The 72,089-nt window shown below is 38.3% G+C and overlaps 2 protein-coding genes and 1 non-coding gene across 4 annotated transcripts; 1 reads left to right on the top strand and 2 right to left on the bottom strand.

Annotated features, from left to right (window-relative positions):
* Positions 1–16,079: 16,079 nt before the first annotated feature.
* LOC145052388 (putative methyltransferase PMT2) lies at positions 16,080–19,190 on the bottom strand. 2 transcript variants are annotated; one of them, XM_079000211.1, is made up of 8 exons: positions 19,022–19,190; positions 18,782–18,845; positions 17,897–18,524; positions 17,622–17,832; positions 17,305–17,542; positions 16,843–17,217; positions 16,664–16,741; positions 16,080–16,539 (listed from the first exon to the last, which is right to left on the bottom strand). In XM_079000211.1, the coding sequence occupies exons 3-8, from the start codon at positions 18,515–18,517 to the stop codon at positions 16,305–16,307; spliced, it is 1,758 nt and encodes a 585-aa protein (XP_078856337.1). In that variant the 5' UTR covers positions 18,518–18,524; positions 18,782–18,845; positions 19,022–19,190; the 3' UTR covers positions 16,080–16,304. The 2 variants fall into 2 exon arrangements, with proteins under 2 accessions (XP_078856337.1, XP_078856336.1); XM_079000210.1 differs by lacking the exon at positions 18,782–18,845.
* A 114-nt stretch (positions 19,191–19,304) lies between these two features.
* Positions 19,305–19,385, top strand: TRNAL-CAG (transfer RNA leucine (anticodon CAG)). Its single transcript has one exon. It is a non-coding gene; the product is annotated as a tRNA-Leu (tRNA).
* Positions 19,386–21,489: 2,104 nt separating this feature from the next.
* On the bottom strand, positions 21,490–22,597 carry LOC145052389 (large ribosomal subunit protein eL34). The gene is made up of 4 exons (XM_079000212.1): positions 22,446–22,597; positions 22,283–22,362; positions 21,791–21,900; positions 21,490–21,714 (listed from the first exon to the last, which is right to left on the bottom strand). The coding sequence occupies exons 1-4, from the start codon at positions 22,522–22,524 to the stop codon at positions 21,621–21,623; spliced, it is 363 nt and encodes a 120-aa protein (XP_078856338.1). The 5' UTR covers positions 22,525–22,597; the 3' UTR covers positions 21,490–21,620.
* Between the last annotated feature and the right edge of the window lie 49,492 nt (positions 22,598–72,089).

The following is a 72,089-nucleotide window of genomic DNA, read 5'->3' on the forward strand; positions in this document are numbered from 1 at the left end:
TATTTAAATGGAAATCCCGTAAATCTTATGTTTTGCTAATACCCCATGTGAGTTATTATAACCATACTATGACTTACTCGGCCTTGTATACGACGTTCTTCAGGCATCCGAATGTTAATGACATTTGTCACTCCAGACCTGCGGTCTAGCTGTTGCATGCAACTAAGGTGTGGGTTTGTCAGATCCAATATAGATCTATACACAACTATCACACTCTCCCTACAAGAGATTCTGGTTATAATCACAAGACTTTTGTTGCGCTATTTTGGAAGTAACGTGAAACGAATGTCTCACAAATTTATTTATTAACAGATTTACGTAGTGTGAAACTGAAAACTCTTTTTTGTAGAAATGTACTCTTTCATAATGTATATGAAACATAAACTATACCTATTATAGTTTATCAAAATGTTTGTTATGTATTGTAACCTCTTCTGTGTAAGTAGAATATGTAGCAAAACATAACTATGTTTACTATGACTCATCATGCATTAATTGTAATAATAAAGAGCTCTTACAATTTATTGAACATTTTTCTGTTATATATTTATATTCCAACAAAAAGCACATGCAAAAAATATGAAGTCATCAAGGATTAACACTTTGCTCAACATGTTACAAAGTGTTATGGAAGTTGAATCTGTAAATTCATTTTTACCATTTTTGCACTGATTTAGAAAAAATCACAGAAAAATCATACGGAATCAAAAACTAAATCTGTAAACTCTGAGAGTTTAGAAAATTTGTCTAGTTTGTTCATAAATTTTATTATGATTTTTAGAAGCCTCTAACTAGTGTGAAAACGCTCATATTCACAGACTGGGCCAAATTCGTAGCTACAGTGATAGACAGTTTTGTAAAAATCACCATAAATTGTAGAAAAATTGTATGGACATGTGCAAGTAGTAATTTTAAAGGTATAAACCTGAACTATTTTCATCTAATACATTTTTGAAAACTAAAAAGTTTAAGATGTTCAAAACAACTCGTGAATGAACATTAACTTTTCTATTGAAAGCTGAGGTTTGAGTTTAGTCATGTTGTTGGTGTTTAAACATGTATTCTCCCCCTAAAACTTGAAGAAAACATGAAAATGTGGGGGTATGAACTCGCCTTGAGTGCTTTCAGTAGATGGATGATGAAGAAAAGAACTTTCCAAGTCAAGAACACTTGGTAGGTGCTTGAATATTTGAAGGTTCTATGAACAAATATGATGATATTTGTGTAAGGTATCCATGTTTTGAGTGAAAGGATGTAAGATAATCAAGTGTAGGATGGAAATACTTACGAAAAGTGAGTAAGAAGCTCAATCATAGCCTTGGAGTCTCGAGTTTGAGAGAGAGAGAGAGAGAGAGAGAGAGAGAGAGAAAGTGAGAGAGGTGTGTTTGTTCTTCTTTGAGAAAGAGTGAATAAGGTGGGAGGAGAGATAAGAACTTCCAGACTTTGATCAAGATTATGAGCTGGAGAAAAAGGGTGAAAGGACAAATAGTTGACTAAGTATGGATGAATAGTGACTGAGTATGGCCCTGGAGTGGGTGTGGAGGATTGCTTGTGTCATAACTTAAGGGTAAAGTCAACACTCCACCTCAATATCTTACCCACTAGATTTTATTATTAAACAAATATTTCCCTTAAAATGGGTTTAAATTATGAATATAGGGTCTTATATGTCAAAATATGAGTTTGGGTGAAAATCTCACGTCAAAATCATGAAAAACGGGCTTAAAACGCGAAAATGGTCGAAAACCGGGAATTGGTGCGAATTCAGCGAAAATTTGGATTCAGGGCTGAGGGTTCGGTCCTTGATGTTGAGGACCGAAAGTGGGTTTCAGTTGTAATGAGAACCGAAAGGTGGTTCGGCCGAGGAATCTCGCAGGCAAAGTGTTAGAGGGAACCGAAAGCGAAGTAGCGAGGCGAAGGCGAAGGTCAGGTTCGGTCCTCCAAGGTTCGGGTTCGGTCCTACGATTTTGGTCTATGTGAGGTTCGGTTCTTTAGGTTTTGGTTTTGGTAGTTTTGGCTTCGGCTCTTCGGTATTTCGGTTCTTCTGGGTTTTGGTCCTGTTGTTTCGGTTCTTCAGGTTTCGGCTCCCTGGTCTTCGGCTTTGGTCCTTTGGTTTCGCTTCTTAGGGTTTCGGCCCTATAAGGCTGTTTTTCAAGTAAACTTCCTGTTTTGTGCAGTTTTTGGCTAAGTTAAGGGTCGGGATGCCCCCAAATAATTAAAGAAAGCTGAGGGAGGTTATGAGAGAGATTTGGGAGAGAGAGAGATTGATAAAGAGAGATTGAGAGAGACTTCGTTCGTGACCTTTTTGGATGTTTAGCTTCGCAAGGTTTGTAAACCCCGTTAAGCCTCTTTATGAGTGTTATATGTCCCCGAAGGGCATGTAATAGTGTTTTTATTGAGTAGTTCCATCACTTACCCTGATTAGGGTTTAAAATTTCTGAACACATGAAACTTTCAAGTGATTACTTTGTATTGACATGGCGAGTTGTACAACTTTAAACATAAGGAAAACCCTAATATACTAAGGTTAACTAAGTTGACCGGTTTGAATTGTTGACTTTATTTGACTTTGGATAAACCAAATTTGGCGGCTGTCACACAATCGTTGAATGTCACCTGGCAAGATGGGGCTTCGGTCTCGGCATATTATACGTAGCTCAAGAAAATTTGGGACGAGATCAATGTTGTCTTGCCGACACCACGATGTTCATGCAATGGCAATAAGTGTGAAGTGGGAAAAAGGTTGGTTAAGTTAAAGGAGAAAGAACGCTTGTATGAGTTTTTGTTGGGACTAGATAATTGTTGGATTAGTGTCTAAGTCCATAACTATTTTGGTATGTACTTGACCCGATGGTGCATGGTCCTATTGGGTTGCCTTCACCAAAGCAACTTGATAGGATGAATTATGGAGAGAAAGGATTAAATATGATTTATTAATATATTATGAGAATAATATATTAAAGGAGAAATCATATTGTTTAATTAATATTAGTCAATAATTAATTGGTAATTAGTTTTGTGACTAAAAGAGATTAATTAAACTTAAGGGACTGGAATTGTAATTATAAGATAATTGCAATTTGGGCCATGGATTGCCTTACATTAAGGAGTGGACGAATTCCATGGGGAAACCCATGAGGAAATCGTCCAACGCCTTAAGGAAAGGAATCTATGGGTTGCTTAGGGCTTAAGCATCCAAATTAGGGTTTCCTTGTTAGATAACCCTAATAGCCTAACTATATATACATCCCTTATGAACCAAAAACGTGGCTAAGCATCCTTCTAGGGTTTCACACATTTTAGGGCAGCCTCCATCCTCTCTCCTCCTCATCCTCTTGCTCTTGGTGTTTGTGAACCATTAGAGGAGTGACATTTGTGACTCTAAGCTTTCTAAAGTCAATACAAGGAGGATTTGAGATTGTTATTGCTACATAACATTCAAGGTATGATCTAAACCCATTCTTATGTTAATATGATTACTTGTATGCTAGAATTAGGGTTTATAGTCTTGGATAACTTGCATATACAATAGAGAAACCTAGATCCAAGCATTAGGGTTTGTATGAGCACATAGGATGTTCTTATGACCAAAACCCATCAGTGGTATCAAAGCCTAGATTGGTTTCTATTGTATTGATGCCTTGTATGTTGAAAAAATTCGTTTTTTGTGGTTCTGCTTGCTGAACTCGCCGAGTCCATAGATGAACTCGCCGAGTCCATAGATGAACTCGCCGAGTTCATGTTGACTCGACGAGTCCATGCCTGACTCGACGAGTCGGCTGGTCAGAATGAGGGAAAACCGGGATTTCTTGCTGTTTTTGCTTGAGGATACTTGCCTTATCATATTAGATCAATATAAATCCGATTTTTTATATATATGACTATATTCTTGATCTAATTGAAGATATTTATCAATTAATAAAATATTTGTTTCCTTATGTGATAATTGATTAATTATTTTGATTAAATTGGTAAACTGTTTTGCAAGAAATCATTAAATAAATCAAATATGGATAATTATGTGATTAAGATTATTTGTTATTTGATCCTTGTGTTATGAAAAGTTTCATATTTTCCCTTTAGGTTTTATAGTTTAAATTTGAACTCAAAAGTTTAGTTTTTGAAATTTAAATAGTTAAACCCCTGATGTTTTGAAATGTTTCAAAACTTGCCCTCAAGTTTTGGAATTTAAATTTTGATTAATAGTTTAATTTTGATGTATATTTAAATTCTAAACCCTAATGTTTGAAATGTTTCAAAACTTGCCCTCAAGTTATGGAATTTAAAAGTTGATTAAAAGGTTTAATTAGGAATGTTAAATTCTAAAACCCTAGTAATGTTTTGAGAAGTTCAAATCACATCCTTTTGGTTTTATTAATTAATTAAGGTGTATAATTAAAAAAGGTTTAATAAATCCATAAAAGTTTAGGTTTACAATTTAATTGAATTAAGAGTATAATTGTTAAATTAGACCACCTAGTATTTTAAAAGTGTAAAATACACCCTATACTATATATAACATTAAAAGTCTAACATTATATATATATATATATATATATATATATATATATATATATATATATATATATATATAAGTAAAAGTCAGTCTTACCGTTAGTAGGCCTCATTCACGAAGCTGATCTATAAGGGGTGTTTAAGGAAATTGCCTATAAAATGGCGATTGATTGGGTATCCACTCTTACCTACCGCACTCTTGACTAGTGGAGGGTCGTTAGCCGAACGGGTAGGATATGACGAACCCTTCCAATATAAGTATAATGAATTACAAAAGTAACTAAATGTTTTACAAATTCCCAATCTTAGTTACTTAGGCAAAAGTGAATTGATGCAATTCCATGAAATTACACTTTGTGCCCTTGCGAAGACGTTAGTGGAGCGTGTGTGGTTTACCGGCACACTAAATGGTTCTAAGAAAAGGTAGCAAAGGGTGACTCAATGTTTGTCATAGTTCGGTGGAGCGTGTGTGGTTTACCGGCACATCGAATAGGTGACTGTAACATGTGGGGGCACCATGTAGTGTGCATGGTTATTCACACCCGCTTTGTGATCCTCGGCATCCCAGTTACAAACAAGAGCGGCATATCGAGATTCAAACATGCCATTGAAATGTTCAATGAATCTCATAGGATCTAGGAGTTTTCATAGATTTAAAACTTAAATTTCCTTTTTCGTTTTTCATGGTGGAAATTAGTGAATCGTCATTCACTTACCTTCAAATGTTCTGCAATTTGGGTTACGGCATCCCTCTCCCAAGTTGTAGAATATTGTGTTGGGTCCTAGCCTTAGTATCTCATTTGGGTGATTTACTAAGGACTCAATCAATCAACTAACTTGAATTTGTTTCTCCCGTTTTGTAGATGTCTAAGTTCGACAACTATGGTCTTTCCAAATCCCGTGGAACAAGCATTCCACATGAAGATGGTATTCCACGATTCGATCAAGGAACAAGAAATCATGCTTCACTTCCTCCACCTCCTCCAATTGTTCTCCCTAACCCACAAGATCAAAGAATTGAAAGGTTCAATATCACTAAAGCCCTATTGGAAATGAAACATGAAGATGGTAAGCCCGTGTGTGCCCACGTTCTAGGAATGAAATCACACATTGATAGGTTGATAATGTTGGGTGTGTCATTCCCGGATAAGTTGGCTGTGAATTGGGTTTTGCAGTCACTTCCTGAATCATATAATGAGTTCAAAAGAAAGTGTTATATGATGGATCATGACGACAACCTCATTGACCTAACTTACATGCTCATTGCTGCTGAATCAAAAATGATTTGGCGAAGCAATGGAGCGTATTTGTTGGGAAAGTCAACCGACCATGCTTCCGAGGACGTTCTAGGAGAACCGACCTGCGTTTGCTGCCAAAAGAAAGGGCGTTGGATACAAGTCCGCCCAAAGAGCCTGAAGAGTCCAGAAGATGGGAGAGTCAAAGAGTATGGCTACACTTCAGGTAAAATCCACTATCTAACTCCGTTAAGTTCCTATTCATTGATTCTTAATACATGATGTGATAAGATTGCATTTGAATGTTTTGCAGGATCGGTGAAAAGAAAGGAAGCTTGGTGAAAGAGCAAGATGAATCTAATCACAAGGAATGGATCTTGATCGCATGGACTTGAAGATTAGATTTTGAGCTTAGATAGTTATGATAGAGTTGTTAGAAATTTTCCTTTTGAAATACATAGTTTTCAATGGATTTTGCATTGTAAGGACAAATGTTTTCCGCTGCTTTTATAAATAAAATAAATTTTGGTTTGACTTATTTATTTATTTGTTTATTTCCTTGCAATGAAATCGTTATGAAAATTGGTGTTTGCATATTTCTACAACAAATGGATATGATTCTTATTTATGGTGTTTATGGAAAAGTCGAGAATTTACCAAATAAGGAGAGTTTCTCATCGCCTAAGTTTCAATTGGATAGAAATTTGGAATCATGCAACTTGGTTGCACGAAGAATGAGAAATTTCATTTTTGGAAATTAGACTAATTCATTGACAAAGTGTCAAGTGAAGGACTAGGAGATCGAGTACACAAAGTTGTGTGTTGGTCAAAGTCCACCATAAGAGTAACAAGATATTCGTCATGGTTTACTAAAATTTTAGTAAATATGATTATACTTATAAGATTAAGTGTAATTCGGAATTGATTAAAAAGGTTTAAATCAATAGCAAAACGAATAAGAAGAATCATGTAGGCAGAAAGATAAAAGTTTCTCCATTCTAAGAAGAAGGGAGAGTAGCTTTTATGCTTTATGATAGGTCTTAATGATTAAGAACTATATCTCAATTGATCCTCTAAGTGAGTCTTAGTACAATTGTATGTTTAAGAATAGGAATCAAGGATTGAAGAAATGGTTAAATCAAGAAGTCAATCATACTTCGTTCCAATAACAACTCTTAAAGTTAAGATTGTGACAATGAGTGACAAGTATCAAGAAGGTTTATAACATTCATCAAATGTAGAATATGGAAAAAGGTTTTCTTGTTCTCGCACATTTGAAATTGGTAAGCTGTGATGTCTTGGATAAGACAAAGACCAACTAGAACCTATTTATGAAGTGTTTTGATAAAAACTACACTAACTCTTGAATATTTGTTTGTCAAGAAATGTTTATTGACAAGAGAAGCTTATATGTCAAGGAGTCAGTGGGAGTCTTAATGGTCTTGAAAGGTTTCAAGAACAAATCAAATAAACCTTATCGATCATCACTAGCACACGAGTTGAGGTTTACAACCTATCGTGTTGACATTGTTTTGTTTCTGTGCCATTCCAGTTAAGTTAATTATGCATGTGAGTCCTATGAGTTCTCGTTTAAATGCATAAAAGGCAAGGACCTTGATAGGAAAGGGTGAACTACTTAACTACTTGGAAGACATGGTGGGCAGCTGTGCTACCATAAGGCAAGAAATCAATATTAAGAAAGTTCGGTCCATATGAGTTTGAATTTGTCGTAAACTTTGGCTTTGACAAGTTCACATGGATAGGAACATATACACCATTAAAATCTAAGTGTCATAAGATTCCCTCCTTCATGAAAATGACTATGAGGAAATGATTTCACTAATAGAGATTTTAAGAAGATAGTGATAGTAAAATTGCATTCTCAAATTCAATTATGGTTACGGTATCCCTTTTCATGATTTGAATTGTGAGGTCTGGCAATTAGTCTTAATTGTTTAGACACACATATAAACTATCTAAGGCAAAGGTGTATAAGTTCAAGAAGCCTTGATAAAAGATTATCAAAGCATTAGGTATTGGAAACATGAACTTAAGAAATTCAATAAGTCTTGTTTTTCTGAAAGTTAGGCTGTTTCTGAATGCATGTCAAAGCTAGTGGGAGCATAAGTGTTATGTTTATAATAATCATCATGATAGTGGGAGCATAAATGTTATGATTGTATGATTATTAAGGAAAGTATTGCAAGTTGGCAATATTAATTATAGAAAACAAGAGTTATACTTTGCAAAGTCGCAAGAGTTGTAAAGTTGTTTTGCTATAATTAAGGGAGAGAATATTATGCTTCATTTCAAATCTAAAGGCTTAGGTTGAGAAAGTCAAAGGTACATAGTGTGTTCTCAAAATCTCGATTATGATTACGGCATTCCTCTTCACAGTTCGAATTTTGAGAACATAGCAAATAAAATATTATTGCAGAAGATTGATGAAGTATCAAATCTTTATGTAAGACATTATGCATTGTGTCCCATACGCTTCGGGTATAGGATCGATTGCAATTGCTATACTATTTGACTATTCTAAAATTTTCCAAATGACTAGAGCATTTAGAGGGAAAAGGACAAGAATCGGTTTTGACTAAGATGATTAAACAACTATCAAAGGACAATCCAAAGTTCGCCGATGATTGGTCGCTTGTGAGTAGTTGGAAGTATAGTATTGGTAGATATGGAAATGTTTCCATATTGGATGGACCATATTGACATTATTATGAACAGATAAGATTCTATTAAGAATGAGTTGTCATATGGAAAATATGGAAATGTGTCCATATTGGGAATTGAATATTGAAAATCTATGTCTAGATTAGAAACTTTTATGCAAAAGGATGTTCAAAGGAATGTTCTTTGAGTGAGAGACATCATATCTAAGGAATTGTATTGTAACAATCTCCGATAGAGGACTTTGTAATTTCATTGGCAATAGTCTTTGTGACTTTGGTGCAGTGATATTACAAATGGATCGTTGCATAAAATGTTAGAATCTAGCATATTCTATAAGTGGCAAGAATTTGATATTCTTACACTTATGAAAAAGATTAGGAGTTGTGAAATGAGTATGATTGGAAATGTGTTCAATTTGATCTATTTCACAAAGTAAGAACCATAGGTAAACATTGTGTGCATGCTAGGAGCATGGGACAAGTGTAGTAATAATTCGAGTAAGAAGTTGATTACCCGAAACAACAAATAATGAGTAATCGATATGGTGATAAATAAAAGGTGTTTTATTTATGCTCAAAGGTTTGAGGCCATATGGGATTAGTATTATTCTTGTGTTTCACATTGCATGTTTTGACTTCATGGATAATTTAATTGGTTGAGAACAGTCAAATTATTCGAACAGGCCACAGTCGTTCATATGTTGGAAGTATGTATGAATAAAGACTGTCGTGAATTGGTGTGTGGATTGTCTAAAGAGCATTAGACATAAGCAAATGTTTGTTGCAACGATTATGAGTGCTTATGAATATGATTTGAGCATTGGATTAAACCCACGCACTAGTAACTTGGTGTTATAAAACATATTGTTGTGTGTGATTCGGTGAGTGAGTGCAAGCAAGCATTGAATCAAATTTTATCTGTTCCTTTTATCCAAAGAAGGATAAAAGCGATATCTTTGGGCCCCTTAATGATTTAGTAATGACAAACGTAAATGCTCGGCCGGGCTAGGGCTAATTTGATTTGTTCAATTAGTCAGTCGTCATGAATCGGAAATCGAGAAATAGTACAAAGAGAATGATTAGAAATCATGTCTTATACGATATCTAGAATGGAGGAATATATGATCCCTTATCTAAAGGACACGCGTATCTGATAGGATCAGAGTTGACAGCGGCTTTGGAAAGCTACGATTGCAGATCAGGATCTGAAGTTATACGCATAATAGTTATTAGACTTATCCAAGTGGGAGACTGTTGGATTAGTGTCTAAGTCCATAACTATTTTGGTATGTACTTGACCCAATGGTGCATGGTCCTTTTGGGTTGCCTTCACCAAAGCAACTTGATAGGATGAATTATGGAGAGAAAGGATTAAATATGATTTATTAATATATTATGAGAATAATATATTAAAGGAGAAATCATATTGTTTAATTAATATTAGTCAATAATTAATTGGTAATTAGTTTTGTGACTAAAAGAGATTAATTAAACTTAAGGGACTGGAATTGTAATTATAATATAATTGCAATTTGGGCCATGGATTGCCTTACATTAAGGAGTGGACGAATTCCATGGGGAAACCCATGAGGAAATCGTCCAACGCCTTAAGGAAAGGAATATATGGGTTACTTAGGGCTTAAGCATCCAAATTAGGGTTTCCTTGTTAGATAACCCTAATAGCCTAACTATATATACATCCCTTATGACCCAAAAACGTGGCTAAGCATCCTTCTAGGGTTTCACACGTTTTAGGGCAGCCTCCATCCTCTCTCCTCCTCATCCTCTTGCTCTTGGTGTTTGTGAACCATTAGAGGAGTGACATTTGTGACTCTAAGCTTTCTAAAGTCAATACAAGGAGGATTTGAGATTGTCATTGCTACATAACAATCAAGGTATGATCTAAACCCATTCTTATGTTAATATGATTACTTGTATGCTAGAATTAGGGTTTATAGTCTTGGATAACTTGCATGTACAATAGAGAAACCTAGATCCAAGCATTAGGGTTTGTATGAGCACATAGGATGTTCTTATGACCAAAACCCATCAATAATGAGTTTGCGGTTATACGAACTCAAATCCTTGCAATGAAACCAACACCTACATTGAGCAATGCTTATCACATGGTGGCAGAGGATAAGCAACAAAGAAGCGTGGCTATGGGCAGAAAAATGACAAATGAAGTAGCAGCCTTTCAGGTGAGTCAACCAAACCAAAAAGGTAACTAGTCACAAAAGAAACAGTGATAGAAAAACGACAAGGTAACCCTTGCAACCAAAAATGAGCATTGTACCTTTTGTGGTCGTGACGGTCACAATAACGAAGGTTGTTTTAAGAGGATCGGTTACCCAGAATGGTGGCTGGGAAAGACGAAGAAAGAAGGCAACAAACCAAAAGCAGCCTATGTTGAATCAGTTACGAGTCCTGTGGCGGGTTTGACTAATGAGCAATACAGTATGTTCCTGAAACTCTTTGGTGGCAACAAGGAGCAAGTCCAAGACCAGACACCACAAGCAAACATGGCAGGTACACACGATAACGATCTTGAATGGGGTGTTATGGATTTAGGGGAAACTGAGCACATGATCTCTCAACAAGAGGTGCTCGATAATGTTGTCAATGAATCAAATGAAGGACCTGTTACAGTAGCTAACGGGGAGGACGCACCTGTCAAAGGCAATGGTGATGTCCTCCTCAAGGGAGGAATTAAAATAAAAGGGGCTTTGTTTGTTCCAAATTTTAAATATAATTTGTTATCTGTTCGACGACCAACAAAGGATTTGCATTGTGCAATCACTTTCTTTCCAGATTTCTTTGTGATACAGGACTTGAAAACGAGGAGCTTGATTGGAACGGGTAATTGCATGAAGGGTCGACTTTATCGAATGGGAGTGATGCGAAAGGAAAGAAAAGCATTAGCGGTTACCTCTTGTACGTGGCACAAAATACTTGGCCATACCCCTAATGTTAAGTTGTCCCATATAAGTTTTTTTAAGCATTTTGATTTAGAACACGATGTTTGTGATTCTTGCATTCGAGCTAAATTTACAAAAGTTCCCTTTCCAAATAGTTCCATAAAAACGAATGATTTTTTTGACTTGATTCACTGTGATATTTGGGGAGTTACCGAACCCCATCATTATTACGAGCAAGCTATTTTCTTACCTTAGTAGATGATTATAGCCGATCGGTTTGGGTTTATCTAATAAAACAGAAAAATGAGGCGAGCACATGTTTGATTAACTTTAACAATATGGTAGAAAGACGACATGGAAAGAAAATTAAACGTTTTCATAGCGACAACAGAGGTGAATTCACTTCAAACCAAATGAAGGATTTTTATGCCGAAAAGGGTATAATCCTTGAGACTATGTGTCCACACACCCCACAAAAAAATGGTGTGGCAGAACGAAAGCATAGACACATCCTTGAAATAACTCGTGTCATTCGCTTTGAAGCAAATTTACCTATTAAATTCTGGGGTGAATTCATTTTAACAGCAACGTATGTCATCAACCGGATACCCACCAAGGCGTTAAACAACAAAACGCCTTACGAAGTATTACTCGGGAAAAGTCCTAGATATGATCATATGAGAATTTTTGGATGTTTGAGTTATTACTGGAACTATGATACCAAGGGTGACAAGTTCGAACCACGGGGTAGACGGGGAATTTTTGTTGGTTACCCTTGTGGGACAAAGGGATATAAGATTTATGATTTGGATTTAAAAAGGGTGATCATGTCTAGGCATGTAAAATTCATTGAAACATGCTTCCCTTTTTCCAATAAAGAAGACGATATAAATCTTGTAGCACCCAATTATAAAGAAGGAGAACAAGTGCATGAAAATTGGTGGAAAGAAGGAGCACATGCAGATACAGAAACAAACACGTGCACACATGAAGATGATCCTAATAACTTAGACTCAATGGGCCTACAAAACAATGGGGAAACTAACTGCATGCAAGAAGCAATTTCTCTTTCTAATCAAGTTGATGAGACAACTCAACATCAACCTGTGGTAGAGGGCAACCAATCACCTATTAATCAGCCACCCGAACCCACAACGAACACTCGAAGCACACGGGTTCAAACCCAGCCGCAACGTTTCAAGGACTATTCAGTCGAGCTTCCTCCCTTGGTAAACCATACAGACCCGTCATCTAATCAAGCGACCTCTACGGTACATCCCTTAGCTCACTTTGTTTCATATAAGAATTTTAGCACTAATCACAAAGCTTTCCTTTCGGCTATTGATTCTTATCATGAGCCAAAGAATTTCAAACAAGCTTCACAGAATCCTAAATTGCGTGAGGCTATGAAAAAGGAAATTAAAGCCTTTCAAGAAAATGACACATGGACTCTTGAAAATTTGCCCGCAGGAAAGAAAGCAATCGGTTCGAAATGGGTTTACAAAGTCAAGTTTAAACCAAATGGCGAAATCGAACGATACAAGGTGCGTCTTGTCGCCAAAGGATACACTCAACTAGAAGGTGTGGATTATCATGATACTTTTGCACCGGTTGCCAAATTGGTAACTATGCGCACCCTCCTTACTTTGGCGGTAAAGCAAGACTGGATCATACACCAATTAGACGTTAACAACGCGTTCTTGCATGGAGATCTCGACGAGGAAGTTTATATGAAGATACCGCAAGGATTCACGAAAGAGGATGACAGACGTGTCTATCGTCTTCGCAAATATATGTATGGCCTTAAGCAAGCATCAAGGAATTGGTATCACAAATTTACTCGTTCACTGATTGATATGGGATACAAACAATCGATAGCGGATCCTTCGTTGTTCATTTACAAACACGGTGCAAATCAGGTAGTTGCTCTCATCTATGTCGATGATGTCATAATAGTTGGAAATAATATGACGAAGATCCAAGCCACCAAGTCGGTCCTTCATGAGCAATTCACGATTAAAGATCTTGGTTGTTTAAAATATTTTCTCGGCATTGAAGTCGCCAGGACAAAAGACGGTCTTGTGCTTAGCCAAAGAAAATACACCTTGGATATATTACGTGACATGGGTCTAGAAGGCTGTCAACCCAGTTCCTTGCCTATGGAACAATGCTTAAAACTAGATAAAGGGGACGAAGAACCTCGTGTTGATGCTGGGTAATACAGGAGATTGATAGGTCGTCTCTTATACTTACAAGCTACGAGACCCGATATCGCCTACTCAGTTAACTTACTTAGCCAATTTGTGGCTGATCCAAGACAACCACACCTTGATGCAACCATTCGGGTGGTCCGTTATCTTAAGACCACATTGGGCCAAGGAATTCTTTTGCCTAAATCTAGGGGCATGGGTCTGGTGACTTATTGTGATTCCGACTGGATGGGTTGTCCATTTTCTAGACGTTCTCGTACGGGTTATCTTCTTCTGTTAGGTGGGGCTCCCGTCTCTTGGAAGTCAAAGATACAATCAGTGGTTTCTCGATCCTCCGCCGAGGCTGTATATCGGGCAATGGCCACCACCGTTAGCGAAATCTTGTGGTTTCATTGGTTGCTCACTGAACTTGATGCTGCTCAATCTGGAGCGACTCCACTATTCTGTGACAATGAAGTTGCTCGTCATATTGCTAACAATCCAGTATTTCATGAACGTACAAAACATGTGGAAATGGATTGCCATTTTGTCCGGGAACGTGTTGAATCCAATGAAATAAAACCTGTGCACATTGAATCGAGTAACCAGATCACTGATTTGTTAACAAAACCGTTAGGCGGGTATCAACTGAAGTTCTTACTCGACAAGTTGGGCATTCCAAACCTACATACTCCAACTTGAAGGGGAGTATTGGGATTAGTATTTTATTTTATTTGGTTTCCTATTTTAACCTCTTTATTTTGGTGCACCGATCTGTGCATATTGTTTCCTTATCTTGAGGTGTTCTCTTCTATGTTATCTTGTATCTCGTTTTTAACATTCATTCAGAAATAAAGAATCAATTTTGGATCTTTACTATTTTCTTCACAAGTGTCTTGCTCAATGGTAGTGTCAATTGAGTCTACAACTAGATTTTGGTAAAAACACCATCCTTAGGTAGAAAACTCTACAAAAGTGTCGGTTTATAACTTATATTATTTTTTTGAATTTTGATTGTTTAAAAGTCATAAAACTACAAATGACGTTTTAGGAAAATCATACCCCAGTGCCACAAACACAATGTTAACATCGAAGAAAATTAAGACCAAGAACACGTTATGTTCTCCTAAGGACATTTTTGTGCTAGACTTTCGCGTGGTGTTTAATTTCACATCTGGAAATTGTTATATATCTCCAATCTCTAATCTTTATAAGTGCATGTTAACATGGTATTTAAATTTCTATCAAGTATGCTTAAAAAACTTTAAAATGGCATAACATCACTCTTGGTACCTATAAATGATTTATCGTAAAAAATTTAATAGAGTTATTCATTAAAATGACCATTTATTACAATTTTTTTTTTCATTCCACATAACCATACCTTTTTAAAGACATGACAAAATGATCTTCAACCCTGCGAATTATTGACTACGAATTCACGTTGTAGGTTAGAATTGAGACCGATGTCAACACTCAACAATTATAATTTTGTAATCCATTAAACACATGGAACATGATGGGACACATTAAAAACACCATGACATAATATTCTCCAAGTACTCTAAATGTAAAGATGTAATAGCAGAATATAACTGTATAAAACGTGTTACTTAATGCAGTTCTCTCAAGAAATGAAAAGATTCTCCAAACACGAGTCATAAACATAAGAAAATTAAGCAGAATTAGAATTTGATCCCCTATAAAAGACACTTACTTACATGTGTAACTAATGCTTCGACTTGTTAGTAGTCCTATCTATATACATGACAGATTCTATCTCGAATAAATCTGAGCTACCCTCACTTGTAATATCATCACCTTCACAAACTGCATTATTCACGTCGTCCTTTTCAATAGCATCCAAGGTCAAAATCGTAATTTTCTTGTCCATAATCATGTCTCCCCTGTAATCAAAAACTCTGGGTGGATTTAGAATTGGGAACGCAAAGGGGTCTCTTTCTGTTCCATAATCTTTAACTTTAACAGACACTGCTTTCTTGGTCAAACAAGGAGTCGCACAACAGAAAAACCATTTAATAAAGGCTTTAACTTTACCTCTCTGTTTTGGCTTACTAGAATTTCTCTTCTGCTGAAAATCGTCGCCATTAAGTTTATGTTGATGGGGTTTAAGATAACAAGAAAACGAGGGTACACGGAGATCTGTAGATTTAGAATTGGCTTCAGTCGCCATAAAGAGAAGTACGATTGTTTTGACTTTTTGACTTCTTGAATTCATAGTATATGTATAATTGCGTTGGGTTTTATAATTATTCACCGATTCTATGATTCTGTTGCCTAATATGTAATATGTTATGTGTAGATTTGATTTCCTAACTTTTTTTTTTGTTATCGGTCTATTTTACGAGTGAGATCTTATCTTATCTATGTATAAAAGATGGAATTTAGGGTTTAAATAAAAAAACCGATCCAATCCGGTTGTTATCCAACTGAATATCTAGTTATCATTCAATTGGATATATCCGATTAAATATGTCTAATTATAATCCAATTATCAATAAATATATATATCCGACTATATGTAAAACTACCCATACATAAATAGCATCAAAAATTGTTGTTTACCCTTGTACATTATGTTAGTTTCGAAGCCCAAACTAAGAAAATACTTAAAACCCAATGTGTATAGTATTAAAAAGTCAATCTAAATCCCTACTACATGAAAGTCAACTGATAATAATCATAGTTGACCACCCTCCCTAATATTCATGAATTTCTCAATACCCTCAAAAATAATCATTATTATCATCTAGAAGATGGTGAGTTATTTTCACCCACAACCCAATATTGTTTGACTACAAACAGCATCTTTTCTGAAACAAGTGGGCCATCTTCATGATCCACCATTTTTGTATTCCATCTCATTCCTGAAACAATTTTTTTCACCTTCATCACTTCAATCTCATCATCACGAATTATCACACTTCCTTCAGGTCTTAAAATCCTATCCATTTCTAGAAGAATCTCTTCATAGCTACACCTACAAGAGTATGTCTCACCATTAAAAACTCCAAAAGATTACACCAAAATAACAACCTACTTACATTATATATAAAAAGAAAAGTAAAAAAGAATAAAGTATGTTGCTATTTCCTACAACTTACTTGTCTTTATACAAGCTGAAAAGACCATGAGCATGAATTAGGTCATATGACCTTGGGTATGTGGAGAACGCTTCACGCCTAAAAACAAACAAAAATAGAAAACCAACTTCATTTTTTTTATAGATGCCATGTTAAATTAAATTAAAAATAATAATAATAACAATTTTTATATATATTACCAGTCATGATATATGCCAATCAAACCTCTCTCATAAATGACACCAAGAGTGTCTTTTTTGGATATTGTGGGGACCACATTCATAACCCAAGATTTAGGAGATTCAAGTGCTGCAGCAAAACTTCCAACACCAGCATTCATATCCATAATATTACGATAACGCCCTGAGGCGATTATCTTGTTTACCCTCTTGTAACCATTCAAATGTTTTTGCCATAACTTTGTGTCTTCTTTGAATGACTCGTTAGAGATTCCATGTAAGGAGCCACTTGAAATTCTTGGAGGAACATCATAAAGTCTTTGTGGGAATGGTGTAACTTCATTTGAATTGTTGGTTTTTGGGTAAGGGGTTACACAAGCTTCTATCTTCTTGTACCTACATGTCAGATATGTAAATCAGGTACACAGTGGCCCACTGTCTGATTTGAATATTAGAAGTTGAAAAGTTGTGGAGGTTATATACCAGATATCATTTACACTTGTGGATTCGCACGTTTTAAAACGAGACTCTCTTTCTTGACAATGATCGTTATTGACTCGCTTTCTCCAAATGACCATTTCGCCCTTCTCGTGTTTCTTCTCCCAACAAACAAGTTTAGCTATCTCCTCAATTTTCTTTTGCTCTTCTTCCAAATGGCCCGAAAGCACAAAATAGCCACCAGGTCTCAGAACTCGGTCAATTTCCATCATGTAGCTTCCATCTGTGCTCATATGATGAATTATATTATACAAGATTTTTCAAGAGTATAGTAAATTAAATATTGTTTTTTTGGCATATACCATTTTGGGACCATGGAATCGAGCACCTAGAACAATGAGCCATGTCAAAGGATCTTGAAGGAAATGGAAGCTTTATAGTATCAAGAACACCAATAAAAGCAGGGACACCTCTTTCAAGAGCAAATTGCACTTGTGCTTCATGAGAATCTCTTGGTGAAAACGACATGGTTATAACATTTTTCTTGAACATATACGCACCAAAACTTGCAACCTATGTGAAATCATCAAATGAGAAAATGAATTGGAATATCAACTTAAGGTAATGATATACTCACCCCACATCCAATGTCTAAAGCAGTTCTAATTAGTCCATTCCCTAATGGGATAACAGATGCCATTTGATCAATATATGCATCAACCCCATGAGGAAACTGAGGTCCTCCACCAGGGAACCTAAAAACTTTTCCTTCATGTCGAATCCAACTTTGAGTATCTTTTTCTATTAAGCTCTTATGGGGTGCATTAGCAAATGGGATATAATCACGACTTTTGGGCCATGGAAATGGTGTCGCATACCCTTTTGGAGCTGGAATAAGACAGAGTAGCTTTTCAGCAGTGGGAGGACAATGTCGTTCTTTATAGTTTATAGTTCTCATTGGATCATGACAAGGTGTGTAATCAATGAATCGATCATCACATGGTTTAAAAACTTCGCTTTTTGATCGTAAATCATTAGGGTTTTTTACTCCGACGCCATGGTGAGTCTCGATGTTTAGATTTGAAATGACACTGCAATCGGCTCTTCTTGTTATTTCATGAGCTATGCTGTCTCCTTTTCCGAAACCGCTTCTTTGCCAAGCACCCAAGAGATAGAAGAAGCAACATAAACCAAATAGTACGAAGATAGAAAAAGATCTACGAGTCCTGTTGTCTCCTGTATTCCCTTTGGTTGCCATGATTGATCTGCAAAATTCGTTGACAAAATCAAAATATCGATACACAAAGTTTCTTAAATACTCTCAAGTTAAAACCCTATCCAGTATCCATCACTGAGTAATTTGATCGAACACTTGATAGCTATGAATCATACATGCATTACAGTGCCCTGTTACATCTCTAACAAGCCTTATCCTGTTTATATAAAAAGAAGTTGAAAAAAACAAGGTCTCTTCTAGAAATGTGATGATTTTTTTTTTGTTTTTGAGTGTAACAAAACTTACAGAAAAGCAAGATCGTTGGATTCGTGGTTACCAAGAATTTGAGCTTTCGCGTATCTTAGGTGGACTGGGCATTATAAACACAGTGAACAAAGGGTATATTTCAGAATCAAATAAAGGGAAAATTTTGGATTCATGGAATTATTTTTGGGAACAGTCGTTAAAAGCCAAGTTGAGTTATAATAAAATTCTGCTTCGCCAAAAGAATCATCATAAAAAATACGATAAAGATGAAAATCTTACTGATCTTGAAGAGAAATATATGGAAATCTATGGGGGTTTTCGTTTGATCAAAGCATGATTGGTTGGAGAAATTAGAACATCGACGGAGGAAGGGGAAGTTCCTGCGATTATGGTTATGAGTTATGATATATGATTGTGGGGAATAAAGTAATCAGAAAGGGGAAGAGAATTCAACTAATAAAAAAAAACATAATGAGGAATGCATGGATGCTTTGCTACATTTTTATATAATAAATAAGATATTTATATTTGTATATTATAATAAAGATAGTCGTACAAACATGTCAAGATGGCCGAGTTGGTCTAAGGCGCCAGTTTCAGGTACTGGTCCGAAAGGGCATGGGTTCGAATCCCATTCTTGACATAACATTTTTATTATTATTATTATTTTTTTTATAAAGAGTGAAACTAAAATAAAAACATGTCAAATATGTGTGGTCACCATAAGTTAGGCCTAAGCCATGTGCTACTCAACTTATTAAAAGTTCAACAACAACAACGTTTATTGTTGGGTTCAAAAGGATCAAGGATGACACACATAAATACTTGATGCAACACTCTAATATATCTTCTAAATTTATTTTTATTAGTAGTGTCAGTTATTTCAAACTCATTCTCATTTAACTTGCTAATCATTATTAAATATCCTCTTTAATAAATAAATTTTTTTTTTGCCACATGTTAATCTCTCATGAGTTTTGATACTTTTCATTTTGTGATTTTTTTTTTAAATAAATATTATCTACTTGTTAATTTTTAGTTTGTTTTAATGTTTAAAATTAAATTCATATATTTATATATGTAAAGTATTAAATATCATATATATATATATATATATATATATATATATATATATATATATATATATATATATATATATATATATATATATATATATATAATATTAAATTGTAATAAATATATTTCTTCCTTTCTTATTTTAAAATTATACATTAAAAAAATATTTTATGTTTACATTTTAATATTTAATCTTTTCGTAAATCAATCCATATAATATACGGGTCTCACACATTTAGTGTGTGTAATATCGTTGAGTTAGAAACTCTTTGATAAATGTAGGGAATTACTAAGTAAATTATTGTTATTTTCTTTTAAACTTCTAACATGTCATGAAAGTTTTCTATCATATGATCTGTTTTGGTTCCTAATCAAGCCAAACCTCATGTCCAATACTTCGTCAAATGCTGTGGATATTTTTTTTTTTTTTTTTCTTTTGGTGTATAATGCTTGGCAAATTCATATCAATATTTATATTATTTTATAATAGAGATAAATATGGTTCAAATAAATGACTCATCTTTAATCAAATTAATTTAGTTTTTTTTATTCGTCGACTTTTATAAATAATGTAAATTTCTTTTATTACTTGATAATCTTTTTTAATTATTTTACCAACATACTAATAATATATTTGGATTATATTAAACATCATTACTTGTAAATTAAAATGTTAAAACACCATTATTTGTCATCGTTATGTGTTAATAACAAGTTCAACAACTTTATTTGTTATTGGAGAGGTTTAAAACTATTTTTTAATTGTGAAATTCTCAAACTATTTAAAAATAATAATAATCATTAACACTAATATAGTTAGAAATAAGAATAAATCAAAATCTAATTTTGACCAACAATAGAGGGGTGTTTGAGATTGTTTCTGGAAACAATTTCATTGATTTTTTTGACTTTTTCAAAAACCAATAAATCTAAAAATATGTTTGACAAATTCAAAATGATTTTACAAAACAACTTTTGAATTACCTTCAAAAAAGAGATTTTAAAACTCTTTTTAGCTTTTTATTATTATCACATAGTCATTCATTTAACTAATTAATCTAAAAGATTGTTTGATAGTTGATTGATTAAGTTAGAGGTTTGACCGAATCAAATACTCATGAACGAAACCGTTCTAAACTAAAAACATAATGTTTGATAATTATTACACTTATGTTCTATCTTGTGTTGGATAAATATAGTTATTTAATAAAAATATCTTACTAAAGTAGTTGATTTCAGCATATAAGTTGAAAAAAATTAGATTTTAGCATACAATTCCAAGACTTCAGCATACATAGTTCATAATTCCAGCATCAATATGATTTGCAAACTGATTTCACAATTGGAACTTCGCACTTGAACTTCTACAAACATACAAAGTTCATAATTTCACATTCATTTTAAACATATTTGTAACTGATTTCTTTTGAACATTACAAATTTACAATGCATTTCTAGTTCCAACCACAATGTTTCTCACATTTGCAGGATGGAATATGTTATATTCAGTAAGTTCACTTGTTGATATTTTGGTTAATGATAAGTAAAGGAAGGCTGATGATTGCTAGTTTTGATTTTCTCATCAAAACTACAAAAAACAATGAACACAAGAATCAACAAACAGCAACTTAACAAAACCATGACAATGTAATAACAACAGAACCACCTCATTCAAATTCAAATTCAAATTCATTCAATACCTTCAACAAGAATCTTTGTTCACATCTTATAACCAATGTGTCATATCAAAATTTCTTTAAAGCACACTACTACTCAAAATATCTTTGTTTCCGAACCTGATTCAGCTCTTTCCAGCTTGCTTTTCTTTGGTCTTTTGAATCTTCAAAACCTTCTTCACAATCTTCTGCTCTTCAACTAAGAAAGCTCGAATGATCCTGCAACAAAATTCAACAATTTTGAACAAAAAATCACAAATTTTATATGTTTTTCAAGATATGATTTTGCACAAACCTCTCACGCACTGCACCAGCAGATAGCACACCGCCATAGGCACGGTTTACTGTTCTCCTGTTCCTTGATAGCCTAGACCTTTTGTATTCGGTAGGCCTCAAATGAGGAATCTGTTGAAAGACAATTCAAACACTAAGCTGAACATTCAGTTTGAAGAAGCAAAATTAAGATTTGCAGTCGACCTAATGTATCAGAAAGGTGCAATTTTGGATGCAAATGCCAGATTGAATGGTGTTTGTAAATCATGGACTGAATACTATCAGCCCTGCGATTGGAAATTTCATATACTCTATAAAGTTTCGAATAATTCCACCATTAAACGTTGCCGAAGAAGAAGTTATCAAGTTTACCAGAGATTTAAATCTACTACTAGCATTCGCGTATCGTAAACTACAATTACTGAGTGCGGATTCGAAATGAAACAGGATGAAGAGAGTTGCAGGTGTATGATTCAAACATTTCAAAGAAAGATGTAGATAGAATATGCATTACCCCTTGGATTCTCTTGCCAGTTACAGGGCACTTAGGGCCACTGGCTCTCTTCTTTGTAGTCTGGTAAACCAACTTTCCACCTATTACCATTAACGAAAGAAATCAAAAACTATATACATTTGCGTAAACTATGATCGAGTTGCAAATTGAATGGATGGTGTACCAGGGGTTTTCACGACCCTGTGCTGATTGGATTTGGTAGCATAGCTATGGCGTTTGCGGTAGGTGAGACGTTGCACCATCTTCGACTGCCGAACGAATTCTCTCTGGCGGAACGAAAGGGGTTTTAGGGTTTGCAAGCGGAAGAATTTAAACCTATCATTCACCAGTGACCTAGATCTGACGGCTCTCTATTTTTCTCCTCAACGGCTTGGATTTGTTTAGTTTATTATTAGGGAAAATGAGTTAAGAACTTAAGATCGTTATTAACTTTTTGTTCATAGTCGTTTTTTTTTATACGATTTGATCATTAGATTTACTTAAAATGTTCAATAAATATTATTATGACTGGTAATCAAAAGTTGTTTGGTTTCTAACGTCTTTCTAACGATCGTTAACCTTGAAAGGATAATAAAATTTTAGTGTTTTACAATTGTATATGTTTAGTATTTTTTTTTTTTTTTTTTTTTTTTTTTTTTTTTTTTTTTGCAAGAGTGAGCAAAATCGAACATGGAATTTGATAAAATAGAAACCATAAAAAAAACCCGAAGATTTGGGTTTGAATTTTTCAAAAACCGAAAATTTCAGATTGGATTTGGTTTTCACATATAGTAAAGTTGAAAGAAACCGAACCAAACCAATTTTATAAAATGTTTATTAAAATATATATTTTATGTTTATATTATAAATAAGCTCTACATAATTATAACACATATAGCGTGTTGATCAAGTGGTTAACACCCCTATCTTTGAGATTAAAGTTCGAAACCCACCATCTACATCTACTAGTTTTATTTTTCCAAATAGATAGATTGAATCTATCCCACATAGTCAGAAGCAATGAAACCCTCCTTGTTTTTGGATTTCATTTGTTATATTATAGCCAGAATTGCAAAAATGATCCATGTGGTAATGCATATTTTTTGGGTTTTAGTTCAAACTCTAACTTTTTTTGGTTTCGTAGTTCTTTTGAGCTAGTTTCATTGCGGATTTGATCTCTCGATAAACTAAAAGGACTTTAATACCCTTGGGGTATTTATTTTTCATTTTTCTTTCACATTTCTAAAATTTAATAGTTATTTATTTATTTTAATAATTATTTTAATAGTGAAAAAATGGGTCCACATCTCTCTCTCTCTCTCTCTCTCTCTCTCTCTCTTTGTGTGTGTGTGCAAATACAAACTAAAGAACACATGTTCATATTCATGAACATAGACTCAAGAACACATACACACTTCAACTACTGTACGCCACTACCACCGTGTCCTTCACCTCCTTTTTCTGTAAATTGATTTTTCTGGTAACCTCCATCGTCTCCTTCTTCTCCACACACATAAAATCAAATCTGATGAATGATTTTAAGATGAACACCTTCAAGAAGAAAAAATCAGATCTAGTGCGTGGGTCTCCGATCTCCTCCTCAGATGACGAGCTCCTCCTGTTAAAGCAAGCCCTAACGTCGCCGCCTGGTAGGTCTTCTCTTTTAGCAGAGACGAGCTCAAGGAGATGATGACTTTTAGATCTGAGAACCTCGTTTTCAGATCCGAGTATCTCGTTTGCAGATCTGGTAGCGGTGATGAGCTTAAGGCTTTTTCTTCTCCGGTGGTGGTGGCAACGACGATGATGGAACTGAAGATCTGGTTCGTCTTCTTCGGTATTTTTATGAAGATGGTGGCGATCTGGATGGATATGCTTAAACATCAATCAACCATGGTGGCGATCGGTTCTCAATCAAACTACCATTTCCACTTCTCTCCCAGTTCTATCTATAAGAAAATATAGATAGAATGGTGCTCCGATTCAATTTTCTTAATTTACTATAATTGAGAGAGAAAGGGGGTAGGGGAGACCGAGATCAAGATCAAAGGTTCAGTAAGCTTGATAATCAGAATCTTTGCCTGATTGTCTTCACATCAAACTCACTCACACACACACATACTTAGTCGCAGGTTTTGGGTGTACCCTATAAGTTTGAGATATTTGGTTTTAATTTTTGATGCATAATCGATTTGCCTGGTGGGTTTATCCCGATGACATGATTTTGAAGTGTGAGTTAATCTATGTTGTATGAATCGAGTGTTTGAGAAGTGAGAAATCAAATTTATGATGCTAGGAACGATTATTTTCAAAAATGAAATCAGATGCTTGTTGTTGATGGACATGATTCTAGATACCTTTTTGGTTTTAGTTTGATTCTTTCTTGAAGACCGAAAAGATAAAAAGGGGTGAATGCTTCTTATTTGATTTTTAATTTCTTGTTTTGTGAAAAAGGAGAGAGGGAGAGAGAGGGAGAGAGAGAGAGAGAGAGAGAGATAAATAGAGAGCTCTTTTATTTTTTAATTATTAAAATGAATAAATAATTATTAAAACTTAAAAAAAATGAATTTTGAAATAGAAAATAAATGTCCAAGGGCATTACAGTCATTTCAGTTTACTGATGGACCAAATCCGCAACCAAACTAACTTAAAAGGACCACGAAGCCAAAAAAGTCGGAGTTTAGACTAAAACCCAAAAAAATACATACCACAGGGACCATTTTTGCAATTTTGTCTATATTATATTTCAAACCGATGCTATCAGTTTGGGTTTGGTTTTAAGTCAAAACCCATCTATATACATCTCTATTTTTTTGTGTACATATTTTACCAATTAATTTTACATTAATGTCAAATATTGCCAAAGAATTTCTTTTACAGTTTGTATAATATTTGATATTTATTCACTACATCTTCTTCCATATTTGTTTTTATCAATGTTCCTCTTTGAATTTTTTTCATACCAAAATTAGTATTTTTTTAAAAGAAATTGTTTTTACAAATATATTTTCTAACCTTTTTTATTATTCATTTTAATGAACGTAACGTTGTAAAAACTCATTTTTTTACACATTTGTTTTTATAAAATTATAAAACTAATATATATATATATATATATATATATATATATATATATATATATATATATATATATATTGTTTATATATATTGTTTTGGTCAAAAAATAACAAATTAGTTTTGTAGCCAAATTACTAAATTTCGTGAGATGTTTGAAATAAGGTAAATAAAAGTAAATTGCTTAAGATAAGTTGTTTAAATAAGTAATCCCAAACACCTTAGGAGTATTTGGCACGTAGCGTTTGCGAGCTTCTAGCTTTTAGCTTTTGACAAAACGCTATAGTTTAAAGAAAAAACTTTGTTTGGTAGTACGAGCGTTTAACTTTTAGTTTAAACAAAACACTTCAAATCTAAAAGCTACTTCATGTAGCGTTTAACAAAACGCTACTGAGCTTTTGAAATCAATTTCCATAATTACCCTTAAAAATATATTTATATATTTATTTATTTTTAATCAATTGTCATTTTATGATAATTTTATATATTTCAAAAGTTTTCAGCTACTTTTGTTAAACACTAATATAACAAATAAAAATTACAGCTTTCTGCTACCAGTTTCCCGCTACCAACTACCTGCTACACGCTACCCGCTACCAGCTACCAGTTATCCGCTACCCGCTTCCAGTTAACAGTTACTTTTGTCAAACACGCCCCATAAGTGTTTATAATTTTTACGTAAGACATCATATAATATTTAAAAATGATTCATGAACTAAAATATAACTATGAAATACAAAACCTCACCAATTAATAATATTTAAAAACGATTTATGAACTAAAATAAAACTAATCAATACAAAACATCACCGGTTAATACATGTTATAGTTATTTCTTACAAGTCTTATGCTCGTATCGCTAAAAGCCCTACATCAACATAGAATAATACACCCCAAACACTTTGCTTACAAAAACCACATGAGGTAACCAAAGAATATGCAACCTTCTTGATAAAGTTTTGGTTTTCTTAACGTAAATCGTGTTTCTCTTTGGTCTAATTAGTTCACCAATCATGTTTCCTTGAACACTAACATGCTTTCTCGTCGTGATGATCTTATCCTCAAGCCCACCCACCCGCTTAATCACTTATTCATCAGGTTGTTCTTTGGTAGCAGTGTTGTGGAGCCAATCATGTTGTAAAACACCACATGCACAAAAAATAGGCAGTAGAGGCCATGTCGACAACAACAAGTCGACAATCCAGGAAGAGTCTATTCAATATTATTCAATGTCATTTGTTTTTTTTGGAAGATTTCGAGATAAGTGATGAAGCAAAAGAGATATCGACAATGATAATCCATGAAGATTCCATCATAAAGTCTACTTATCAAAAGCTAGAATCAAATTATATCTTTCTTCATTGTCTCCAACCAAACAAAAAAAAATCAAGAAATATGCATACAAACAAAACACAAACGATGCGGTGGAATGATATTGGCGATACTCTTGTATCATTTTCTTGACAGATATCTCTAAATTTTTTTTATATCATGTGTAACAGTGTAAAGCAAATTTACAAAAGTAGTACACATGTACTAGTAAAATTAGAGAAATGCTTCATTTCTCCAAACATTTTGCAAGAAATAACATTTTGGATTAATTTTTTCAATCGAAACTAACCTTTTAACCTTTGGATTAGTTTGTTTAGTCGAAAATAAAAAATTTCATATATAGAATTAACACTCTTGCCGCAAAGCATAGCTTAAACCTTTATTTTATTATCATTTGTTATGTTAAAACTAAAGGTGTGTTTGGTAGTGCTTTTTTATTTTAAAAGTGTTTTTTTTTTAAAAGTGTTTATTGATTTATATATTTTTAAAAAATAAGTTTTTAAAAGTGTTTTGATTTAGTTTTTATGGTGGGAAAAACTAAAAAATCAATAAATTAGTTTTAAAAAGTGTTTGACTTTGTGTTTTAGAGGTAAAAAGAAGTAGAAAAAGCTAAAAGGCCATAAAAAAAAACTAGGATTTTGTAGCTTTTTGAAACTTTTTTATTTTGTCTATCCAAAAAACTGTTTGAAAAACATTTTTGAACCCAAACATTTTTTTAGTTTATTATCTTTTTGAAAAAACAATAAACTAACAACCTAAATTATGCTTATGTATTAAACCTCTAAATTATGCAGTTTTATCTTAGTAAATATAACATATTCACTTTTCATTTAGTAAATATACAATTCCTCAGTGCGTTTCTTTCCTATATTATCATTTAACCATCCATGTTCTCTTTCCTCCATTATCGTTTATTACTTAACGTCAGTGAACATTACTGTTTTCCACAATCACAAAGGTCAAAGATAATTAATATATTTGCTTCCTTATCAAAATTATTAGTTCAATATTGAATCTGCAACGTCAAAGTGTTATTCATAAATCCTTTAATTGTAATCTTTAGATAATAAAACGACGTAGTTTTATAAGGTTTACTATCTAAATTTAGGTAGGGCTGTAATAAATATTCACTTTTCATATATATATATATATATATATATATATATATATATATATATATATATATATATATATATATATATATATATATATAGTGAGGTTCAATATAGAACCATAAATAACAAGGAATCAATGAACCAATCGAGAGCGTCGGAAATCATAATGATCAATGATCAAGGAAATAGACGTACATTTGTACGTTGGACGCGCACACACCGGATTATACGAAAAAATTCACCTCCTTACCAAAAAACTCACATCTTTTTTCTTTTAAATTTTTTAGGCCACATTTTTTATTGAAACAAACAAACAAAATATACCGTTGTTCACGATTTTTCGTCATCTTTCCATAGAGATTCATGTTGATATATAAAAAACAAACTATTTTTTCGAATAAAACTCACTTCATTTTGTTATTTTTTTCAATATTTAAGTTTATTTTTATCAAATAAAAAACTAATTATACCAAAAAAAATTTAATTTTTTATACTTTATTAATAAACATCAACACCGATTAAATAAAAAAAAAAAAAAAAAAAAAAAAACTCGATCAGTTCAGATTCATATTGTGAATCTAAATTGTAAATATTTAATTTGTAACATTCACAATGTGAATTTGACTTACTATTTCAACTCTTTAATCATTCGCAAATTAACTTAGTGGAATTTACATATGAATCGAAATATTTTCCATGTAGTTTTATAATATTTTAACGTTTTAATTACTCATAAATTAGTTTTGTAAATTCAACAAATGAATTTATCCACATTGTGAATCTGACTTACTATTATTCACACCATGAATCTAAACAGGTCCACAATGTGAATCTGAACAAGTTCACAATGTGAATCTGAACAGGTTCACAATGTGAATTTGATCTGAAATTTCGATTTTTTTAAACATCAATATGAGTCTTTGTTTACATAGTACCAAAAAATATGAATTTTGATATATCTATTAATTTTTTTCTACAAAAAAATAGACCTTAACTTTTCAACAAACAAAGAAAATGAAGTGGGTTTCTTGAAAAAAAAATTCATTTTTTATATATCAATATGGATCTCTATGGAAAGATGATGAAAAATCACGAACAATGGTATATTTGGTTTTTTTTATAAAAGACATGGCTTAACAAAATAAACTAAAAAAAAGGAATTGAGTTTTGTTATAATCCGGTCCATGTGTGTCCATTGTAAAAGTCCACAACCCTTCATCTTGCCGTTGATCGCTTTAAATTTCGATGTTTTCGATTGGTTCTGTGGTTCATTGATTAATAATGGTTCTCCATTGAACTTATATATATATATATATATATGGCTTAAGGAATATGTGGTTGTCATGTACCTAAGCTTATATATAGAACCCTCCAAACAATGTAGTTTTGATCCATTTATATCCAAACTAATCATTATATCTCTTTTACTATTCTTCATTAATCATGTGACTTATTAAATTGATCAAGTTTATGTTCTTTTTCTTCATTCTGTCTAAGAACTTAAAGCATTAAAAGTCGTGACCATTTAATCAACCTTGCTAAATTCTAAATAAAAACTAATAGAATAAAAGATAAAAGAAGGACATGTCATAACTCAATCAAGCTTCTCATAAAATCATTGGATATAGTTTTTCAATTGAAAGACAAAACGCTTGAGTTATATTCGTTAAAAATATTGGTTTTTTATTTTCTTTATAAACTTCCATTCAGTTCGGTTTCGGAAAACTTTCCGTCGGGGCCTAACATCAAAGGCGCAGGTTGATCTCTATGGTTGAGGCTGCAAAAAGGCCCCTACTGAAGATTCAAAGGGCTAGCACTTAACTGAGAAAGGCTTGTAGACTCGTGACGCTGAACGAGACATTCGAAAACTAAAGCGCACACTAGAAAGTGCTTCGAAAGGTGTCAGCAGGTGCGCAGAGCCGGAGCCCGGCATGTTCGCCCGCTGGGCCGAGTGTTCGCCCACTTCAGAGTCTTCGCCTTTAGATAACAAAAAGTGTCCGCCCCTTAGGTCGCCAAACTACGGGCCGGCCGGAATATGTTTGGCTGTTCAATAGCCAATTCCATTTCGGTTCATTTTGGTATGCTGGGAAGATGAAGAGATGAACTTTAGAATTCAGTTACAGAGAAATTCAGCAAGAAGCTTTCGGGTTGGAAAAGTGCCCGCCCTCTTAGGTCAAGCTGGTAAGGCCTTGTTTTTAATGAAATCCACTCTTCAAAGCTTGCCTTTATTCCCTCCTTGTCCAGGTCTTGGCTTCTTCTTCTTTTATGGGAGACAGGGGCAAGGAACCCACTCTTAGAGCAGGAAGCCCGTAACCATATTAGATTCGTAACTCGTTAAGGGAAATTCAATCTGTTCTGTCTATTTGTACGCATTGATTATTTACAATAAGAATATATATAATTGATCTTTTTCATTCCATAATTGAACTTAATTCAATGGTATTTTATTATAACAAAACTAAGAGAAAATGAAATTGGATTTGTTTTGTTTAAAACTACCTCGTTTAAAATGTTTTATACCTAAGCTTCAGTACATAACAACCACATATTCACTTTTCCTATATATATATATATATATATATATATATATATATATATATATATATATATGGTTAGGTCCATATGAGACAATAGTATTTTATGACACAAGGGGACCAAATCTTGACCACTCATCTTGAATAATTTAAGGCTAGAATTAAATCAGATTACACCACAAGGAGGCGGTGACATTTTTGCAATTAAATGGAACTTCAAGATTAGAATAAGGGCGCGGATGGGCAATAAGGATATTTTACTTTCTATTTCATTCAGGTCACAAAAGCACTTTATATCCTCTTCAATCTTCTTCATTATGATCGACAAAACTATGAGAACAAGATCGATGTGTAGGGACAAGGTTTGAAAACTCAAACCTTTAGTGAATGTTTAAGATCAATGTCTGCTTGCTAATAAATGTTCAAGTCAAGCCTAAAAATACCAGTCAAGTCTTAGATAATATATTCAACGAATGATCAAGTCATTAAATGAAGAATAAGAGTAAATGATCAAAGTAAAGTTAATAAATGAAGAACAAGAAGAATCCTTGAAAGAAGTTTCAAAGAGCCAAAAGTTAAGTGAAAAGATCCGTTTTTTGACTTGTATTGAATTCTCCTTTAAATAGGAGTGAGAGTTACAGCGAATTAACTAGAATGTTTACATAGGATCGGACAATAGAAATAATTCTGACATTCTGATTATCCAAATAAAGCAAAGACTAAGTCCTATGAAACGTTACATCAATACAAGGACAATTACAATAAATGCACTAAGACAAAATAAAGTTATTCTGGATCAGCATCCATTCCGGACATGAGAGTCATTTCGGAATGTCTTCAGTCTTCGCTTCGCCTTCTTTCCTGGTCCGGACAGTGTTCCGGATCACTCCCCAGTTAGAACATGCACACTTCGGAATGAGTAGATAGGATTGCTAGAGGTTCACTTTCAGGTTCCAACAATCCCCCCCTAAGTAAACTTAGAAATCCAGCAAGCTTAGTTCATTTCTTCCTTGATGAAGGTGTATGCTCTGAATAACCACTCTCAGACTTCTATGTACCATGCCAACTGACTTACAAACTTTGCCTTGACCTATTCCGGAGCATCAGACTTGGATGCCCGAGATATGAACTTCTTAAGAGCTTTGGTTGGAACTAGATGTTTGTCAAGGAATCGGAAACAGTCCTTCTTGTTTGTTTTCCTTGTGGTGTAGAGAAACCCTAGAACCGGTTCTTTAATGGGACCATCAGCAAGGACTTCAGCTTCCGGAAGAACAAAGTCAATCTTGGCAAAAAATTTAGTAATTTTTGTTTAATAATTACTAAAATCATTATATCAATATCATAAACTAAAAACCCATACGTCAATATCTCAAAACCATAACAAGGTATCATGAGAAAACTATATCAAGACTATATCAAATCATATCTATGAAAAGCTAAATCAACTCCCAGGACAAACTGAAGCTGTGGTGTGTGCGATGCCATCATCCCGAGCTCTTTCCTTTAGTTGCGGAAGTACCTAAAACCAAAACTGAAACTGTAAGCACGAAGCTTAGTGAGCTCCCCCAAACTACCACATACCATACAATAACATATAAAGCGCATATTGGGTCTTGCCCACTACATCGGACCGGACACTGCATCGGACCGAAGTCCGGATACTGCATCGGACCGGAGTCCAGAACTGACCAGGGCCTTGCCCTCTGCATCGGACCGAAGTCCGGAAACTGCATCGGACCGAATTCCGGAACTAACTGCATCGGACCGAAGTCTGGAACTGTCTGGGACCTTGTCCCCTGCATCGGACCGAAGTCCGGAACTGACTGAACATAACATAGCATAAACACATATCAACTAACATAAACACATATACTGCAGAATGCATCGGACCGAAGTCCGGAAAACATAACACATAGACATGCTTGAATCACAAAGACATCAAGCACCCTGAACTACTGCATCAGACCGAAGTCCGGAACTAACTGCTAACTAAACGGGCCGGCATTGTGGTCGTAGACCCATTCTTGCTGGAAGGAAACTCACCTCGTAGTTTGGCTGCTGAATGAACTGCTCTAGAAACTGTCTGCTGCTGCTCCGGTATCTCCCTGGCTACAATTTCCATAAGTACACTCAATCAAATACTGATAACTATACTGAGGGTTAAATGACTATTTCACCCCTGGTCAAAATCAACCTCTTGGTCAAAGTCAACATATAGTTGACCTGAATCGTCGAGTTGGGCCGCCAACTCACCGAGTCCCTACTCTCATTTCTCATTTCTGCTCGCTACTACTCGTTGAGTTTGGCATAGACTTGACGAGTTCTTCTTCGATACTAACACTCAGTTAATCTGCATCCGACTCGCCGAGTTGTATGAACAACTCGTCGAGTTCTCCTTCAACATATGAACACTCTAACTGTGACTTGCCGAGTTGTATGAACAACTCGCCGAGTCTATTCTCGGGATATGAAGATTGCCTTGGACTCGCCGAGTCAGGGCACTGACTCGCCGAGTCCCTCCATGAATGAGTTTGATCTCTGGCTCACTGAGTCCACCCATCACTCACAGGTTCCACTCGACATAACTCATGAAGGGGAAAAATGGGGACTCGCGAATCGACTCGCCGAGTCCAAAGAACGACTCGCCGAGTCGGTTGCATGCAACTACTATACAGTTGATTTTGCTCAAAACCAATGCATATAACTTATAGATCTGGGTTCCTAAGGCTTGATTAACACGTAAAGATTCTATCTTTACGTGTATATAGACATCCATAAAGGTTTAAACTTTAAAGGCACTTAAAAGAGTAGATATAGGGCTTCATGCAAAATGGCTCCATAAAGGTGTTAGATCTAAGTTTTTGGGACTGAAACATGGCTAGATCTGAAGGCTATTCAACCCAATGAGATCTCTCTACTATAATCAAGCCAAGAAATGGGTAAGAATGGTCTAAATGGGATTTCTAATGGAGAATCAATCATAGAAACAGAAGGGATTTGATTAATACCTTAATAAACTCTATAGTGGATGCAAGATCTTGGATCTCCTTCTTCTCCTTTGGATCTAGCTTTCTTCTTCTCTTCAAAACTTCAAGATTCACACAAGAAATGCTCAAAATACTCAAGGAATGGTTAGGGTTTGCTAAATGACACTCTGAGGGTGAAGGAGGCGAGTTTGGGGCTCTTAACATGGTTTAAATAGGGTGCAAAACCTGTGGATTTAGGGTTTCTTCCAGACTGGCGGACTCGCCGAGTCCCGAATATGGACTCATCGAGTCGCCTACTTACACATGCTCGAAATCTCGTCCCTACTCGACGAGTCGGGCTACTGACTCGTTGAGTCCCTCTTGGAAACTTGAAAAAGATAACATTTACACAACATACCATAATTAGGGCGTTACAACTCTCCCCCACTTGTCTCAGACTTCATCCTCGAAGTCTATTGCTACTGCATCTGGAAACAACTCTGGGTAGTGCTCCCTCATCTCCTCCTCTGCCTCCCACGTCCACTCAGACCCTTTCCGGTGCTGCCACTGCACCTTTACCAACTGAACCACCTTGTTCCTCAAGGTCTTCGTCTTTGGATCCAAGATCGCAACCGGTCTCTCAATATAATTCAGGCTGCTATCAACCTAAATATCCTCCAAGGGCACAATTGTTGACTCGTCCACCAAACACTTCCTCAACTGGGAAACATGGAAAGTGTTGTGGATCTGGCCAAGCTCTGCCGGAAGATCCAACCGGTAAGCAACATGACCCACCCGAGCCAAAACCCTAAAAGGACCGATGAACCTGGGGCCTAATTGCCCCTCTTCTGCCGACTCTGTGCTGTCTGCAGTCTACTACGAACCCACTGGATCAACTCTGTCGTCTTGAGCACCACTTCGGTGCTCCCAATGACACGCTGACCAACCTCGCCCCAGCAAATTGGGGTCCTACACTTCCTCCCGTAGAGCATCTCGAAAAGAGGACGATCAATACTCGCATGGTAACTGTTGTTATATGAAAATTCCGCTAATGGAAGATATGTATCCCAACTGCCACCGAAGTCTAGGAAACATGCCCGGAGCATGTCCTCAAGAGTTGAATCGTCCTCTCACTCTGCCCGTCCGTCTGAGGGTGGAAAGCGGTGCTGAAATGGAGACGATTACCCATCTCGTCGTGAAACCGCTTCCAGAATCTGGAAGTAAAATGGACGTCTCGGTCTGACACCACCGAAACAGGCACTTCATGCTGTGCCACAACCTCTCGCACATAAATATTGGCTAGCTTCTCCATCGATATGCTCTCCTGGATCGGTATAAAATGAGCACTCTTCGTCAACCGATCCACAATAACCCAAATCGAATCCACTCCACGTGCGGTCCTAGGAAGCTTAGTGATGAAATCCATGGTGATATCTTCCCATTTCCACACTGGAATGTCTAACGGCTGCATCTTGCCGTGGGGCCTCTGGTGCTCTGCCTTGACCTTCCTGCACGTCAAGCACCTCTCCACATACCAAGCGACATCCCGCTTCATGCAGGGCCACCAATAATAGGGTCGAAGATCTCTATACATCTTCGTCGCCCCTAGATGGATGGAAAAATCGAGACTTATGGGCCTCCTCCATTAATACCTACCACACACCGCCCCAGTATGGTACCCAAACTCTCCCATGAAGGGTCAAAAAACCTCGACTGTCATAGTCAAAGGAAGCTACTCGGCCCACAATCCTCTCACACTTCTGCCTCTCCTCCTTGAGGCCCTCGACCTATGCCTCTCTGATCTACTCCAACAATGGAGTAATCATTGTCATCCTCAGACATATATCCCTGATCGGGGCTATTGTCGCCTTGTGGATCAAGGTGTCGGCCACCACGTTGACCTTCCCTGGATGATAAAGGATCTCACAATCGTAATCCTTCACCACATCTAACCACCAACGCTGCCTCATGTTAAGATTCGGCTGATCCATGAGGTATCTCAAGCTCTTGTGATCAGTGTAGATGGTACAACGAACCCCATAAAGGTAATGTCTCCAAATCTTGAGGGCAAATACTACTGCCCCCAGCTCTAAATCATGCGTAGGATAGTTAGCCTCGTGAGGCTTCAACTGTCTCGAGGCGTAAGCTATCACACGGCCTCGCTGTATCAACACTGCTCCCATACCTGTGATCGAAGCATCACAGTAAATTAAGAAATCCTCTACTCCCTCTAATAGGGTAAGAATCGGTTCCTCGCACAATCTCTATCTGAGGGTCTTGAATGTTGCCTGCTGCTCAGGCCCCCAGCAAAAAACTATCGACTTTTTAGTCAGTCGGGTGTGCGACACAACTATCTTGGAGAAATCCTGGATGAATCTCCTGTAATACCCTGCCAAACCTAGGAAACTCCGAATCTCTGATGGAGACTTCGGGATCTCCCACTGCATCATGGCCTCTATCTTAGCTAGATCTACTAGTATACCCTTCTGGTTGATGAGATGCCCAAGAAACTGCACCTCGCGCAACCAGAACTCGCACTTGGAGAACTTCGCGAAAAGCCTCTCTATCCTCAAGGTCTCTAGCACCTCCCCCAGGTGCTCTTCATGCTGCTCCTACGTCTTGGAATAAACCAAGATTCCATCTATGAATACTATCACAGACCGATCCAGCATCGGCCTGCATACGCGGTTCATGAGGTCCATTAACGCGCCTGAAGCGTTGGTGAGCCCAAACGGCATCACCACGAACTCATAATGGCCATAGCGGGTCCTGAAAGCAGTCTTCTGCACATCCTCATCCCTAACCCGCATCTGATGATACCTGGAGCGCAAATCAATCTTGGAGAACCAAGATGTTCCTTGAAGCTGATCAAACAAATCATCTATCCTCGGGAGTGGGTAATGGTTCTTCACCATCACCTTATTCAACTCCCGGTAGTCTATACACATACAATGCGACCCGTCCTTCTTCTTTACGAACAAAATCGGTGCTCCCCAGGGCGAAATGCTCGGCCTGATAAAACCCTTGTCCATCAGCTCTTGCAGCTGCATAGACAACTCGTGCATCTCTGGGGGAGCCAACCGATACGGTGCCTTGGCTATCGGAGCCGCACCAGGGATCAGGTCAATCCTGAACTCAACCTGTCTCTCGGGAGGTATTCCAGGCAAATCCTCTGGAAATACATCCGAGTAGTATCGCACTACCGGAACATCGTCAACCGTAGCCTTTCCCTTCTCCCGAGCATCTAAAACATAAGCAATATAACCGACGCAACCTTGCTGGAAATAGCGCATCGCTCTCGCTGCTGAACACAAAACTGGTCCGCGTTGTGGCCACTCGCCCTGAATCACTAACTCTCCCCCACTGGGAGTGCGAACCCTCACTAACTGTAGCTCACAATCTATCACCGCCCCATTGGGGCTCAGCTAATCCATGCCTACTATGACCTTATTCCCTCGCAGGGGAATAGGGACTAAGTCTACCAGAAACTGCTCATCGAACAACTAAAGGGCACATCCTCTGTGTACTCTCGCAACCCTAACGGTCCTGTCAGCTGCTATCTCTACCTCAAGTGGAAAATCTAGCTCCCCTGGAGATCTGCTAAACCTCTTGCTAAGTGCAAGAGAGACGAATGATCGGGTAGCACCCGAATCAAACAATACCGTGGCTGATATGCCATTTTTTTTTCTGAGAACGACCCTATACAAAACATATAACCATAAGAAACAATCAATAATAAATGCAGAGATAAGAGAAAAATACATACCCGTCACCACATCAGGAGTCGCTCGTGCCTCCTCTGTTGTCAGCTGAAAAGCCCTACTCTTCGCCACTGGCATCTCAGCTCGGCCCTGGCGGCCATCTGTGATCCTCAAGGTAGCAGGGGTAGGTGCTGACACCTTCCCTGCTGCAGCTAAACTCGGACACTAGGACTCCTTATGTCCCCTCTGATTGCAATGGAAGCAAATCAGATCAGTCGCCGCGGTGGCGGTAGTAGTAGTTGTACAATCTCTGCTCATATGCCCAGTCCGACCGTACTTATAGCAGCCGACACCCCTGCCTTGCACGCCCCATCGTGCAATCTCCCACACTTGCCACATCGACCGTGGTTCTACTGACTCCTGGATCTATGATCTGAAACTCTGGGCTTTTGCCCGAACTCCTTGTACCCGAAGCCGCCTCCGGCTTCCTCTTCCTCTCCTTCTCAAGGTTAATCTCTCTCTCCCGAGCCCTAGCAATCATATCATCCAACGTTTTACAGCTGGACCGGCTCACAAACTGGCGGATGTCACTCCGCAGCATCTCATGATAACGGGCCTTCTTCATTTCCTCATCAGTTGCGTACTGAGGAACGAGAAGCGCCCTCTCCCTGAACTTGGCGGTAATCTCCACCACTGTCTCTGTAGTCTGGGTGAGATCCTGAAACTCCCTGGCTAACTGTTGCACCTCAATAACCGATGCGAACTTAGCTTTGAACCTGGCAGTAAAGTCAGCCCAGGTCATAGCATCCAAAGTTGCGTCATCTCCAATGACATGTCCAACCTCCTCCCACCAATCTCGTGCCATGTCCTTCAGGAGACAGGACACTAATTTGACCTTGTCCCCCTCGGGACACCTGCTAGTGCGGAATGCGTTGGCCACATCCGCCAACTATCTGGTTCTCGCTATAGGGTCCCGCGCCCCGTGATAATCTGGAGCTCCACATGCCCGGAACTCCTTGATAGTAAGTGTGTGCGACCCCATCATGGCTGCCACCTCTGCACGAAATGTGCCTAGCTTCTCCTCCATCAACTCTAGTATGCCCTCCTTGATCGAACCAAAAATCAATGGTGTCTGCTCCAGAATGATACGGGTCACCTCTGAAGTGAAAAACTCCCTAGTCTGCTCATCCAACTGCCCGACCCCCAAGCCTAATCCTGATCCCTCCCCGGCACCTGAACTACCGACTGCTGGTCTAGGGCGTAAAACCACCATGCTGAAAACACATTACGATAAACACCAGAGCACTGATATATCTCGAGGGATCACTACTACTGCAGGCTTTCCGGTCTTGCCTCAGCCTTCCTTGGTTCAAGTATGGATCCTCTGCTTCCAATAGTATGGGCCCCTACTACCTTCCATATCTATCCGTACCTACCTCAAGGACCGCCTCGACTCCACCAAGCCACTGCTACTACTGCTGATCTCTATTACTCTCATCCTAGGATTGCCCTAGGGAAACCTCTGACTCAACCAAAACCTGTCCTCAGCCGCTGAAGGCTTCCTTGTAATACCAATTAGTCATCACTTGAATACCATCACATATGACGAGGCTCGGATAGTCCTTCGAGTAAAAGACTCGTCCCTACAACGGTTAGACTCAAACAAGAGCTGCGCAGTAGGGCCAAATCCAACACTCTAAGATTATTCAACCCTGATCACATGTGATGTAACGTATTCACCTAATGGCTAACTCCCATTACTCGAAGTACCACAAAGCACATAGCAAGTAGCATTCGGACACAGGAAACTACTCAAGAAATTCTATCCTCATAACGAGAAATTGCACTAGCATACAATGCTAAGCTCATGCTATCAGGCATAACCTAAACATGCTATCCTACTGCTGTCTACTCAATACTAGCATGCAATTCTCATAAAGTTGGAACACATATAGCAGGCACATAAGGCATCCTCCTAGATCCTCAGTCCTATACTAGCATGTTGTTCTACTGAAACTGAAATAGATAATCATAATATAAACTTGTATGGGAAATTTGGGAGTACTTACTTGAGCTCGTCTGATCGCATGCACCACACCCTTTTCTTGTTTTCAAAATTCTTTTATTTCTAAGTTCTTTTTCAAAAATCCATTTTTAAAAATGTTTTTTTTATTTTTTTTCTTTTGAAATTCTTTTATCGTGTCCTTAGTTTGAGCTCAGACATGCCCGGAAGTGTATCCGAATCCCTCAAACCAAGGCTCTGATACCAACTTGAAACGACCTAAAATACGACCCAACAATTTTTGTTTAATAATTACTAAAATCATTATATCAATATCATAAACTAAAAACCCATACGTCAATATCTCAAAACCATAACAAGGTATCACGAGAAAACTGTATCAAATCATATCTATGAAAAGCTAAATCAACTCCCAGGACAAACTGAAACTGTGGTGTGTGCGATGCCATCATCCCGAGCTCTTTCCTTTAGTTGCGGAAGTACCTGAAAGCAAAACTGAAACTGTAAGCACGAAGCTTAGTGAGCTCCCCCAAACTACCACATACCATACAATAACATATATAGCACATACTGGGCCTTGCCCACTGCATCAGACCGAAGTCCGGAAACTGCATCGGACCGGAGTCTGGAACTGACCAGGGCCTTGCCCTCTGCATCAGAACGAAGTCCGGAAACTACATCGGACCGAAGTCCGGAACTAACTGGGACCTTGTCCCCTGCATTGGACCGAAGTCCGGAACTAACTGCATCGGACCGAAGTCCGGAGCTGTCTGGGACCTTGTCCCCTGCATCGGACTGAAGTTCGAAACTGACTGAACATAGCATAGCATAAACACATATCAACTAGCATAAACACATATATTGTAGACTGCATCGGACCGAAGTCTGGAAAACATAACACATAGACATGCTTGAATCACAAAGACATCAAACACCCTGAACTACTGCATCAGACCGAAGTCCGGAACTAACTGCTAACTAAACGGGCCGACATTGTGGCCATAGACCCGTTCCTGCTGGAAGGAAACTCACCTCGTAGTCTGGCTGCTGAATGAACTGCTCTGGAAACTGTCTGCTGCTGCTCCGGTATCTCCCCGGCTACAATTTCCATAAGTACACTCAATCAAATACTGATAACTATACTGAGGGTAAAATGGCTATTTCACCCCTGGTCAAAATCAACCTCTTGGTCAAAGTCAACATACAGTTGACCTGACTCGTCGAATTGGGTCGCCAACTCGCCGAGTCCCTACTCTCATTTCTCATATCTGCTCGCTACTACTCGTCGAGTTTGGCATAGACTCGACGAGTTCCTCTTCGATACTAACACTCAGTTAATCTGCATCCGACTCGTCGAGTTGTATGAACAACTCGTCGAGTTCTCCTTCAACATATGAACACTCTAACTGTGACTTGCCGAGTTGTATGAACAACTCGCCGAGTCTGTTCTTGGGATATGAAGATTGCCTTGGACTCGCCGAGTCAGGGCACTGACTCGCCGAGTCCCTCCATGAATGAGTCTGATCTCCGACTCACTGAGTCCACCCATCACTCACTGGTTCCACTCGGCATAACTCATGAAGGGGAAAACGGGGACTCGCGACTCGACTCGCCGAGTCCGAAGAACGACTCACCGAGTCGGTTGCATGCAACTACTATAAGTTGATTCTGCTCAAAGCCAATGCATACAACTTATAGATCTGGGTTCCTAAGGCTTGATTAACATGTAAAGATTCTATCTTTACGGGTACATAGACATCCATAAAGGTTTAAAGGCACTTAAAAGAGTAGATCTAGGGCTTCATGCAAAATGGCTCCATAAAGGTGTTAGATCTAAGTTTTTGGGACTAAAACATGGCTAGATCTGAAGGCTATTCAACCCAATGAGATCTCTCTCTACTATAATCAAGCCAAGAAATGGGTAAGAATGGTCTAAATGGGATTTCTGATGGAGAATCAATCACATAAACAGAAGGGATCCGATTAATACCTCAATAAACTCTGTAGTGGATGCAAGATCTTGGATCTCCTTCTTCTCCTTTGGATCTAGCTTTCTTCTTCTCTTCAAAACTTCAAGATTCACATAAGAAATGCTCAAAATACTCAAGGAATGGTTAGGGTTTGCTAAATGACACTCTGAGGGTGAAGGAGGCGAGTTTTGGGCTCTTAACATGGTTTAACTAGGGTGCAAAACCCGTGGATTTAGGGTTTCTTCCAGACCGGCGGACTCGCCGAGTCCCGAATATGGACTCGTTTATTCGCCTACTTACACGTGCTCGGAATCTCGTCCCTACTCAACGAGCCGGGCTACTGACTTGTCGAGTCCCTCTTGAAAACTCGAAAAAGATAACATTTACACAACATACCAGAATTGGGGCATTACAGTAGAGGTGTGCAAGTTCATAATCACGTCGGCAAAATTCCGCTATGTAATCCTTCAGGAAGCTTAGAGTGGCATGGTAAGCTCCTATAATTATGTCGTCCTTCTGATTTTCTCTGAAGTAGGAAGCTAAGGTGAGGATGTCATTCGGATTCATGGAGGGAAATTCCACATCATTAACAGTCCGGGGTGTCGACTTTTTCTGGAGGATGTGAAAACGAAAGAGAGGACAGTTGAGCTCAAATTTCACAAGAATTTTTCTTCCGAAACCTTCCACTTTGGTAATCCTTTTCCTTGAACATACTTCCTTGAGAGGTTGAGCGTGTTTGGAGTAGAAGGTTTTGAGTCTCTCTCGCTCGGTCCAGATGATCACGTGCGGATCGTCAGATGGGTGAAGAGGTGGAAACTTAGTGTAGAACTTGCTGAAGGGGGAGAGAGGAAAATCCAGCTGATCGGAGTCATTGGGAGAAATGTCATACTACATGCATGAAATTCTTTCTTCAGCCTTGAGAACGCCTTCTCGTCAAAGAGGAGAGATTCCCCGCATTGGGTCAGGATTATCCTTTAGGGCTTGGATCCGAATGCTATCCTCTAATGCCTGGTTGATTTCTTCCTGTGACCATCCAAGTTTTTGCTTGAGAGGAGGTCCGGAATGAAGGGCTTATTGCTTGGTAGTTATAGGCTTCTTCCCTTTGTCTCTCTGAAGTGCAGTTATGACAAGCTTCATATTTTCATCAATCACAAATTCCGAAGTAGGATTTGGAAGAGGTTCTTCCGGAATTTCTTCAGGGATCCGGAGAGGAGAGCCCTGGTCGATTGGAGCAATCTTTGGTTTCGGAATGGGAGGCTGCATGGAAGGCGTGACTCGGAAGTCTTGAGCGGTTAGGAAAGATTTTTCCTTAGCCATTTGAATGTCCATCCGGAGAGAATTAGGGAGAGAGGAAGGCCAGGAAGTAGCAGACCATATTTTATTTTGTTTTGTTGTCATTTCCTTCGGAATGGTTAACTTGGGAGCTTGAAGACCAAGAACTCCCTTAGGAGCCATATCCGAAACATATTCATCTTCTTCTTCACTTCCTTCTTTTTCAAAGATCCTTAGAATTCCGGAGATGATTTGAACTTCATCTTCCGAATCTAGGTCTTCATCTTGGAATGTAAATTCCGAGGCAGGTTTCCGAGGTTTGCTTGGGCCTTCTCGCCTTCTTGCGTCGGTGGACTTCGGAACCGGTGAAAGTACCAAAGTGTTATGGAGATCATTGAATTTGGTGAAGACCTTCTGAAGCCCTGTATTGAGTTGAATAGTGATGGAATCATAGGCTTTGAATGTGGGAGCTTGCGCAACAAGGTGATCGAGTAGATGCCCTAGGATGGCTAACATCTCATCAAACTTCCGATTCGGAACATCAACAATGTTCCAAGTTGAGCGGAGAAGCTTGATGAGGACTTGTTGAAGGATCATGTTCATTTCATCCTTTTTCTTGATCTCCTTCTCCATTCTTTGGATTTGTTTCTCATAATGATCGTGGGTCTGCTTAATCAGGTCGTTGGTAGCAGCCACCAAGTCGTCATGGACTTTGAGCATTGAAGTAATAGTGTTGAGATAGTGATCAACCAGATTATCGTACTTGGCGTCAACTTCTTCCATTGTGTGCTTGAGCCGGTGGAGAGATTAACTGATCCATTTGAGTTTCTCGTTCAACAACAGATGGTCCAGACTGTTGAGATAGAGATTGAAGAATGACATCAAGCTTGGAATCAAGTCCAGAGACTTTGTGATCCATCTTCGTATTGATCTCAGTGATAGAAGTTTCGATGGAGGACACTTTCTTCATAGTGTCCGAGACATTTGTCTGGATCTCGAGGAGAGAAAAGGGGTCAATGTAGTCACCAGCAGAGGATTCCGAATCAGAATCGGAAGGTTGTAGAGGAACTTGGCATGAAGAAGTATTGGAGGGACCCGGCTTGGTTGCAGCATCGTCTTCATTTAGTTTGGAGTTGAGTTCATCATCCGGAGTGGCTGAGGAAGAGGATACAAAGTCACAGGCTGACTTGGATATGAATGCCTTTGATTGAAAATGAAGAGAAGGCATGAAATCTGTTTTCGGAACAGTGTTTGCATCATCATCCAGCATGACTTCTTCGGAGATCTCTTCATCCAGATTGGTGTGGAAAATGTTATGATGGGTGGTAATGGGACGTAGTTCGGAAGTAAGTTCGTTTGCAGCATCAGCATCAACATCAGTGGAAGGAACATAAGGTTTTGACTTTTAATTTTTGACTTTCTAAATTGACTTTTGACCTCAAAAAAATGACTTTGACTTTCAAGTTTGACCTTTGACTTTAAACTCTGAATTTCTCGTTTAACTTTCAAATTTCACTTTTAGCTTTTCGGTTTGACTTTTTAAATTTGAATTTTAAGGTTGACTTTTGAGGTTTATAGTCAAAGGGAATTTTTGGTAAACAATGAGTTCCGCAAACATCCCAGTCAATGAAGTTTCATGCTCTCAATCTTGTGAAGCTACGATTAAATTTCTTTGTGAACAAAATAATTTGCTAAAAAGGGAAAATGATCACCTTAAATATGAAAGATATACACTCAGGAAGGCCCGAAAACCTTTAAAAGCACAACTAGATGCCAAAACCAAGGATTTTAGAAAACTTCAAGAAGAATACAATAATAAATGTGTGGATTATGATTATGTTAAGGAACAACTTGCTAACTTGACTACCAAACTTGATGCATTGAAAGCTAAATATAAAGATGCTGAATTCAACTTTAAGAAATTTGATGTGTCAAGTGAGGTAGTTGCATCCATGAAAGAAAAACAATTAACATTTAAAGATAATCAAACAAAAGGCCTAGGGTATCACAGTGTACCACCTCCCTCCAATGACAAATATAACCCATCCCTGGAGACTAATGAGGAAGAAATTCATGCTCAGTTTGGCTCATTCCCTGAACAAGCTTCAGTTAATAATGAACAATCTGGGCCTAATGAGAATATTAAGGTGAACGTTTTTAATGATTCTACTTATTGTGCAAGTATAGTAGCAGAAGATGAGAACAAGGAGGACACTATTGAACAAACCAATGTCTCCTTGTACTTTGAATCCGTTGCTTCTAACCCAGTTACTTCTAAACATGTTTTTGGTAAATACAGGCCACCAAAACAAGCGAAACAAAGTGCATGCTGCAACTGTGCTTGTGGGAACAATCAGAGACAAGGCAAGGGCACACCACCAGGGGCAGAAAGAAACAATTCCTACGTGAAGAAAAAGACATGTTTTCACTGTGGAACACCTGGACACATTTCCAGAAATTGTCCAAATCGCACATACGTTACCTACTATGCACAAGGCTGGCAGAATGCACAAAGAGAGAGATTTTCCAAAAGAAACCCTTCGAGGCTACGTTCAAACAATGGTGACTGGAACGCGCAGAAGGCCAAAAATCAAAATCCCTAAGTCAAGAAGTGAATGCCGACCAAGAAGTCCAATCCAAAAGATGCTCCAGTGAAACTAAGATCAGTTAGATCAAAGTCATCTCGAAGATCAGCTTTAAGTTCAAAATCAAGTGCCAAGGCACCCATCCGCTCGAACAAGAAATGGGTTAAACCCAACTACAGATGGGTACCAATGGTTCAATCTCCCAAATTGTCTAATGATTCTAACTGTAACATCCCAAGATTTGGCAGGTATTCCCGAACCCTCTTCTATGATTACCTTGTCATTTTTAGTCCTTTGGGGTTGGAAGTGAAGAGCCAAGATAAGCTTAAGGGCCAAGTTTGCAAACTTGGGCTAGGGGGAGTATGGTGCGCGTACAGAAGAGTACGCTAAGCGTACTAGGGTCTACCTTAGTACATTGGGCATACACTTGTGTAAGTTGGGCGTACTAATGTCAGGGTGAAACCTTAATATTTAGGGTTTGGGGCCTATATAGGCAACATTATGAGCATTAAAACCTCCCTTACCTCAGCCTCCACATATTACATTCGTCCTCCCCAAACCCTAGCCTTTCCCTTGTGTGTTTAAGATTTTTTTTGGTGTGTTCTTGAGTGCTTTAAGAGGAAGGTATTACATCAAATAGTTGGAGAAGAAGATCAAGCTTGTACATCTGAAGTTAGCTTGTTCTCAAGAAGCTCCAGAAGGTATAAAGTTCCAAAATTTATGTATATATGCATAGATCTCACCATTTTACTTTTAGAGAATCATTTCTTGTCCCAAAAACCATAAGGTGGTGTATGATGTGATTTGGACGAAAAAGGTTGTCATTCTAGACTCTTGAGGGACCTTAAGTGATAAAAATGAGGTCCCATTAGCTGAATGTGTCCCATGCATGGAGAAGTAAGGTCTTAATGGATTAAGATCAAGCATCAAGAACTTTATGGATGTCCAAAGTGATAAAGTTCATGACTTTATGGATCTTAGGCATGTTAAGTCTCTGGATCTGAAGTTTGGGCTTACGTGCTTAAGCCATTAAGCACTTAATAAGGTTTTGGAAAACTATAGAGTACACCTAATGTAAATCAAGTACGCCCAATGTACAGGGTCAACCACCCCGATGGTGGTCAATGACTGGACGAGTACCCCCCGCGTACTAGAGGAGTACGCCCCGCTACGTCCTTTATTGGGCCTTTGACAAATGGACTTTGGATTTTGGGATGTTATGGGCTAAATGGAATTGGGCCTTTGCTGGACTTTGTAAATAAGATCTTTTGGGCCTAGTAGTGATAGTGGATCATGAGGTTAGGCCCAATTAGGTGGTTGGGCCCAATTTAGTAAATTGGGCCAATAATGGGCTTTATATTTGGACTTTCAGGTCAAGGACTGGGTAGTTGGGACTTGGCCCAATAAAGAGAATGGAGATAATGAATGGTGTGGACTTTTAGTCAAGAAGGTTATTTTGGATGCTAACTTAGTATTTATTGTGTAATAGTTTGGGATTCCCGGTGAGGCAGCAGTCATAGATTTACAATATTTTGGCACTACTTGCGAGGTGAGTCATCCTCACTATATCACTAGGTTCTAAGGCACCAAGGTCAGAACTTTATGGATTGTATCCAATTATGGCATGATATGTTATTGGTTTGCATCCTGGTAGTTAGGATGAGGTTATGTTTATGCTTAGTGACCTGATTAGGTCGGTGTCCTGGTTATAGGATGGTATTATGTGATATGCTAGTATGATATGTTAGATTGGTATCCTGATAGATAGGATGGTATTCTGTGGTATGGTTTGTTTGATCAGTTCGTTGTCTATAGACTATTACGTGATTATCTGTTATATGTGTACATGTTTGTTTGGCGGTTGAGGCTTATCTGCTTTGTGTGAAAGCCAATAGACCTGGACATTCCAACCTGTTGGTTGTGGGCCGTGAGTATTCCATCACGAGGATGATTGGACTCATAGTATGTGGGCATTCCAACCAGTTGGTTGAGGGCCTAAGGTATTCCAACCCGATGGTTGACTGGACCCATAGTATGTTGTTTTTGATTATATGTATATTGTCGTGGGTATGGGTATTTTGGGGGAACTCACTAAGCTTTCGGGCTTACAGTTTCAGTTTATTGTTTCAGGTACATCAGGGGATCGCGACAAGGCGAAGGCGTGATCGTACAACTCCTCATGTTTTATTTATGTTTCTAGGAAAACTGTGATATTAGACTATTTTGAAAACAAATTTGTAATAACTACTGGTTTTAAATGTTCGAGAAACTTTTAAATTGGTTTGAATTTTATGGGTGTTACACTAACATTTCTTCATCTTCTATATGTGATAAGCATGATATGTCATGAGAGAGTACCTTGGAAATATGACAAAGGTCGACCCAGTTTCAAAATGGACTGGGTTCCAAAGACCAACTGATCCCGCTCTGTGTTGGATCAGCTATGGAGGCATATTATCATACTTCGGTTTGTTGGTAGTGGCTGTTCCAGGCACATAATAGGGGACATCTCTTAACTGTACAACATTCAAAACTTTGTTTAAGAATATGTGTCCTTTGCAGGAAAGGAAGAAAGGAAAGGATCACACATGAGGTTTGTGCTTAACGATTTGAAGAATTTTTGGATCTGTTATAGAGATCGAAATATGTGTGCTGTTCTCAGACCTTCTGGATGCAAATTCAATCGGTGACTTACAGTTTGAATTTTCTTCTCGATTCTCATGAGTTTATCTTAAATTGATTCATTTTGAAGACAATCTTTTATTTTCTTATAGTTTTTTGTTTGTAGGTATTGTTTGGGAAGTGATATGAAGTATAGTCTAAAGGGAAATTTATGATTCGTGTAATGCACTGAAGCCGAATTGTCAAGACTTTGTGTTCAATGTGCTGGTAGACACAAAGGATACAAAAGGACTAGACATTTATTGACAAATGAAAGGACTTGAGAATATGAACTTAGATAGTTTCATTTGGAGTGACAATACGAAGCTCGGGTAGATTGAGTAGTGAGATAAACATGGGAACATGCAGGATACACTAAAAGTCATATGTATCTAGAAGTGTGGTTCAACATTTCAGCGATGTATGGACTTATGTCCTTAATTCCGATACTGATAGGACAACTGGGGGGTTCTGATAAAGTAGGTCTATAGGAAATTATTTTCTTGCTTTCTATCTGTTAGTCATATGTTGCCTCCTTTGTGTGATTAGAACATATCCGACCTGGAATGCAACATATGCAATTCTATCTCTATGCATCTCCTTATTTATGCAATTATTTATGTCTGTTAGCCATATGCTGCCCCTTCTGTGTGATCGGAAGATACGACTTGGGATACAACATATGCACCCTACTATCTCTGTAACCCTCTATCTATGTTAATGATTGAATACTCACCTAAAGTAAGGAGTTCTTTGGAAGTTCTTGATTACCGGGGTATGTCGGAAAGCGGGGAACATGTTCTAATACATCTAAATTTGAACCATTTAATAGGTTGTATGTAGATCTCGCTGCTTAATTTAAGTGGACAACAATATTTTTGGTCGTCGTCAGCTAAATGGTACGTCCATTTAGGAATAAGATCACAATGACTTGTCACTTGTAATCTGTCGAATTTGTCAATATCCTTTGTGTTTAAATGGACCACAATACCGGTGATTGACCAGATCTAGACATGCAGGCGTGTGCTGATAAACGATATTGAATTGCCTGACAACTTTGATCCCAAATATTCTTTGTTTTTGTTAAATTTGTTCATAGTTTTCCTCTATGCACATATTTAGGGGGAGAATTAAAAATTAAAAAAAAAATCAAAGAAAAAAAATTAGAAAATTATAAAAATCCAAAAATAGTGTTGTTTTTATTTTTTATTTCATTTTTCAGAAAAAATATGAAAAATCCAAAAATATTGTGTGTTAAGTTTTCTTTTAGTTTTGTTTTTATCTCAAATTTCTTTGTCTTGAAAAGTGAATTCAGATGTAGATGAGACTCATGGAGATTGTATCGAGAATTTTTTAGCCAAGGCTTCATCCGTGATCATTGAAGAATTCACATTCGAAGGAACAAGAAATGAAGATTATTCTTTGAACATTTAATCTCTCAACCCCAGAAGCAAGGTGAAGTTATACTTGAAGATTATGTGACAGATTGCATTGAAGCCTCATCAATCAATTTGCTACTATATATGTACCTGCTGAAGTGATCCAAAAGATTCGTTCTCTCTGATATTCTCTCTGAAGATTCTCAAGTTGAAAGCGCCAATTTTCAAGAATCCCTACATGAAGCCTCCACACCCAACGTACGTTCAATGTCAAACTTTAAAGAAGCCCAAATTTTCAAGATGAAGTCACTCACATAGAAGATTCATTTGTTCATCTTGAAGTTGTGAAAAAATAGAAGACAAAAAGCTGAAGCCAAGCTCCAAATGAAGATTGACAAGAAAATCCAGCTACATTTTTAGGGGGAGTTTGTTGGGTCAAAGAAAAGAAAGCTATAAATGTAACACCGTAAAAATTAAAACAAATTTTCTCATTTTCAAAACACATTTTTCATTCACAAATTATTAATAAAATCTCATTGTATCATATCTTTGCTCCACAAAACATTTCCCAAGTTCGAAATACATAAAGACTCCAGGTGTGTGTACGAATCATGCCGGCACCTTCCCGCGCTCCTCACTAGTACCTGAAACACATAAATCAAAACACTGTAAGCACGAAGCTTAGTAAGTTCCCCCAAAATACCACTCTAACACATATTAGCCACTCAAGGCTACAACTCTGCTGACCCTCTAGTTAGTGTGTCTCAGTGGGACCCTCCAGTCCCAACTCTGTGTGGGCTCTCTAGCCCTAACTCTATGGACCAACTGGTCCTATCTCTGGTAATTCTAAATCATGCATATCACATATCACAATAGCACACATAAGTAGCATAAAAATACACTAGCACATAACTCAGCAGTATACTAGCACATAACTCTGTTACCACTCTAGGTAAGTATAGTGAGAAGACTCACCTCGAATGTCTCGCTAAATCTCTGACTCGGTAGAAATATGGTCTAGCCTCCGCCTAATCACATAAAGTAAATACTCTTATAAATATAACTCTCGAGACTAGACTCAACCCTCTCTTGGCATCCTCAGAAGGGTAGAAGACCATTTAACCCCTCTCTAGACACAAAGACCCCATTGTTGACCAAACCCTCAAAGTCAACAAAGTCAATGGTCAAACTTTGACCCGACTCGCCGAGTACACTTGGGTGACTCGGCGAGTCTACGCGTGTCCACTATCCCTCTAGTCTCGCATGACAGGTCGAGTCTTTCCCCTGCTCGACGGGTTACAGCTGACATGAATCGCGGGGCCACCCCAACTCAACTCGCTGAGTCCCAATATGAACTTGGCGAGTTCCTCCTTGCACACCAGTCCTCTAATTCCCTCTGACTCACTGAGTCATTCCCTCAACTCAGCAAGAACTCACTGAGTGAACTATGGGGAAGCCCTAACCCTACTCGCCGAGTCTGCTCTTGGTACTCGGCGAGTTCATGCCATGCTTGAGCTCAAATGACCTCCTGAGGTTAGATCCGTTCCTCTAACTCATAAATCTGTCCTCCTTAAGCAATATAAACACATAAAGTTTGGATCTTGATGCCCATGCAAAGACCCAATGGCTCTATTTGAAGAAATGGCCACAATATGCCACCCTAAGCTCATACTACCCAATGATACCCCATAAAGATCAAGGGGCTTAGGTCTCTGGACCTCTTTGGATCCAAATCCCCAGCCTCAACACAAGAAGGGACCAATTGCACTAACAATCACACTCTAAATGGGCTAGAAACCCTAACTCTCAAGGATTAACACCCAAAACTGAAGAAGGATCGAAAATATACCTCAATATGAAGTTCTTAGGCTCTGAAATCCATAGAATAGTGCCTTCTTCAGCTTCCTCTTGCCTTGGTCACCTTCTTCTTGCAAAAACACCCACACAAGGATCAAAAATGGCCTCTCATCCCTCACAAACGCTCTAGATCGCTTAGGGTTTCACTCAGGGGTCTGGTAGCCGCAATTGGTGGCTATAAGCCCCTTTAAATAGGCCTCAAACCCCGAGGATTAGGATTTCATTAAACAACGTGTACTCGCCGAGTCCACAAGTCGAATCGTCGAGTCCGGTCATTAACCCAGATGGAAAATCGTGACACTACTCGGCGAGTCTAAGCGTCAACTCGCCGAGTCCCTCCTAAAATCTCCAAAAATAAATGAATAATTAATGTACTTGGAAATCCGAATGTTACAATTCTCCCCCACTAGAATCATACTTCGCCCTCGAAGTCTCTTTCCACAAATAACTCTGGATACTGCTCGCGCATCTCAAACTCGGCTCCCAGGTCATCTCGGAACCCTTCCGATGTTGCCACTAGACCTGAACCAATGGCACCTCCTTGTTTCTCAAAGTCTTGATCCTCCTATCACGAATCGCGATCGGCCTCTCAACATAGTTCAAGCTCGCATCCACCTGATTGTCCTCTAATGGAACCACTCCCGACTCATCAGCGATGCACTTCCTCAGTTGAGACATGTGGAAGGTATCGTGAATCTGACTCAACTCCGCAGGTAGCTCTAAGCGGTACGCTACCCTGCCCACCCTGGCGATCACCCTGAAAGGACCAATATACTGAGGCCCCAACTTGCCTCTCTTCCTGAATCGGATCACTCCTTTCCAAGGAGATACTTTCAGGAGTACGAAGTCACCAACTTGGAACTCGAGCTCCGAGCGACGCCTGTCTGCGTAGCTCTTCTGATGACTCTGAGCCGTCAGTAACCTCTGCCGGACCTGCTGAATCTGCTCAGTCGTCTGAAGTACTATTGTTGGGTTTTGAGCATTCTAACAATCCTAAGTGTACATGAAACCCTAAATACCTTGTATATTTGTTTTCTCTATTATACATGCAATTATGAACATCCAAGGTATTATCCTAATCTAGCATACAAAATAATGAACATAACAAGATAAAATACATACCTCTTTGATGTAGAATGTCTTCATGAAGCTTGAGTGCCTAGTGCCTCAAGTGTGACACCTCAAATGGTTCACACAACACCAAATACACTTGGAATAACTTGAGAGAAACTTGAACGCTCCTAAAATCTACTAGCCTTTTCTTATTATTCATAGTGGCCGATTTTTCCCAAAGAATATGATCTTATATAGTTGTTACAATTAGGGTAAACCCTAATTGTCATGGCCTTCCATTTCCTTGGATCCATGGGTTCAAATACACCATGGAGCATCCATGGACCATCCTATGGGTTTTAGCCCAACCTGATTATCCATGGAGCATTAGCCCACTATACAAGTATGGATGATTTACACAATCAACCCATATATTTAATTAGTCTTCTTTTGATCACTTAATTAATTATAGATTAATTCTTGATCAATACTAATTAAATAATCCTATTAATATATTAGAACTTATAATATATTAATCAACCTTAAGTGTTATTTCTCTCATTATAGTCTATCCAAGTGCATGATGCCATGCAACCCAAATGGACCATGTCGGGTCGGGTCAAGTCTTACCAATTATAGTTATGGACTTAGACATTAATCCAACAGTCTCCCACTTGGATAAGTCTAAAACTATTATTGCAAGTATGACTTCAAGAACCAACTGGCAATCGTAGCTCTCAAAAGCTTCCGTCGAACTTTGACCTTGCCGATGAACTCTGACCTTTGTCAATGACTTGTCCATTAGATAAGTGATCATATATTCCTCCATTTTGGATATCGTATGGACTGAGACATGGATTATCAATCATTCTCTCTATCCATTTGTTGTTTCCTGATTTCTGATTCATGATGACTGACTGATTGAACAAATCAAATCAGTCCTGGCTTGGCCAAGCACTCACATGTGTCATCATTAAATCATCGAGGGGCCCACATATATCGCTTTTATCCCGAAGGTAAAAGGAATAGATAAACTTCGACTCATATGGCTTGTTCTGCTACTTGTTGAATCATACACAAAGGCACATTTTATAACATCGAGTTACCAATGCGTTTTCGTGCAATCAATGTACTATCAACTCATAGTAACAACTCATATCTCTAGGTTTGAAGAATATAAGATATTATCGTCTCATGATCACTCGTGATAAAATCCATGAAGTGATTCAAATGAGCGTGGGTTGAATCCAATACTCAGAACTTATGAGCACTCATGAGTGTTGTAGCACAACTTTGTCCACCAACTTGGACCTCTACAAGCCAACCCATGACAGTCTTGATTCATATCTACTTCCAACATATGACCAACTGTGGATGGTTTGAATAACTTTGTCATTCCGGAAGAATAACCTAGTTATTATGGAAGTCAAAACATGCAAAGTGAAACACAAGAATAAATGAATCTAATATGGTCTCAGAACTTATGAATATAAATAAAACACCTTTTATTTATCACCATATGATTGCACATTATTCATTGTATACTGTTTCAGCTATCAACTTTATTCTTGAATTTAAAACAATAGTTGTCCCATGCTCCAAGCATGTACACTATGTTTTCTAAACACTAGTCATGCCATACACCAAGTATGAATACTATGTTTGTCTATGACCCTTACTTTATGAAATAAACCAATTGACCAAACTTTCAATGATTCTAATTTCACACTCCCGAATTCTTATAGCAAATGCAGGAATTCCAAATTCATGCCATTTTACCTAAATCTGTTAGATTCTCAACTTATATGCAATGATTCTCTTGTAATGATTATGCACAAAGTCACAAAGATTTTACAACAAACATTACAGAGCATTCAAAAGGAGATCAACTCCTTGGAAACATCCTTCTTGCGTTAATTTTCCTAATCTTATACATATTTATTGAACAACTTCCACCTATGGGATCATTTCCATATTCCCCTTTTGACTATCACTTCTGAACAAGAGTTGCCTCTTTTCAGAATATGTCAATATGGTCCTTCCAACAATTAGCACTATACTTCCAACTGTCCCTGAGCAACCAATCTTTGGTAAACCTTAGATTGTCCTGAACAATTGCTTAATCCTTTTAGTCATATCTAATTCTAGACCTTTTCCATTCTTAATGCCCCAGGCATCTGGAAAATTTTAGACAGGATGAATATAGCACATGTAGTCGATCCTATATCCGAAGCATATGGGACACGATTCATGATGTCTCTCCTAAAAGTCTAAACCAGTCTTTTGCTATAATATTTTCATTTCTATTTGCCAAGTTCTCATAATTCAGATTATGAAAAGGGATGCCGTAATCATAATCGAATTTTAGAACGCAAATAATGAACCCATATATAGAATTTCCTTATGTTGAGTCATTCCAACATGAAATTCATATATATTCTTGAATAAATTTGATTAAAATCTCAATCTATGCTTCTAGAATTGAAATGGAGTATAATTTCCTCTCCCTTAATTATAGCAAAACAACTTTTTCCCAATTAAAAACTTTTGTTTTCTATAATTAACATTGCTAACTTGCAACATTTATCATAATTATCATGCTCCCACTAACATGATGATTATTAGCATAACACTTATGCTCCCACTAGCTTTGACATGTACTCAGAAATCAGCTGAACTTCTAGAAAAAACAATACTTTATTGACTTTCTTACCAAAGTTCAGATTTCTGATACTAGATTGCTTTGATAAAACTTTATCAAAATCATACACCTTGCCTTAGATAGCTCACAGGTGTGTCTAAACAGTTATGAAAAGGGATGCCGTAATCATAATGTTTAGACCTTTTGTCATTCCCACAACTGCTATCTACTCAAAATCTACTTAGTGAAAGAGTTTCATTACCATCATTTTCATGAATCGAAGATAAACCTTATGACACTTAGATTTTATGGTGTAAGTGTTCCTATTCATGTGAATTTGTCAAAACCATAATCAACAAGACTAGGTTAGTGACAAATCCTAACTCATATGGATTGAACTTGTGCAATCTTTACTTCTTGCCACCTGGCAGCTCAAGGGCCTGCCATTGCTTCCAAGTAGCTATGCAAACAATTGAGAACATGTAGAACTCATATGTATAGCCAACTTAACTGGAATGGGCACATAAATGTCAAAACGATAGGTTATAAACTTCACGTCGTGTGTTAGTGTTAAACTACAGGTTTTTATTCTTGATTAGATCTTGAACTTCTTTTCAGGATCTTTAAGACTCCCACTGTCCTCTTGACATATAAGACTATCTTGCAAAATATTTAATAGATAGTGTGGATTCTAATCAAGACAGACACTTAACACAATTAGCCTTAGTTGGTCTTTGTTTTATCCAAAACATCACAACTTACCAATTTCAAATGTACAAGAGTAGGATACTTTTACTCTTACATTTGAAAAGTGTTTGAAACCTTTCTTTAAGACATGTCACTCAAGTTATAATCTTGGAGTATGACTCTAAGAATTGTTTTGGAATGAAATATGACTCATCTTCTTGATTTAACCACTTCAACAATTCATAGCTCCTCTTCTTAGCTATCAGAATGTACTTAGAGGATGAATTGCGATAAGGTCTCTTAATCGTTAAGATGATCATATGACATGATACTAAAGTACTCTCCCATCTTTTCATATTTGAGAAACTTTTATCCTTCTGCCTAATTTGATTCTTCTTATTCGCTCTGCCATACATTGGAACCTTTTCCAATGTCTCAGAATTACACTTAGGCTTGTAAGTATAATCATATTTACTAAACCTTAGTAAATCATGACGAATAGTCTTATCCATATTTTGTGGTGGACTTTGATAAGTGCACAAGAAAGTTTACTTGATCCCTTATTCCTTCACTTGACTCACACATTCATGTGAACAAGTAGTTAGTCTTAATTTTCAAATGCTTAAAAGTTCTCATTCATCATGCTATACAACTTGCATGATTCCAAGTTTCTATCCAACTGAAACTTGGGTGATGAGTATCTTTCCTTATTTGGTAAATTTAGACACTACCACAAATGAAAGAATCAATTTCATATTTCCACTCTTTCTATTAATGGGATCATATAAGCAACAATTTTTTTCCCCTCAAATGCCATTGTAAGGATATTTTAAAATAAATAAAATCATCATTTTTCCTTTTATTTTAAAAACTTTGCGGAAAAGTTATCCTTACAATGCAAAAGAGCATGAAAAATTTGTTGTTATCTATTCCTAAGCAATATATCATAACTCCTAAGAAGTAGCTCAAGAATCCGATCTTCAAACTATGCGATAGAAATCCATCTACGCGATCAGATTCAACATATTCTTTCTTTAAGTTTCTTCACTTTTCTTTGATTCTTAAAACATCAACATGTGACCCAGTCACATCATGTATCAAGAATCTCAGAATAGAAACTTAACAGAGTTAGATAGTGGACTTTACCTGAAGTAGAGTCAAACTTATTGACTTTACCAACCTTATGATCTTTCAGGTAAATTTGGCAGCTTCGCAACCAATGCCCCTTCCTTTGGCAATGGACCCTTGATAATGAAACTATCTCAGACTTAGCCTCTCTCTTTACCATTTGGTCAACCGAGTTGACTATGGCCGATCCCTTTCCATTGGGAAGGGAGAGCTTTACTGGATATCCAATGTCATCATTGTCAATGTCCATAAAGTTTTAGGAAGTTGATCTTAGCAAATAGATAAGATCATTAAGGGTCTTGTCATAGTCTATTTCATAGGTGTCCCAAAGGAACTCACTATGTGACTTAGAAAGTGATTGAGCCACCAACTTTCTCAAGACTTTGACACCCAACTCTCCCGGCTTGTCAATATGTGACTACATCTCCAAGATGTGACCACACATAGACCTTTACTTGCCAATAGGGCTTGAATGACCTTAAACTTTTCAATAACTTGTGGGTTAGGGAGAATAATTGGAGGAGGTGAAAGAGGTATGATTTCCATGGGACATCATCTTCATTTAGGAAAGCTTGTTTCAAGAGATTTGGGAAGATCATAAATGTCTAAACCAGACATCTTTTGGGAGATATTCAAGATAGTTGATCTAAAGTCCTTAATATGACACCCAATATGAAATATTAAGGCTAGGACCCAACAAACTATTTTATAACTTAGAAGAGGGATGCCGTAATCCAAGCTATAAAATATTTGAAGGTAGGTGAATGACGATTCACCAATTTCCACCATGAAAAACGAAATAAATTATTAGGTTTTTAATTGGATTTGAAACTCCTAGATCTTTTGAGATTCATTGAACTGTTCAATGGCATGTTTCAATCTCGAGTGTGCCCTTCAGGTTTTGTGACTGGGATGCCGAGGATCACAAAACAAGGTGTGAATAACCATGCAAATATACTTGGTACCCTTAATATTTACCCCTCAATCGATGTGCCGATTAACCACACACGCTCCATCGATACTATGATAAACATTAAGTTACCCTTTTCCTACCTTGTTAAATATGAGTTAGTGTGCCGGTTAACCACACACGCTCCACTAACCGACTTAAACAAAGTGAAAAGTGTAATTTCATGGATTAGCACCTTATTCACATTTTCCTAAGTAACTAAGATTGGGTATTTATAAATGGTTTAGTTACTTAGTATTTATCATTAATACTTTTAATGAAGGGAGAATTCTAGTCCTTGTCCTACCCGTTTGGCTAACGACCCTCCACTGGTCAAGGAAGCGATGGGTGAGAGTGGACACCCATTAAACTGTCATTTTATAGGCAGTAACCTTATACCCCCCCTTATAGACCGACTTCGTGAATGAGGCCTACTAACGGTACGGCTGACTTGCTCTTATACATATATAAATATCATTAACTTATAATATTATAAAGTATAAGGGTTGAATTTTAACTCTTTAAAATTCTAAGGGCTTAACTTTGAATTAAATTATTCATAAGAGAAAACTTTTTCAAATTCCAAAACTTGAGGGCAAGTTTCGAAACTATTCAAAACTAATTAATTCCATAACCTATGAGTTTAAAGTAGTTTTAATTAAAAAAAAACTCTTCAAGTTCCATAACTTGAGGACAAGTTATGGAAGACTTTAAACTAATTAATTAATAAAAAAAATAACTTTTTTTATTGTAACTTATGGAACTAATTAAGGTTACACGTTTTTATTTATTTATTATTTAATGAAGAGACTCTTGAACCTCCATAACTTGAGGACAAGTTATGGAGTCATAAAACCATTTAATTGGAACTAGACTCTTCATTTTGTAACTTTTGCCAACTTTTATGAGTTTTATGATTCTTAAATGTGACTTTTCATATAACTTGAGGACAAGTTACAAAAACACACTTTGGAATCCACTCTTAGATTAAAATTGATTCAAATCAACTATTTCACACAACTTTTCTATTAATCTAAGAACAAGATAATTCAAATCATCAATCTTCAAGAAATTAGCATGAACATACAAACTAATACAAATCTTGAAATTATGACAATTATCTTAGAAATTGGATTAGCATGAACATTACCACATCAAAAACAAGTTTATAAGTCCAAAAACATCTTAGGGTAATGTTCCTAGTCCAATTCCAGCCAAAACAATCGAATATATGCTGTCAGGGGGTCCAACTCGTCGAGTGCATGAACCAACTCGGCGACTTGGATGCATTTTGCCTTGGACTCGGTGAGTCTGCTGTGCAGACAACATCAAAACTCGATTTTTCAGCTACTTTTGCAAGTATAACAAGAAAACAAGCCTAGGCTCTGATACCACTGTTGGGTTTTGAGCATTCTAACACTCCTAAGTGTACATGCAACCCTAAATACCTTGGATCTATGTTTTCTCTATTATACAACAATTATGAACATCCAAGGTATTATCCTAATCTAGCATACAAAATAATGAACATAACAAGATAGAATACATACCTCTTTGATGTAGAATGTCTTCATGAAGCTTGAGTGCCTAGTGCCTCAAGTGTGACACCTCAAATGGTTCACACAACACCAAATACACTTGGAATAACTTGAGAGAAACTTGAACGCTCCTAAAATCTACTAGCCTTTTCTTATTATTCATAGTGGCCGATTTTTCCCAAAGAATATGATCTTATATAGTTGTTACAATTAGGGTAAACCCTAATTGTCATGGCCTTCCATTTCCTTGGATCCATGGGTTCAAATACACCATGGAGCATCCATGGACCATCCTATGGGTTTTAGCCCAACTTGATTATCCATGGAGCATTAGCCCACTATACAAGTATGGATGATTTACACAATCAACCCATATATTTAATTAGTCTTCTTTTGATCACTTAATTAATTATAGATTAATTCTTGATCAATACTAATTAAATAATCCTATTAATATATTAGAACTTATAATATATTAATCAACCTTAAGTGTTATTTCTCTCATTATAGTCTATCCAAGTGCATAATGCCATGCAACCCAAATGGACCATGTCGGGTCGGGTCAAGTCTTACCAATTATAGTTATGGACTTAGACATTAATCCAACAACTATCTCTATACTACCCATCACATGCTGACCGACCTCACCCCAGCAAATGGGAGTCCGACACCTCCTCCCATACAACAGCTCAAAGGGTGGCATACCGATGCTCGAATGATGGCCGTTGTTATAGGAAACTCAGCCAAAGGAAAAAATGTGTCCCAACTCCCTCCAAAGTCCAGTACACATGCCCGAAGCATGTCCTCGAGCGTCTGAATCGTCCGCTCGCTCTGCCCGTCGGTCTGAGGGTGGTATGCGGTGCTAAAATGTAGCCTCGTGCCCAACTCCTCATGAAACTTCTTCCAGAACGTGGAAGTGAAACGCACATCTCGATCTGAGACAATCGAGATCGGCACCCCATGCGGTGATACCACCTATTTCACGTACAACTCTGCCAACCTCTCTGCGGAAGAGCTCTCACTGATAGCAAGGAAAAGAGCGCTCTTCGTCAACCTGTCTACAATCACCCAAATTGCATCGACACCCCTAGCAGTCCTTGGCAATTTGGTGATAAAATCCATGGTAATCTGTTCCCACTTCCAATTGGGAACCTCCAACGGCTGCAACTTACCATGCGGTCTCTGGTGCTCGGCCTTAACCCTGCGACAGGTCAAACACCTCTCAAGGAACCATGCAACATCCCTCTTCATACAGGGCCACCAATACTCTTTCTTCAGGTCCAAATACATCTTAGTGGCCCTAACATGGATCGAAAACTTCGATCTATGCGTGTCCTCCATCAAGATGGTACGCGTTCCGCCCACAAACGGCACCCAAATTCGAACCTGAAAGGTCATAAGCCCTCGGCTATCGGTGACGAACTCCGATTCCTGCTCGATAACCTGCTCCCTCTTACGGTTCTCTGGTCTCACGGCCTCAGCCTGGGCCCCTCGAATGGCATCAAACACTGGGGTCATCACTATCAGCCTCATACAAAGATCTCGTATCGGGGCGCCCTCCGACCTACGACTCAGGGCGTCGGCTAAAACGTTAGCCTTGCCCGGGTGGTATAGGATTTCACAATCGTAATCCTTCACCACATCCAACCATCTCCTCTGACACATGTTCAGGTTGGGCCGATCCATCAAATACTTCAGGCTCTTATGGTCCGTGTATATGGTACACCGAACCCCATACAGATAGTGATGCCAGATCTTGAAGGCGAACACCACTGTCCCCAACTCCAGATCGTGGGTGGGATACCTCATCTCATGAGGCTTCAGCTGCCTCGATGCGTATGCCATCACATGCCCCCTCTGCATAAGCATCGCTCCCAACCCCTATATCGACGCGTTACAATACACCACAAAGTCCTCCATCCCCTCCGGAAGGGCTAACACCGGGGCTTCGCACAGTCTCTGGCGAAGTGTCTCGAAGGAGGCCTGCTGCTTGGGCCCCATGAAAAAGCAACACCCTTCCGGGGCAACTTGGTGAGTGGCATAGCGATCTTGGAGAAATCCATGATAAATCTCTGGTAATAGCCTGCCAATCCTAAGAAACTCCTGATCTCGGTGGGGGATCTCGGCACCTCCCAACTCATCACTGCCTCAATCTTGGCCGGATCGACCAATATCCCATTCTGGTTAACGAGGTGCCCAAGGAATTGGACCTCTCGTAACCAGAAATCACACTTGGAGAATTTGGCGTAAAGTCTTTCTGATCTTAAAACTCCAAGGATCTCCCTCAAATGCTCCTCATGCTGCTTTTTGGATTTCGAATACACCAATATATCGTCGATGAACACGACCACCGAGCGGTCCAACATTGGCCTGCACACTCTGTTCATGAGATCCATGAACGCCGGCGGTGCATTGGTGAGCCCAAAAGGCATCACCACGAACTCGTAATGTCTGTAACGAGTCCTGAATGCTGTCTTCTGGATATCCTCATCTCGCACCCTCATCTGATGATATCCAGACCTCAAGTCAATCTTGGAGAACCAAGATGCTCCCTGCAATTGATCGAACAAATTGTCGATCCTCGGCAACGGGTAGCGGTTCTTGATTGTTAACTTGTTCAACTCCCGGTAATCAATGCACATCTGGTGTGAACCATCCTTTTTCTTGACAAAGAGGATAGGCACTCCCCACGGCGAAATGCTCGCCGAATAAACCCCTTCCCTAGCAGCTCCTAAAGCTGCGAGGATAACTCCTGCATCTCTGGAGGTGCAAGACGATAGGGCGCCTTGGCGATAGGTGCCGCCCCCGGAACCAAATCGATACGAAACTCTACCTGCCTCTCAGGAGGCATGCCCGACAACTCCTCCAGGAAAACGTCCGGGAACTCACGCACTATTGGAACCTCGTCAACTGCCCTCGGCCTCCCTGAATCAACCCTCGTATCCAACACATACGCCACAAACCCACTACAGCCCTGCTGTAGACTCTGTCTCGCTCTAGCGGCCGAACAAAATGCTGACCCAGATCGTGTACCCTCGCCGTACACCGTAAGAACTTCCCCACTAGGGTCTCGTATGGTCACCAGCTGTCTCTCGCAGTCGATCACCGCTCCAAATTTGCTCAGCCAGTCCATGCCCACGATGACACAAACATCTCCCATCGTAATAAGAACTAAATCAATCGGAAACTCAACGCCGAAAATCTCGAGTACACACCCTCAGATCACCTCAGTGGCATACACTGCCCTCTCGTCAGCTATGGAAACTCTCAGAGGTCGACTCAACGCCTCTCGACTAATACTGATGTGCTGACTGAAAGCCACATATACTAAAGACCGACTCGCACCCGAGTCAAATAACACCAAAGCAGGTACATAACTCACAAGAAAAGTACCTACGCATAACATAATATAAACACAATATCTCAAACATCAAAATAAATACATAAAAGAATACATACCAGCCACGACACCGGGCGCTGCGCGGACCTCCTCCGCGGTCAACTGTAAGGCTCTCCCTCGTGCCTTCGGTGCCTCGGCCTTCACTGGCCAGCTCTCAGTAGCTCTGATAGCAGCATGGGCAAATTCCTGAGATGCTCCCTGTGTTGATCCCCGCAGCTGTGGACACTCTGCCTTCTGGTGTCCGGTCTGGTTGCAGTGAAAACATACTGCAAACCCCTTGGGGAAATCCTTGGCCATATGCCCCTCCTTGCCACATTTGTAGCAAGACCCTGCTCTACACACCCCATTGTGGCTCTTGCCTCACTTGCCGCAAGTGCGGCTCCTCTGACTCCCAGATCTCGAATCAGCGGGCTTGGCCCGCTTGGCTGCCGGCTGAGACTGCGCCAGTCGCCGATCCCTCCCCTCAGCCTCCTCCCTAGCCTGGGTCTCCAGCTCTATCTCCCTTTTCCGGGGCATTTGCCTGAAGCTCAGCAAATGTCCGTTACATCGAGTTCGCCACAAACTCCTATATATGCCTCCTCAAAATGCTCAGATATCGGCTCATACGTGCCTGCTCGGAGGACACGTGCTCTGGGCAGAACATCGCCCGCTCATGGAACATCCTCGTAATCACTATAACAGACTCAGTACCCTGCTTGAGGGTCAGAAACTCCTAGGCCAAACGCTCCCTCTCCACCTGGGGAATGTACTCATCTCGGAACATAGCAGTGAACCTCTCCCAGGTCACTGCGGCAAGCTCAACAGGCGAATAATGCGCCGTCACAAACTTCCACCAGTCCTTCGCTCCCAAGCGAAGCTGGTTCAACGCGAACCGGACTCTCAAATGCTCAGGAGATAAGCAATTGAAGAAACACCCCTCAATGTCTGAGATCCACCTCATCGCTGCAATCGGTTCCTGGGTCCCATCAAACTCTGGTGGTTTTGTGTTGCTGAATTCCCGGAACATCAACGCATCACCACCCAGCGGTCTAGCCGCAGCTACAGCTGCAGTGGCTGCAGCAACAACAACATCAGAAAGAGCAGCGTATCTCTCGTCAAATGTCTCTATTAGGGTGGTCTTGATAGACCCGAACATCTCTGGAATCTCAGCGCGGATGGCAACAGCCACCTCATCGTGAATCATCTGGCGGAGCTCCTCGTCACTCACACCCCCTCACTAGTCCCTGACCTGTGGCGTGTCCCCACCATGACGTATCTCTGAAATACAACACAAGATATCAGAGACTTGCTGGGTGTACACACACTCGATATCCCAATCCTACTTGATCTCTGGTACCCTAAGGATTCTTACTTGGGCTGCGCACTGACCCGGTGCCTTCGGTAGTACGGGCCTAATACTACCGTCCACACCGCATCAGCATTCTTCCTGAGTCCTCCTCCCAGAGTCCCAAATCCCAAGTACTCTACTCTCTTTAATCATATGCTACTCACTAGCAGATCCCTCATAAGCTCCTCGTTGCTATCTAAACACTCTCAAGCATCCCTAGCAGCAAAACTTCTAGACTAAGGAATCACATATCAGGACACTCTAGTCCTAATAAGAATACCTAGTCTATTCTAGCATGCATAATATAACTCATCATATACATAACATAATATACTCTTAACACTTATTGCAAGGGTATTTTGGGAAATCACCGTTCGGGCGCTGGCTGATCGTACACTGTAAAAATTAAAACAATTTTTCTCATTTTCAAAACACATTTTTCATTCATAAATTATTCATAAAATATCATTGTATCATATCTATGCTCCACAAAACATTTCCCAAGATCGAAATACATAAAAACTCCAGGTGTGTGTACGAATCATGCCGGCGCCTTCCCGCGCTCCTCACTAGTACCTGAAACACATAACACAAAACACTGTAAGCACGAAGCTTAGTGAGTTCCCCAAAATACCACTCTAACACATATTAGCCACTCAAGGCTATAGCTCTACTGACCCTCTGGTCAGTATGTCTCAGTGGGACCCTCCAGTCCCAACTCTTTTTGGGCTCTCTAGCCCTAACTCTATGGACCCACTGGTCCTATATCTGATAACTCTAAATCATGCATATCACATATCACAATAGCACACATAAGTAGCATACAAATACACTAGCACATAACTCAGCAGTATACTAGCACACAACTCTGTAACTACTCTAGGTAAGTATAGTGAGAAGACTCACCTCGGATGTCTCGGTAAATCTCTGACTCGGTAGAAATATGGTCTAGTCTCCGCCTAATCACATAAAGTAAATACTCTTATAAATATAACTATCGAAACTAGACTCAACCCTCTCTTGGCATCCTCAGAAGGGTAGAAGACCATTTTACCCCTCTCTAGACACAAAGACCCCATTGTTGACCAAACCCTCAAAGTCAACAAAGTCACGGTCAAACTTTGACCCGACTCGCCGAGTACACTTGGGTGACTCGGCGAGTCTACGCGTGTCCACTATCCCTCTAGTCTCTCATGACACGTCGAGTCTTTCCCCTGCTCGACGGGTTACACCTGACATGAATCACGGGGCCAACCCGACTCAACTTGCCGAGTCCCAATATGAACTCGGTGAGTTCTGCCTTGTACTCTAGTCCTCTAATTCCCTCTGACTCACTGAGTCATTCCCTCAACTCGGCAAGAACTCACTGAGTGAACTATGGGTAAACCCTAACCCTACTCGCCGAGTCTACTCTTGGTACTCGGCGAGTTCATGCCATGCTTGAGCTCAAATGACCTCCTGAAGTCAGATCCGTTCCTCTAACTCATAGATCTGTCCTCCTTAAGCAATATAAACACGTAAAGTTTGGATCTTGATGCCCATGCAAAGACCCAATGGCTCTATTTGAAGAAATGGCCACAATATGCCACCCTAAGCTCATATTACCCAATGATACCCCATAAAGATCAAGGGGCTTAGGTCTCTGGACCTCTTTGGATCCAGATCCGCAGCCTCATCACAAGAAGGGACCAATTGTACTATCAATCACACTCTAAATGGGCTAGAAACCCTAACTCTCAAGGATTAACACCCAAAACTGAAGAAGGATCGAAAATATACCTCAATTTGAAGCTCTTAGGCTCTGAAATCCACAGAATAGTGCCTTCTTCAGCTTCCTCTTGCCTTGGTCACCTTCTTCTTGCAAAAACACCCACACAAGGATTAAAAATGGACTCTCCTCCCCCACAAACGCTCTAGATCGCTTAGGGTTTCTGTAACGACCCAATTTTCACGTCCAATAATTTCATTTTTAAATCAATACTTTGGAAAACATTTGTGAATAAACATCGTTTGATCCTATCATTTCATAAACATATTTCGTTTCTGAAAACCAAAACATAAAAACAACCATAATGTCAGAGTACAAATCCCAGAATAACTCATGGTGCGGAAAACAATGTGCGTGTATGATGTGCCGCTACCGCGCCAACTCCTTCACCTTCGAAGAAGAGCTACCTGAAAACAAAACTATAAATTATAAGCACGAAGCTTAGTGAGTCCCCCCATCGTACCACATACCATACAATCACATAACATACAAATACTGTCAGGCATATCTGGGTGCCCGACCTACCCCTTCGGTCCTTTCGACCGGATATTGCCTAGCATATCTGGGTGCTGGCCTCCCCTTCGGTCCTTTCGACCGGACACTGCCTAGCATATCTGGGTGCTGGCCTCCCCTTCGGTCCTTTCGACTGGATACTGCCAAGCATATATGGGTGCTGGCCTCCCCTTCGGTCCTTTCGACTGGATACCGGGGACTATTTCACCCCTACTACTACCACATAATATCATATCACACATATCATAATTTGGCTAGCATGGTTGGGTACTAAACTACCCCTTCGGTCCTATCGACCGGTAACCGGGGACCATTTCACCCCTGCTACTACCACTATCACATAACATCATAACATGCTAGCACATAAACATATCAAGTAGTAGCAAACCTAGATGAATATCACAAAGACAATCATCTAACATACAACTCCTACTGGTGGGCCGACATTGTGGCCGTAGACCCACCGCTACTGGAAGGTAACTCACCTCGAAAAGTAGCTGTTGAAAGTCTGCTTGCTAGACGACTGACTGCTGCACCGGTAATCCTCCAGCTATAAATCCATAAACATAGATTAGTCACTCCTAAATACCCTTAGGTCAAATGACTGACCTACCCCTGGTCCAAGGTCAACTCCTTGGTCAAAGTCAACTTCCAGTTGACAGGACTTGCCGAGTCATGGCACAGAATCGCCGAGTCCCTCTCCTACTATCCCAACACTAACTCATCAAGTCCCTCTTCCACTCACTGAGTCGCCCTTAACTTACTACCTGGGACGATTAGACCAACTCGCGATCCGACCCGCCGAGTCCGAGAACAACTCGCCGAGTCCCACGAGCAGATCTCCTAATTGCTTCCAAATCCTCACCAGAGCATCCATCTTGAGGATTTGGGTTTCTGGGACAATTGCTACACGTTAAATTGCTAATTCCGCGTGCAGCTACGAAGGGATGGACCTTCTACACTTAAGCCCGTCTTAACTCAGTAACAATTCATATGACTCGCCGAGTTTGAAGAACAACTCGTCGAGTTCCAGGCAATCTTCAAAGGTGTAACAACCCAAAATTCAAGTCTAAAAATTTCATTTTTAATTAAATTGTTCATAAAACGTTCACTAGAAAATATTGAATCAACACGTCATCTCATAAAATCAAGTATCATGTTTCAACCCACATCATAAGCAAAATAACATATCAGAGTACAATCCCAGAAAACACTGTGCGGAAAATCAAATGTGTGTGTGTGATACCATGCTACACCGCCGACTCCTTCCCCTTAGACGAAGAGGTACCTGAAACCAAAAACTAAAACCGTAAGCACAAAGCTTAGTGAGTTCCCCCATCATACCACACACCATACAATACCATCGGTATCTTTCAACCAGTAATCGTCATCGGTATCTTTCAACCGGTAACCGTCATCGGTATCTTTCAACCGGTAACTGGGGACTATTCCACCCCTACCACTAGCATATAATAGCAAGATATAAGAACACAGTTAGGAATATCTGGGTACTGACCTACCCCTTGGTCCTAAGGACCACTATCAAGGAAACTATCCCTATCATGTAACATATCATACAGATATAACTCATAACCAATATGCATACCAGACCAAGATAAATTATCACAAAGACAATTATCTTCTAAATACTCCTCATTGGTGGGCCAGCATTGTGGCCTTAGACCCACCCCTACTGGAAGGTAACTCACCTCGTAGCTGCTGAACTGTACGGGAATCCTCTGACCGCTGCCGCTGCTACTCCGGAATTCCTCCGGCTATAATTTCCACAAAACACTTAGTCAGGAACTTGTTGGATTAATGTCTAAGTCCATAACTATAATTGGTGAGACTTGACCCGACCCGGCATGGTCCATTTGGGTTGCATACCATCATGCACTTGGATAGACTATAATGAGAGAAATAAGACACTTATGGTTATTAATATATTATAAGTTCTAGTATATTAATAATAAGAATAATAAGATTATTTAATTAGTATTGATCAAGAATTAATCTTGGATTAATTAAGTGATCAAAAGAAGACTAATTAAATATATGGGTTGATTGTGTAAATCATCCATACTTGTATAGTGGGCTAATGCTCCATGGATAATCAAGTTGGGCTAAAACCCATAGGATGGTCCATGGATGTTCCATGATGTATTTGTACCCATGGATCATGGAAATGAAAGGCCATGTCAATTAGGGTTTACATGGTGTAACCCTAACTATATAAGCATCTTATTCTTGACCAAAATGGGCAACTAGTGTGTGGTGTAAAAGGGCTAGCCGATTTCATGAGTTGTAGAATTCTCTCAAGCTATTCTAAGTGTTTTGGTGATTGTGATTCCACTTGAGGCTTCCACACTATTGGGGCTAAGCTCTTGAAGCTTGAAGACATCAAGCTACATCAAAAGGTATGTATTCTATCTTGTTACATTCATTGATTTGTATGCTAGATTAGGATAATACCTTGGAAGTTCTTATTTGCATGTATAATAGAGAAAACATAGATCCAAGGTATTTAGGGTTGCATGTACACTTAGGAAGTGTTAGAATGCTCAAAACCGTACAGTGGTATCAGAGCCTAGGCTTGTTTTCTATTATTCATGATGCAAATTGCTGAAAAATGCTGAAAAACTCGATTTTCTAGCTTTCTGGGCACTGGACTCGCCGAGTCCATGAGTAAAATCATCCTACTCGCCAAGTAGGAGCCCCAGACAGCATATTTTTGAGGTTTTTGGCTAGAAATGGACTAGGAACATTACCCTAAGTTGTTTTTGAACTTATAAACTTGTTTTTGATGTGGTAATGTTCATGCTAATCCATTTTCAAAGATAATTGTCAATAGATTCATGTTTTGTATTAGTTTAAGGTTTAGACTAATTACATGAAAAAGTTTGATTTGAATTATCTTGTTCTTATGAGTTGCTTAGATTAATAGAAAAGTTAAGTGAAATAGTTGTTTTCAATCCAAATTAATCTAAGAGTTGATTCTAAAATGTGTTTTTGTAACTTGTCCTCAAGTTATTTGAAAAGTCACATTTAAGTTTCATAAAACTCATAAAAGTTGGCAATGGTTACAAAAGATGAAGAGTCTTGTCCTTAAGTTATGGAGGTTCAAGAGTCACTTCATTAAGTAATAAAATATGTAACCATAATTAAATCCATAAGTTATAAAATAAAGAAAAGTTAATTCTTTTATTAGTTTAAAGTCTTCCATAACTTGTCCTCAAGTTATGGAACTTGAAGAGTTTTTGGATTAAAACTACTTTAAACACATAAGTTATGGAATTAATTAGTTTTGAATAGTTTCAAAACTTGCCCTCAAGTTTTGGAATTTGAAAAGTTTTCAAGTATGAATACTTTAATTTCAAGTTAGCCCTTAGAATTTTAAAGAGTTAAAATTCAACCCTTATACTTTATAATATTATAAGTTAATAATATATATATGTATAAGAGTAAAGTCAGTCTTACCGCTAGTACGCCTCATTCACGAAGTCGGTCTATAAGGTGGGTATAAGGTTGTTGCCTATAAAATGGCAACTTAATGGGTGTCCACTCTCACCCACCGCTTGCTTGACTGGTGGAGGGTCGTTAGCCGAACGGGTTTGACAGGACTATAATTCTCCCTTAATTAAAAGTATTAATGATAAATACTAAGTAACTAAACTCTTAATAATTCCCAATCTTAGTTACTTAGGAAAATGTGAATAAGGTGCTAATCCATGAAATTACACTTTACACTTTGTCAAAGTCGCTAGTGGAGCGTGTGTGGTTAACCAGCACACTAACTTGGACTTAACAAGGTAGGTAAAGGGTGACTTAATGTTTATCATAGTATCGATGGAGCGTGTGTGGTTAACCGTCACATCTATTAAGGGGTAAACACTTAAGGGTGCCAAGTAATTTGCATGGTTACTTCACACCTTGTTTTGTGATCCTCGGCATCCCAGTCACAAAACCTGAAGGGCACACTCGAGATTGAAACATGCCATTGAACAGTTCAATGAATCTCAAAGATCTAGGAGTTTCAAAACCAATTAAAACCTAATAATACATTTCGTTTATCTTGGTGGAAATTGGTGAATCGTCATTCACCTACCTTCAAATATTTTATAGCTTGGATTACGGCATACCTCTTCTAAGTTATAAAATAGTTTGTTGGGTCCTAGCCTTAATATTTCATATTGGGTGTCATATTAAGGACATTAAAATCAACTATTCTGAATATCTCCCAAAAGATGTCTGGTTTAGACATTTATGATCTCCCCAAATCTCTTGAAACAAGCTTTCCTAATGAAGATGATGTCCCATGGATATCATACTTCTTTCACCTCCTCCGTTTATTCTCCCTAACCCACAAGTTCTTGAAAAGTTTAAGGTCACTCAAGCCCTATTGGCAAGGCAAGGTCTAGGTGTGATCACATCTTTGAGATGTAGTCACATATTGACAAGCGGGAGAGTTGGGTGTCAAATTCTTGAGAAAGTTGGTGGTTCAATCACTTTCTAAGTCACATAGTGAGTTCCTTTGAGACACCTATGAAACAGACTATGACAAGACCCTTAATGATCTTATCTATTTGCTAAGATCAACTTCCTAAAACTTTATGGACATTGACAATGATGACATTGGATATCTAGTAAAGCATTCTCTTCCCAATGGAAAGGGATCGGCCATAGTCAACTCGGTTGACCAAATGGTAAAGAGAAAAACTAAGTATGTGATAGTCTCGTGTACCATTATCAAAGGGTCCATATGTTTATATTGCCAAAGGAAGGGGCATTGGTTGCGAAGCTGCCAGATTTACCTAAGGATGTTAAAGTCAATAAGTTTGACTCTACTTCAGGTAAAGTCCACTATCTAACTCTGCTAAGTTTCTATTCTGAGATTCTTGATACATGATGTGACTGGGTCACATGGTGATGTTTTAAGAATCAAAGAAAAGTGAAGAAACTTAAAGAAAGAATATGCTGAATCTGATCGCGTAGATGGATTTCTATCGTGTAGAAGGTCGGATTCTTGAGCTACTTCTTAGGAGTTATGAGATATTGCTTAGGAATAGATAACAACAAGTTTTCATATGGATTGTAAGGATAGGTTTTCCGCAAAGTTTTAAAATAAAGGAAAATTTTTGATTTTATTTATTTTAAAATATCCTTACAATGGCATTTGAGGAAAAATTGTTGCTTATATGATTCCATTAAGAGCAAGAGTGGAAATATGAAATTGGTTCTTTCATTTATGGTAATGTCTAGATTTACCAAATAGGGAAAGATTCTCATCACCCTAGTTTCAATTGGACCGGAACTTGGAATCATGCAAGTTGTATAGCATGATGAATGAGAACTTTCAAGTTTTGGAAAATTAAGACTAATTACTTGCTCACATGGATGTGTGAGTTAAGTGAAGGACTAAGGGATCGAGTACACATTCTTGTGCACTGGTCAAGTCCACCACAAAAGTCTGATAAGACTATTCGTCATAGTTTACTAAAGCTCAGTAAATATGATTATACTTACATGCTTAAGTATAACTCTGAGACATTGGAAAAAGGTTCCAATGTATGACAGAGCGAATAAGAAGAATCAAATTAGGCAGAAAGGTAAAAGTTTCTCAAATCTGAAAAGATGGGAGAGTACTTTAGTATCAGTTTTGTGATCATCTTAATGATTAAGAAACCATATCAAAATTAGTTCTCTAAGGAAGTCTTAGTGCATTCTTATGACTAAGAAGAGGGATCTTGAATTGTTGAAATGGTTAAATCAAGAAGATGAGTCATACTTTGTTCCAATACAAGTCTTAGAGTCATACTCCAAGATTGTAACTTGAGTGACATGTCTTAAAGAAGGTTTAAAACACTTGTCAAATGTAAGAGTAAAAGTTTTCTACTCTTGTACATTTGAAATTGGTAAGTTGTGATGTTTTGGATAAAACAAAGACCAACTAAGGCCAATGTTGTGAAGTGTTTGTCTTGATTAGAATCCGCACTATCTCTTGGATGTTTGACAAGGGAGTCTTATAGGTCAAGAGGACAGTGGGAGTCTTAAAGGTCTTGAAAGTCTCAAGAACTAATCAAGAATAAAACCTGAAGTTCTTCACTAGCACACGACTTGAGGTTTACAATCTATCGTGTCGACATATTCTGTGCCCATTCCAGTAAGTTGGCTATGCATATGAGTTCTTAGAGTTCTCAATTTGTTGCGCAACAACTTGGAAGCAATGGTAGGCCCTTGAGCTGCCAGGTGGCAAGAAATTAAGATTGAGTTCAGTCCATATGAGTTTGGGTTTGTCATTATCCTTGTCTTGTGACTATGATTTTGACCATTCACATGGATAAGAACACATACACCAGT

The sequence above is a fragment of the Lactuca serriola genome, chromosome 5, assembly GCF_051521515.1.
Source record: "Lactuca serriola cultivar US96UC23 chromosome 5, Lser_US96UC23_V15, whole genome shotgun sequence".
Classification (NCBI taxonomy): domain Eukaryota; kingdom Viridiplantae; phylum Streptophyta; class Magnoliopsida; order Asterales; family Asteraceae; genus Lactuca; species Lactuca serriola.

What these genes read in the sequence shown, in the direction of transcription:
- LOC145052388 (XM_079000210.1), bottom strand. Translation starts at nt 18,517, where the DNA reads ATGGCAACCAAAGGGAATACAGGAGACAACAGGACTCGTAGATCTTTT. An exon ending in CTTTAGACATTGGATGTGGG is followed by an intron (nt 17,833 to 17,896) that starts GTGAGTATATCA and finishes GATTTCACATAG; the next exon opens with GTTGCAAGTTTTGGTGCGTA. An exon ending in ATTGGCATATATCATGACTG is followed by an intron (nt 16,742 to 16,842) that starts GTAATATATATA and finishes GTTTGTTTTTAG; the next exon opens with GCGTGAAGCGTTCTCCACAT.
- LOC145052389 (XM_079000212.1), bottom strand. Translation starts at nt 22,524, where the DNA reads ATGGTGCAACGTCTCACCTACCGCAAACGCCATAGCTATGCTACCAAA. An exon ending in CAGGGTCGTGAAAACCCCTG is followed by an intron (nt 22,363 to 22,445) that starts GTACACCATCCA and finishes TAATGGTAATAG; the next exon opens with GTGGAAAGTTGGTTTACCAG. An exon ending in CTGGCAAGAGAATCCAAGGG is followed by an intron (nt 21,901 to 22,282) that starts GTAATGCATATT and finishes GTCTTTCAACAG; the next exon opens with ATTCCTCATTTGAGGCCTAC.